Raw genomic sequence first — 64,755 nt, forward strand, 5'->3', positions numbered from 1 at the left:
GTAACCAGGCAGCACATGACGTGGATAGATACGTAACCAGGCAGCACATGACGTGGATAGATTCGTAACCAGGCAGCACATGACGTGGATAGATACGTAACCAGGCAGCACATGACGTGGATAGACACGTAACCAGGCAGCACATGACGTGGATAGATACGTAACCAGGCAGCACATGACGTGGATAGATACGAAACCAGGCAGCACATGACGTGGATAGATACGTAACCAGGCAGCACATGACGTGGATAGATACGTAACCAGGCAACACATGACGTGGATAGATACGTAACCAGGCAGCACATGACGTGGATAGATACGTAACCAGGCAGCACATGACGTGGATAGATTCGTAACCAGGCAGCACATGACGTGGATAGATACGTAACCAGGCAGCACATGACGTGGATAGACACGTAACCAGGCAGCACATGACGTGGATAGATACGTAACCAGGCAGCACATGACGTGGATAGATACGAAACCAGGCAGCACATGACGTGGATAGATACGTAACCAGGCAGCACATGACGTGGATAGATACGTAACCAGGCAACACATGACGTGGATAGATACGTAACCAGGCAGCACATGACGTGGATAGATACGTAACCAGGCAGCACATGACGTGGATAGACACGTAACCAGGCAGCACATGACGTGGATAGATACGTAACCAGGCAGCACATGACGTGGATAGATACGTAACCAGGCAGCACATGACGTGGATAGATACGTAACCAGGCAGCACATGACGTTGATAGATACGTAACCAGGCAGCACATGACGTGGATAGACACGTAACCAGGCAGCACATGACGTGGATAGATACGTAACCAGGCAGCACATGACGTGGATAGATACGTAACCAGGCAGCACATGACGTGGATAGATACGTAACCAGGCAGCACATGACGTGGATAGATACGTAACCAGGCAGCACATGACGTGGATAGATACGTAACCAGGCAGCACATGACGTGGATAGATACGTGACCAGGCAGCACATGACGTGGATAGATACGTAACCAGGCAGCACATGACGTGGATAGATACGTAACCAGGCAGCACATGACGTGGATAGATACGTAACCAGGCAGCACATGACGTGGATAGATACGTAACCAGGCAGCACATGACGTGGATAGATACGTAACCAGGCAGCACATGACGTGGATAGATACGTAACCAGGCTGCACATGACGTGGATAGATACGTAACCAGGCAGCACATGACGTGGATAGATACGTAACCAGGCAGCACATGACGTGGATAGATACGTAACCAGGCAGCACATGACGTGGATAGATACGTAACCAGGCAGCACATGACGTGGATAGATACGTAACCAGGCAGCACATGACGTGGATAGACACGTAACCAGGCAGCACATGACGTTGATAGAAACGTAACCAGGCAGCACATGACGTGGATAGATACGTAACCAGGCAGCACATGACGCTGTTCCTAGCAGAACAAAGTACAATACCGACAACTTACTTTTGTTTTGGAGGTTGTCGGCATGTTTGCAGAAACAAAATACACGTATTTAAGTTAAATAAATGCTATAATGTACTATATCTCTAACTATTTACTTTGTAAAAGTTTCGGTGTTCGTCACCGATATGCAATTTAACCTCGTGTAGTGGATTTTTATAGGTTCGTCAACTCTGTGGTTCCGTCTCGACTTCTGGCTAAGTCTACAGGTCAACGGACGACAACACAAGTCATTAAGTTCAACATTTTATTATAAACAATGGCTAAACATGGAGATGAAATACAGAACATCACAGAATATTAACAAAGAACGCATTTCACCAGCGAGACAACATGGCCAAAACAATACAGGCCTAAGCTGACCAACTACAGCACACTATATTTTGATATTGCCGACTCCAACGACCACCTTCTCCCGACCTTGGGGTTCACTATATTAATATTTACCACATTTGAAATACTGCCTAGCGCTATCTACATGGAATACAACCACCCAACCTGGAGTAATTTTGAGGACTACGGCCGAAAAATCCTACATAATATCGGGATGATTACCTTGAAATGAGAGAGAGAGAATGGAGCTGACCAGCTACATGAAAGCTTCCGTCAAAACTCGCTATACTAAGCAAAAACACCTGGCTATATACCCAAATTTAATAATATGCCACGAACAGCACGTGCTCAAGCTATACAGGTGAGCGAACTAGGTATCTAAAATAACAGTCAATCAAAATTTACATAAGTATGAACCGGAAACGGGATTCCCAATCGGGAAAATCCCCATAACAAATGGAGTCTCGATCACAACACATGGTTTGTCACGCAGGACATAACAAAAACACCGAGCGTAAGTACGGATAAATCCAATTCTTTTACATTCGCCCTCCCTTAAAAAGACAGTTCAAAAATTCATCACATGGATATAAACGTTAACGTATTAACCATGCGTCCATGGTAGAATAATGCCAAAAAGGCCTTAATGAAAAATCACACAAGCCAACAATCATTGCTGGAACACACAATTTGAAAAATCAAAATTAAACTCCACAAGATGATAGAACTTAACAATATTTTAAGCTCACAATTTATCATCTGATATTAATTATCAATATATTCCATTACCATGTACCCGTATTCACTCTGACACAGTACGACGCTAATTGTATATTATGTTATACACAGCAGGTGAACTGTGATCAGCCCCAAAATTTAAATATTAGGCTGCTTACGTTAAAGTAACATTCCATACAACAACATCAATTCCGAACCCAGGATTCCTCATAGAAAAATACACATTCTACTATCGCGCAGGATAGTGCACCACAGGATATAAACACAATCTACCAACTGCAGTATACATCTACATGTGCTTTGGGTACAATGATATTTCATAAAAGTGCACAGTTTAAACATTTAACAATACAAAAATATGTACAGAAATCAAACATACAAGATATTTCTACAAAAATAACATATATATGAACACAAAACATGGTATTGAACAAGAAAGAAATCCTTTTACCCTCCCCCTCCCTTAAAAAAGGTTTTTAAAAAGATCACAAGCAACTTGAAATTCTTCAGAAAAAAATTCCACTTAAAAGCCTGGGAGATTTTTTGCCCGCAGCATTGTCTATGCTCAAAGGTCATATAAGGGATTGGGGTACTAGTTTTAAAATGGCTTTCGTTACCACCCCTACCTAACTCAACATCTCGAACGTAACTGTTAGAATTGTTTTGAGACGGTCCCCCGACAGGTGAATACACGTACACTGTGTGACCTTGCACCCGCGTGCTAACTACCATGACGTAAGCTTGTGTCTGGCTCCACTAAACCAGAGCTGTTTGACTATTTTGTTGTCCTACCTCACCACAATCACGAAAAGAAGGATTTGTGTGACTAACAAAATTATTTTCATCAGCCAAACTGACATTATGAGTAAGCCGTGGACCGGCTACAACAGCACGTGCCGGAGAAGTGAGAGAAGGTTTAATAGCCTGGGCCCGAACATGCTCGCTTTCCATAACAACAGTTGTATGTCCACCCGGCCCCGTAGCCATTTCAACAACTTATAATACAAATACGAAATACAAGAAGGGATTACACAGAGCTAGAATCACAGCACCAATGTAAAAGTTTCAGTGTTCGTCACGATATGCAATATAACCTCGTGTAGTGGATTTTTATAGGTTCGTCTACTCTGTAGTTCCGTCTCGACTTCTGGCTGGGTCTACAGGTCAACGGACGACAACACAATTAATAAAATTCAACATTTTATTATAGACAAGAAACAATTGCTAAACATCGAGATGCAATACATAATAAATCGACCCGTAGAGACCGAGCTCTAGATCCTAACTGATGACAAAATATGAGACATGGAATTAAATGTACAATTGATACAATTGGTGACACCTGACAGGTATATGACTCTATTATGGCTAGTCGGTACTCGGACAGGTAAGATAATTAGCTTATCTATTGTCTGAGTCGTAAGTGTCATAGTACTAGTAAGACCAGTTTGGATAATTAACTTCAAAGGGTAGATGAGTTATAAAAACACAATGAATAAATTACAATAAACCATGTGTTATATATAGAGTAATTAACTGAAACAGAGTGAATAGATACAAATGTACATGTACAAAATGTAGCTTTAAAATATCATGTCACAAGAAGAAAATAAAGTTACGAAAGCTTGTGGAAATCAAATTAAATAATACTGAACTAAAATTTTAACCAGTGTTCAAAAAAAATATAATGTTGCACTTATATGATAAAATTCTTCATGATATATGTGTAGCGGCAGTACATCTTCACGACCCTGTTAAAATCCACTCAGGCCTTCTCTACTTCTTCGATCATATTGGCCGGGAAAGAGTTTGAGAGTCATGGCATTTAAACCACAATGAATAATTCGCGGATTTCTTATGTTCTTTTACATATTCAATCAAAAGGTTTTTGTCTCATGCCAACTTTGATTAACTTCTATTTGAACGTTAAACTTTATCTTTTGAGAGATAAGCCCATTGCATCGTGAAACAAAATAATACAATGCGGGAATGGGTGATTCATTACATCGTAGATGGATCGAATTTGATCGGAGTGGGAGATAATCATCTAAGTCATAATCCTAATTGAATTTAGCCAAATTCTAAGAAATAATTTCAATTATTTTAGATTAATACAAGGTTATTGTTCCCTCAAAATCGCTAAAAAAAACCCACATATTCCAGCAAAATAGGCTGGTTATCATAAGACTGGCTATGAATTCATTAATTTGAAGACAAAACATTTTAAGTTAAATCATTTAAATTGAAAATGATTGTTACAAACTGAACTGAAATGAAAACTTTTCTTGGGGAAATAAAACATAGATACACAAGACAAACCCGATCCTGATTTTACATTTTAGAAAATTGATGGCCGCCAGCAGCTTACAAATGTCATTGTAACCCAAACCAATCCAGCTTTTTCTGCTATATACATTATCAAATGTTCTGAGATGTCATTCTTACTCTAACCAATCCAGCTATACATTATTAAATGTTCAGAAATATCAGTCTTACTCTAACCAATACAGCTATACATTATTAAATAATCAGAAATGTCATTCTAATTCAAGCCAACCAATGCAAGCTATAATCATTATTAAATGTTTGGAAATGTCATTCTAACGCAAACAAATACAGCTATAAACATTATTAAATGACCAGAAATGTCATTCTTATTCAGACCCACCCAGCTATAAGCATTATTTAATGTTCAATTCAGCTCGTATAACTTCAAATTTTCTTTTTATAAAGTTAATTTCTACGTTAGTGAGCATTACAATTTGCCAGAAAAAATAGTTCTCGTTTATTTCAATTTTGACCAATATGTTTTGTTGTAAATGAACTACTAATTGAAGTATTTCCAGTTATGAATTTAGATATGTCTCGTGCACACAAAACGATAAGTAATATCATATAAGTAGGATCATATATCAAATATGCAGAAATGACTCATTTTTATAGTTCTATCTAACAAAGGGCTTAATTTTAGGGAGAGAGTTTTCAAAATCATGAACTAGGATCAACACCACTCCGGAGATACTTACATTTTGTAAGTATAATCATGAACTAGGATCAACACCACTCCGGAGATACTTGAGTATAATCATGAATTAGGATCAACACCACTACGGAGATACTTGAGTATAATCATGAACTAGGATCAACACCACTCCGGAGATACTTGGGTATAATCAGGAACTAGGATCAACACCACTCCGGAGGTACTTGAGTATAATCATGAACTAGGATCAACACCACTACGGAGATACTTGAGTATAATCATGAACTAGGATCAACACTACTCCGGAGATACTTGAGTATAATTATGAACTAGGATCAACACCACTCCGGAGATACTTGGGTATAATCAGGAACTAGGATCAACACCACTCAGGAGATACTTGAGTATAATCCTGATCTAGGATAAACACCACTTCGGATATACTTGAGTATAATCATGAACTAGGATCAACACCACTCCGGAGATACTTGAGTATAATCATGAACAAGGATAAACAACACTCCGGAGATACTTGAGTATAATCATGAACTAGGATCAACAACACTCCGGATATACTTGAGTAAAATCATGAACTAGGATCAACACCACTCCTGAGATGCTTGAGTATAATCGTGAACTTGGATCACCACCACTCCGGAGATACTTGATTATGATTATGAACTAGGATCAACACCACTCCGGAGATACTTGAGTATAATCATGAACTAGGATAAACAACAATCCGGAGATACATGAGTATAATCATGAACTAGGATCAACACCACTCCGGATATACTTGAGTAAAATCATGAACTAGGATCAACACCACTCCTGAGATGCTTGAGTATAATCATGAACTAGGATCAACACCACTCCGGAGATACTTTAGTATGATTATGAACTAGGATCAAAACCACTCCGGAGATACTTGAGTATAATCAGGAACTAGGATCAACAACACTCCGGAGATACTTGAGTATAATCCTGATCTAGGATAAACACCACTCCGGATATACTTGAGTATAATCATGAACTAGGATCAACACCACTCAGGAGATACTTGAGTATAATCATGAACTAGGATAAACAACACTCCGGAGATACTTGAGTATAATCATGAACTAGGATCAACACCACTCCGTATATACTTGAGTAAAATCATGAACTAGGATCAACACCACTCCTGAAATGCTTGAGTATAATCATGAACTAGGATCAACACCACTCCGGAGATACTTGAGTATGATTATGAACTAGGATCAACACCACTCCGGAGATACTTGAGCATAATCATGAACTAGGATCAACACCACTCCGGAGATACTTGAGTATAATCATGAACTAGGATCAACACCACTCCGGAGATACTTGAGTAAAATCATGAACTAGGATCAACACCACTCCGGAGATACTTGAGTATAATCAGGAACTAGGATCAACAACACTCCGGAGATACTTGAGTATAATCAGCCTGTATTTTTGCATGACATCACTACAAATATTCATCTTTGTTTTTATTTTAATTTTCACGGGAGACGCTATTGATTTGGTGTCGAAGATATGAACACCTATCTGTTAGTTTGTAATGATAGTAACAAAAGGGATAAAAATGAATGTCCGTTTACAGACTCTCATCCATAATATCTCATCTTTGCTCGGGAATATTTATATAAAATATGATATTTAACCATTTAAGTGGTTTTTTTTTTGGAATGTACGGTCTATATAGATGCCAGAGTACTGCAAAAAAAACTTCATAATCCGCGCTATCGAATTGTGATATGACCGCCATATCAGTCCGAGCACCGAAGGACTGAGGAATAATAGGTCAAGGGCTGATAAAAGGTGCGATATCAAAATTGTCATATCATAATCTTGAAAAAAAGTAATATTTGATAACTTTACTTGAGCTTGTGCAGACTTCACACTGAAATTCATACGGAAATTTTACTGGTCATTTAATTAGGCCAGTTTGATGTTGAATTAATAAGAAGTGTTCCATTGCTGTACAACGTAACAGTATACAAATATACCCGTCAAATGAACTACAGTATAACTCTTATAACTCAAACGGCAGGAGACATGGTCAATAGTTCGATGAATACGGAGTACTCGACTCATCCGAGGTTGGTCACGATCGAAAGTCAAGATGTCCGATCTCAAACTATGAAAAACAATGCACGACAATGACATCTTAATAACCCAATTTTTCAGCATGTAGGACTTCTTTATTCAAGTTTTTTATTGATAGCAATATCAAGCTGAAAAAAGTATGTATAACATAAACCGAGCGTATGAAAATGCTTACGAGAAAGCCCTAAATCAAAAGTCATTCACAGCAGAGTTAGCGATCGTCATATAGGTTAATGAACATACCTAATTTTCTCAAATCAACTTAAAACATTTACAAAATACAACTCACAATAAAGTTATAAACCAGCATCATTGCGGACATAAGAAACGGTATTTATAGATGTATATTTTGTAACAGCGTTAGGTTACATCACAGGAGTTTGACGTTCTGTCAATAACATATAGTATAAATATATGAAAATATCCCAGTTTTTATACAATTATAGGTATTTTTTTTATAAATTTATACTATATATTATTGACAGAACGTCAGACCCCTGTGGTTACATGTTTTTTCTGAATAAAGTTGAATAAGTATGAATAAGTAGTGATTGTTTCATTGATGTACAAAATTACAGTATACACATATACTCGTCAAATGAACTATTTTGGATATACATTTATAGCCAAAATTTACAATATCCTAGTGAACGCTAACTATGACTAATCTCAAACACATTGAGCTACTTGAACACCGGTGTTTTGACAACTTCGGCAAACTCCTGTGTGTAAGCATGCGTCAGCTTCGCCTCGCTGCACAATAACGGTCACCAAATTCATATATGTGTCCGAGTACAAATACTTTATGTTATTACGCTATATATTAACTTTTAGCAAAATTGAATATCTATTTAAAGGTTTAATCTTATCAAATAAAATTATCTTCGGAATTTACTTTGTTTGTCATGTTTATTTTACACTAAAATATTGAACTTTTTTGTCGTCGCAGATGGATAATTGTATCTTACGTGAAGAGTCATCATTCGCTGTTCACTTTAGTAAGATCCTCCAACTTTTGACCGACTTCTGTTGAATAACTACGTCACTTTCAATTGACGATTTTATTGCATACAATATAGATAAAAAGTCGTGTGAGTGTAAATAAAGGGATTTGATTTCGCTTTTAAATTAATCATGCTTGTATGGAACAATAAGTAAGTCAGTGAGGATGGTTCAGTGATAAAAGTAAGTCAGAGAGGATGGATCAGTGATAAAAGTAAAACAGACAGGTTAGTTCAGTAAAAAACGTCAGTCAGAGTGGATGATTCATGATAAAGGTAAGTCAGACAGGTTGGTTCAGTGATAAAAGTAAGTCAGACAGGTTAGTTCATTAGAAAAGTAATTCAGAGAGGTACGATCAGTGATAAAAGTAAGTCAGAGAGGACGGTTCATGATAAAAGTAAGTCATACAGGTTGGTTCATTGATAGTAAGTCAGAGAGGATGATTCAGTGATCAAAGTAAGTCAGAGAGGATGGATCAGTGATATAAGTAAGTCAGAGAGGTTGGATCAGTGATAAAAGTTAGTCAGAGAGGATGATTCAGTGATCAAAGTAAGTCAGAGAGGATGGATCAGTGATAAAAATAAGTCAGAGAGGTTGGATCAGTGATATAAGTAAGTCAGAGAGGATGGTTCATTGATAAAAGTGAGTCAGAGAGAATGGATCAGTGATAAAAGTGAGTCAGAGAGGTTGGATCAGTGATAAAAGTAAGTCAGAGAGGATGGATCAGTGATATAAGTAAGTCAGAGAGGTTGGATCAGTGATAAAAGTTAGTCAGAGAGGTTGGATCAGTGATAAAAGTAAGTCAGAGAGGATGGATCAGTGATAAAAGTAAGTCAGAGAGGAGGATTCAATGATTAAAGTAAGTCAGAGAGAATGAATTAATGATAAAAGTAAGTCAGACATGTCAGATCAGTGATAGTAATTCAGAGAGGATGATTCAGTGATAGTAAGTCAGAGAGAATGGATCAGTAATAAAAGTGAGTCAGAGAGGTTGGATCAGTGATAAATGTAAGGCAGAGAGGACGGATCTGTGATAAAAGTAAGTCAGAGAGGATGGATCAGTGATAAAAGTAAGTCATACAGGCCGGATCAGTGATAGTAAGTCAGAGGGAATGGATGAGTGATAGTAAGTCAGAGAGGATGGATCAGTGATAAAAGTAAGTCAGAGAGGATGATTCAATGATTAAAGTAAGTCAGAGAGAATGAATTAATGATAAAAGTAAGTCAGACATGTCAGATCAGTGATAGTAATTCAGAGAGGATGATTCAGTGATATAAGTAAGCCAGAGAGGATGGATCAGTGATATAAGTAAGCCAGAGAGGATGGATCAGTGATATAAGTAAGCCTGAGAGGTTGGATCAGTGATATAAGTAAGTCAGAGAGATTGGATCAGTGATAAAAGTAAGTCAGAGAGGTTGGATCATTGATAAAAGTAAGTCAGAGAGGTTGGATCAGTGATATAAGTAAGTCAGAGAGGTTGGATCAGTGTTAAATGTAAGTCAGAGAGGATAGATCTGTGATAGTAAGTCAGAGAGGATGGATCAGTGATAAAAGTAAGTCAGAGAGGTTGGATCAGTGATAAAAGTGAGTCAGAGAGGATTGATCAGTGATCAAAGTAAGTCAGAGAGGATGGATCAGTGATATAAGTAAGTCAGAGAGGTTGGGTCAGTGATCAAAGTAAGTCAGAGAGGATGGATCAGTGAGAAAAGTGAGTCAGAGAGGATTGATCAGTGATATAAGTAAGTCAGTGAGGATGGATCAGTGATATAAGTAAGTCAGAGAGGATGGATCAGTGATAAAAATAAGTCTGAGGTTGGCTCAGTGTTGTAACCAAGTCAGAGAGAATGGTAAAATTATGTATGTACGCCAAAGAGGTTTGCTCAGTGATATAAGCAAGTCAGAGATGTTGTATCAGAGCAAGAGAGGCTGGCTCAGATAAGCGTGTGTCACCAAGCAAGAGAGGCTGGCTCTGTAATTGTAATTAAAATCTTACTTCTAGCGAATTTGTTGGTAACCAGGTTACTTGACGTCTGACCAGCCCCCGGAATAGAGTAGGAAACACACATTGTCTCTTCCTCTCTGTACCTGAACGTTAAACACCCGACGTCAGTACATTTCTTTGCACACGTTATTTTACTGAGGACTCCGATGTTTGAATTGATGGTAAGTAAATTAGTGTTTGCTTGTACATCACCTCCGAGTCGTCTGAACGTGATAATGTCACAGAGGCCGTGTATGGGTAGAATAACACTAAACCACATATGTCCCATCTGAGGTGTTGGTTATTTCAGTTCAGTATGTTCCTGTGGTTTGTGTTTAAGTATATAAGTGAACGAGCGCCATTGCCAGCCACTTGTAGTGTGTAGAGCTGTATTTAGTTGATCTATAAGTAACTCTTGTCATAAATGTGTATATAGATCAGATGTAGAAGATATAGCACTCCCCTCCTTAAATAATATATCATCATCTGTTACCATGACTGGTCGACCAACAAATGACTAATGAGTCGTATATTAATTATTAACCTTCATACATTTCCTATGAACTTGACATTATAGTGTATTCTGTAAAAAGACAAGATATGGTGGTGTGTGTGTTTGTGAACTGCCACACATACTGACCGATAACAACTACACTAGATAAATTTGATTTGTATTATTCCCGTGCCTGTAGATCTCCTTCTACATGTAGTGTGTCTTGTTGGTTTGTATTTAAATTAGATGTTTGTCAAAATAAAATTTCAACACAAGCAGATAGAAATCCAAACATTAATCCGTTCACATATCTCCACGTAAATCATTGTACTCGATGCACTCAGCTGACCATTGTTATGACCCAGAATAACAGAAATGAGAAACCAGCAGCTAAAATTCAAAACACAATTTAATTATATATACAATATTATACAGAGATGGTTTACAATATCTAAAGTAATTGGTGGTGGTACAAGAGTAATACTATAATTTAAAGTGTTACTTATCTGTATGCGAATGTCCTGGTGTAATTCTTGATCCTTCCAGGTTTCAAATTAACAATAATCACAAATCCACGAGGAAAATGAATGTCCACAGATGATTTGTAAAGTTCCAGGCAATATGAATAAATCCACACAAAGTGTTGTAATAATCCACAGATAAACTCACAATAGCTCTCCCAATAGAATCTTATATGGCGCTGTACTATTCTTGATATGTTTAATTACAGGTCTCATTACAGTTCTGCTTAGCCTTGGACAGCTGGAGTATATATAGCTAAACCCTAATTCAAGAATATTGGAGAACCTTCTACTTCTAGAAATATCTAACTCAAAACATTAAACAAATAAACACACAGAACTTTCTATCCCGAACGTGCGACAACTATCAAGGACACTCACGTGTCGATATACGTGTAAACCCGAGTGTATATTGAAGTGTTTTATTAGCTCGTATTGGACATGTTTTGGGATCTAGCTGACAATTAACACATTCATGTAATACTTTAAGGAAACTTTTTCAGGTGAGTGCAGTGTTTATTTTCAATTTGACATAGATTGTTATTTACAATATCGAGGCATGTGTATCTGAGACAAGATATGTCTAGAATGACGCACGTGTGTCAGGTTCCGTGCTTTATATATGGGGTTGACCATTGAAGGTTACTTAACAGAGCAAAAGTAAAATGGCTGCCTCTCCCTTGGATACGAGACTGTCATAACTGGGGGATTTCTAAGAAACAATTTTCGAAAAAAAATATATTTCTTTATATTTTTTTTAATTTCAAATGCATGCTTTTTAACTTGCATTGTCAGCTTTAAGAAATTATATAGCACATGGTAGTTAGAAAAACCATCAGACCAGGTCAAATAGTTCGAGGAATACGGAGTACTCGTCTCATCCGAGGTTTGTCACGATCGATAGTCAAAATGTCCGGTCTCAAACTATGACAAACAATGCACGATAATGACATCTTAATAACCCAGTTTTTCAGCATTTAGGATTTCTTTATTCAGGTGTTTTATTGATAGCAATATCAAGCTGAAAAAAAGTATGTATAACATAAACCGAGCGTATGAAAATGCTTACGAGAAAGCCCTAAATTAAAAGTCATTCACAGCAGAGTTAACGATCGTCATATAGGTCAATGTACATATCTAATTATCTCAAATCAAATTAAAACATTTACAAAATACAACTCACAATAAAGTTATAAACCAGCATCATTACGGACCTAAGAAACGGTATTTATAGATGTATATTTTGTAACAGCGTTAGTTTACATCACAGGAGTTTGACGTTCTGTCAATAATATATAGTATAAATATATGAAAATATCCCAGTTTTTATACAGTATATAGAGGTATGTTTTATAAATTTATACTATGCATTATTGACAGAACGTCAAACTCCTGTGGTTACATGTGTTCCTGAATAAAGTTCGATGTTGAATAAGTGGTGAGTGTTTCATTGATGTACAACATTACAGTATACACATATACCCGTCAAATGAACTATTTTATATAGATATATATTTTTAATCAAAGTTAACAAGATCCTAGTGAAGGCAACTATGACTTAAAATAGATTAAAATGATAATAACAAATAAATGTCGAAGTGGGTTCATTTCAGAATGCTCAAAAGGGAGACTTCTCATAATTAGAATATTGCACTAATACATTGAGGTATGAGATAAAATACTGTTTCATATGTGAAATTTCCCTTTGTTTCCATACTATATTTGACTTAAATTTCTTATTGGCCATATTTCCATACCTTCTTGAAGAAAAAAAAAATCCTAGAGTGGTGCGTAGATCCGATGTAATCATGATGTCACAATAGAGACATTTCATTTCAAAATATTTTTATTAATTCATTTGATTTAATAGGGATTGGGCAGCAGGCTATGCCTATATAAGCCCTCTCCCTGTGGATACATACATGTACATCTCAAAATCATATATATAATATATGTTATTTTACAGACAATATTGAAATTAAATATATATTTAGGATACACTTGTAAGTAATACTATGATAACACTCCAATAATGAGCAGGTATAAAAAAACATGTTAAGTATATATATATACATGTATATATGCATACCTATGTTTTTATTTATAGTTAAAACGTGGATACTGTATAGCTAGATAATGATAAGTTGAAATTCATATCAGTTCAATATAAACAGTTCCTTGATTTAAATCAGTTGATATTGATTTTAATTTAATTTGAATTTGGATCCCTCAATATCACTCTCACACAAGCCTTTCCTAGTGACCGGGCAGTATTATAAAGTCCATAGTGTTACCACTGAGTACTGGTCCTAGTCAGAGATGTCCAGAGAAAGAGCCATGCTGAAGGCGTATATTAAAACATATGCATATAAATTAATTATAACATTGGAGAAAATGGGTTTATACATAATGTAATATAAAAATATGAGTGTTATAAGGGTTTACCTATGATCTACTCCTGTCAAAGAACTTGGTACAGACAAAGGATAAAACTTGTAATATTATATCTAGGTAATTCATTATAATAAAATGTAATATCAATAGTTCAATACAAATTTGAGAATAAAATGGTTGAGTTATGGTTTGCATATGTTTGACAATAGTAACCAATGCATACCTGCATGAAAAAATAGTTGAATATATAGATATATATATATGCTAGATAATGAAAGAAAATAATAACCTTGTGATTCACCAAATCCTCCAATACTATTCATTTCATGAAACAGTTAGATTATGTTTGTGTAAGAAGTCATAAACATGTTAATATTCATAATAATATTGGATATATGTTGCTAAATTTTAATATATACTAGTATATGAATAGATCACAGTTTACACATAAAAAATATGTATATATATATAGATATATATATTATAGTGATTTGAACTGTAATGACTATTCACTACTTGTATAGTGTGAATAGCACTGAAAGAGTCTTCATATCATAAACATGTACACACATGTATATATACCAGTGTATATAAATTGTGTGATTATTTATTTTTTCTATATATGTACACACATATATATATACCAGTATATATAAATTGTGTGAATATTTATTTTTTCTATACATGTACACACATGTATATATACCAGTGTATATAACTTGTGTGATTATTTATTTTTTTCTATACATGTACACACATGTATATAACTTGTGTGATTATTTTTTTTCTATACATGTACACACATGTATATATACCAGTGTATATAAATTGTGTGAATATTTATTTTTCTATACATGTACACACATGTATATATACCAGTGTATATAACTTGTGTGATTACTTATTTTTTTCTATACATGTACACACATGTATATATACCAGTGTATATAACTTGTGTGATTATTTATTTTTTCTATACATGTACACACATGTATATATGCCAGTGTATATAAATTGTGTGAATATTTATGTTTTCTATACATGTACTTGATGTTTTACAAATAAGAGACGTCTTACTGTTATTATGTTAATATAATAGTTATGGTGGGCTCAAAGTCTGCCAGTGCTGTCATGAGAACTACGAAAGATAACGTTAGAAAAATCACGAGACTTGGCAAAAGAGAACAAAAGGTCAGCGGAATTGGAAATACGAGACCAGTTAAAGTAATTTTTAAGGATTATCAAGCAATGAATTTGTTCATGAGCAAAAGTATTAAGAATATCAGTGTCACTCATGACATGACACAGGAAGAAAGAAAGTTATTAAAGGGAAAAGTCACGGAGGCAAAATCGCGCAGTGAAAAGTCGGGGGAATGGAAATACGAAGTTCGCGGCCCACCGTGGGATATGCGGACAATAAAGATGAAGAAAGTGCGGAAAGGTTAGACTCGCTGTACACAAATATACGCAATCATCTGAACATTCTTTTTACAAATGCAGATACGTTGACCCAACATAAATTACATGAGTTAAAGAAATTAATAATTCGAGAAACCCCAGATATAATAGCTATTTCTGAAGTTAAACCAAAGAATTGTAAAAGAGAAATTGAACTTTCTGAATATAATATAGAGGGATATGGATTGCTATCACTATGGAATGGTCATATATATTAAAAATAGTCTCAAATATTCCCAGATCACCAGCATTGAATTTGAGGAACATATTTTGTGTGAAGTGGATATCAACGCCAAGGAAAAAGTACTAATTGGTTCTTTGTACAGAAGTCCAAATGCGACTGAAGAAAATTTCGATCCTCCTTTGGGGAAAAGTGATCACTCAGTCATCGGAGTACGTTATAATTTCAGCGTGGAAATGGAAAATAATATGAAAACGCGATATTTATATGAAAAGGCAAATTTTCAAGAACTGTCTCGAAAACTTAACATAGACTGGCAAAATAGTTTTTTGGATTGTAAAGATGATGCGGAACAGCTGTGGTCAAAATTTAAAGAGATACTTGAAAACTCAATCAGGGACACAGTTCCCGTACAACAAATAAAACCATCGCGCAAATTAAGTAAACACAAAAGTTGTCTAGATAAAAAGACATGGTCTAAAATTAAAAGTAAGGACAGATTATGGAACAGATATATGTCCACTCGGGATCAAGAAGTCTACGCAGAATATTGTTAAGTAAGGAATCAAGTAAGGTCACTAACAAGGAAGGCGGTAAAATTACGTGAGAAACAAATAGCACATCAAGTAAAGGACAATCCTAAAAAGTTCTGGAGATATGCGAAATCTAAGACAACAATTAAATCCAATATTTCAAACCTATACAAAAATAATTACAAAGAGGATATCACTACAACAGATGATGAAAAAGCAAATGTACTAGCTAATTTTTTTTCCAGGCAGTGTTTACCCAAGATAATGATAAATCACTACCTGATATTGAAAAGATTGATGTGGAACCGATCACATCACTCAATTAAAAATTTCGCCAGAAGTCGTACAGAAGAAGCTAATGAAGTTGAAAATTTCAAAATCACCTGGACCGGATATGATCCATCCTAGAGTTCTTAAAGAGACACGCGATATTATATGCCATCCTCTATCATTTATATTCAAAACATCAATCGACACTGGGAAATTACCTGTGGACTGGAAATGTGCTAACATAACGGCAATATTTAAGAAAGGAGATCGGAAGGAGGCTTCAAACTACAGACCAGTAAGCCTCACCAGTGTTGTTTGTATATTATTAGAATCAATAATAAGGGATGAAATAATGAGTCACATGAAAAGAAATAAGCTATTCAGTAACGCTCAGTTTGGTTTTATTGACAGTAGATCCACGGTTCTTCAACTTATCAATGTCATGGATAGATGGACAGATATTTTGGATAGAGGAGCATGCGTTGATATTATATACTGTGACTTTATGAAGGCTTTCGATAAAGTACCTCATGGCCGACTTGTACATAAACTCGCAAAATATGGCATCGGTGGTCAGTTTTCAACCTGGATCCAAGCCTCTCTGTTTGGAAGAAAACAAAGAGTTGTAGTGAATGGCAAAACGTCGGAGTGGAATCCAGTTTTAAGCGGGATACCACAAGGATCTGTGTTGGGACCACTTCTCTTTGTTCTCTATATAAATGATATGCCCGATGTAACAAGTACCGGGACAGACACCTATCTGTATGCGGATGATACGAAAGCTTTTAGATCAATAAAAAATGAAGAGGATTGTAAAATATTACAACATGATATATATTCATTAAGCCAATGGTCAGATATTTGTTAACTCTGCTTCCACCCAGACAAATGTAAAATGATGCGTTTGGGATATTCAAATAAAACTAAATATGGATACAGACTAAAGGAAAATACCCAATTTTTAAAATTTGTTGACTCGGAGAAGGATATTGGTGTCACCATACATATGTGGATGATAATGTAACGACTTGTTTCGCTACGACCGTAGTCATTAGCGTAGAGTAAGAATGATACAATTAATTTGTTTTGCTCTGGGTTCGACTGCCGCGTTAGCTTGCAGATTCCTATGTCTCGCTACAATATTCAAAGGTACTAGTGAGTATGGACAATGGACGACATCAAATTCATTTAACAGTTTATTAATATTTAACATGTGTAAAGATGACAACAAGAAAATACCCGCGTGGCTCAGTGGGAAGTACTGTGAAATGGACAATTTTGCTGCTAATATTCTAACGTTTTCGCTATCAGAATTAACTCCTACCCATCAATGAAAGACCGAGCACGTGGCGCTACACACCGGGCCGATTATCGATAGTTTAACCTCCAATTTCACAAACACCGTTCTCCAGCGAAGATTCTCAAAATATCTCCTTAACGGTTAACCCCGAAACTCAACACAGGAGGCTCCCACTCTTTTCCAGCCTACCAACGGCTCTCAACACAAGAGTGAAGACTTTTAAATACTATCGAAACCCGTCTAAAAGCGAGACATGCCAAGTCCGACATTGCACAATTTCACAAATATTTCAAACTCAAAAATATAGCAAAAATATCGACTGACAGCGAAAAATACACACACAGTAATGTTAATGCATTTCCATACTATACGATAACAGCAAATTAGGGAAAGGATGGGCGACAAATATATATAAATTACATGGGATTCAAAAACACAACGCTCACCTCTCAAGGCCCGGTAGAAAACTGAAAGCCTCGGCGCAGTCCCGAGATCTCGTGCACAGCAAATTCCCGCCAAAGTCCCGGTTAATATAATTTCCGGAAAATATAGCAACGAAGCGCACCGCAGCTTCGTTACATACCCCCCAACCACCTAGACAGGCTGCGACCCGTAGCCGTAAAACTGATCCAAGGGAGATAATTTGGAAAAAAAAATAACCCAAAAAGTTCCTAACAAAAGTTGAAACATTTAAAGCCAAAAGCAAGATGCACAAATTTCGAATTTGGAAGTATCCAGTTCACGAACTCGAACTAGAATAAAAAAAAAATAGAACGGAAAAAACCAAACTAAATTTCAAAGAACCTATCTATCCAGTTCACGAACTTGAACTAGAATAAAAAAAATAGGATGGAGAAAAAAAAACAACTAAATTTTAAAGAACCTATCAAGGGGAGGTAATTTAAGGAAAGAAAAACCTTAAGTTCACAAAATCAAACGTCTCTTAATAAAGGGAGGTAATCCAAGGGAAAAAAAATTTCCAAAATTTTGCACAAAGACAAACATGCCTTAATAAGGAAACGTCAGCTAAGGAAAAAAAACTACCTATATTGTCCCCCCAACCACCTAGACAGGATGCGACCCGCAGCCACTAACAACTTACTGCACGAAAAAAAAATAATGTGAGAACTGCATCAACATACCGCGGCCATTCTAAACAGGAGATAGAACATGTCATTATCCTTCAATTGTTCCTCACTGGCCAAAATCTCCATCATAACATGTACAACAACAAAAAAAAAAAAAAAAAAAACAATTGTACAACAAGGTACCAAAAAAACAAAGGAGGTGGACTCTCTATATAACAATTATCCTGAAGTGGAATTGGGATTTAAAAAGATAACAATCATCCCAATGCCAGTACACAATATTAATTATATCACATCACAAGTATAGAACATGTACAAGTATCACCGATTAATTATCCCTAAGATGTTCAACATTGATATTCTTGCTAAATAACCACAATGCTAGTGCATCAAAGGTTAAAACAATGAAAGCATTATATTTCATCAAGCAATCCTGTACAAATCTACGAATTTTCATTTTCAACCAATTACACAAGCATTTCCTAATCTTTTATTTATCTTTATGGTTTTTTTCCCCAGATATTTAATTATTACATCTTTATTTCGTAACACCACTGGCACGTACCCGAAAACATTCACTATACTGTATTAAATGTAGTTTTGTCAGAGACAAGCTATGAAACCCCCAGACAGCTCAGAGAGTCACATGAGTTACGTGCCCTTGGTAGAGGTAGTAGCTGGTGGCTAGCAAAATTCAATACTCAGCTCACCTGTAATATCACTTATTTTCTCTACGAGTACATCAATCACTTCTGTTTAGTAGTGATTATATATATATAGCTTAGGGCATGGTTGTTTTTCATTCCTTTTCTTTTGTATTTCTTTCACTTTGTATACTTGTTTTACAGCCCTAGCAATCAACTGCAGATGCCCCGTATATATACATTGTACTACCACCTGACGTATGTACAATGCCAAGTGACCTCGGAGCAGACTGGAGAATTTCAGCGCAGAAATGGGTGCTAAAAGAATTGTAACAGGCACCCTTGCTTACTTTTGCAATAAATGTATATTAGATGTTGTCGAGTTTTACAATGGTGAGACCATAATAATTATTATGAAATGGACATCAATCAGCAATTGATTTTACCCCTAACATATATATTTGCACGCGTTACACCTTCCACTGTGCGAAGTTAGACACCACCAAACATAACTTAGAGAGTTGAATAATTTTCCAAGGCAGAAAAAGTTTAAGCTCCATGTTCCGGAACTCCGTACACGAAAACTTTAAGATTATAGATAAACGTAATAATCCCTTGCTGTCATTAACCTTGTGGGTTTCACAAGATTCCAGCATTTATATCAAAAAAACCAGAACAATGTCCCAAGAGTCTTTTAACCAAGTTAAATTTCCTTTATACTTTTAGACAATTCCAAAATCAGAAAAGTACCCTTAGATAATTTTTTTTCTGCCTTGGACACCACCTCCTTTTTACACGACTTTAGAACAAAAGGAAAAAATATGACATTATGGAGAAAAAATACACAGATACAAAAACATACAATTAACAAAACAAAGTTTTCCACCGGGCCCTAAACGATCCTACAAGACTGGGGAAGCCACTCTTATGATTTCACTTAACCCAACTCGAATGAAAATTTGGGGTCGACCAGAGACTTTTCCCGTTACTTATATAACTCCCTCCCAAACTAAGTAAGTCTGACCACGTGAGTACAAGACCCCAGTGTTGGTCATATCAACTCTAACCACCAGAACCATAGTCCCACAGTGGCCAGAATACCTAACAGTCAAAAATACCCACCCCAACAATTTTGAATAGGAGAGGTCCTTGTTAGGGTTACCTCGAGGTGTTGGTCATGTTAACTCTTACCCCCCGCTGAGACACCCCCAACCACCTGGACCTTCTCCCTAACTAACTACAATTATACCTACAGTCTTATCTACATGCCCATGGTCGCCCCCACCAATTACACTTAACATTACATACCACCAGTTCACCTACATAACCTTCCCCATTATATAGACAATATTATAAACAGCCCCCCCCCCCCCCCAAATTATACCTAACACTACATGACTATAGCCATATTTAGCCTACCAATAACAAAACGAAAAAAATATAAAACAGATATGAACATTTCAGGAATACTTTTCAATACATTGAAATTTGAATGTTCACTACACACATTATCCAATAGTTCTGATGCCCCCTGGGGGAAGGGATATTCAGGGGTCGACACGGTGTCCTCCAGACCCCTGTGCTGCGCGGTTCGGGGTTATTACCCTGCCCGATCGGGCCCAAACTATAATGTTCTCCTTGTGTACCACTGAAATTCCCTGGAATCAAGTATTGGGGGTTATTGTTACCATGGCCAAAACACCCCAATGTCCCGACACTTATCACATCAAAGTTCCTCCGGGCACTTTATATCACACTTTGTACTTCCAGAATAACAATAAGGACGTCTTGGTCCAGGCAGGGCCGTACGCATTTCCCCAAACCGCTTTGACGTTGTGGATCCGGCAACGACACAGGGGCCTGGGTCCTCTTCCTTAGTTCCTCCCCCCAGGTCAGGGGCACCAGTACGCAGCAGATATGAAAAACAAGTTGAACAACAAATGTTAGTCCTATCAAATTGTAATATCAATACTATTAAATAATAACCCCTCAAATATCCAAATTACAAGTTTGTATTTTCAGTACTGGCCTTATCAGTTTCGGAATTTAACTCTCTAACCCCATATCAGTTACTACAATAACCTACTTAGTCCCCTTTACCCATGAGCGGCCTCCCCAGTAACACTGTCGCCCATCCTTCCCCCATGCCATGTTACACAACACCTCCCATGAGCATTCGCAATGAAAGTTTTACACAGGATTGTAAAGCCTATATTTCATTTCCAAAATCCGCACTGTCCACATTCTCACCAGTACTAATGTGAAACGCCTACACAAGTTTCGTTAATCAAGCCAACAAGGCTAGGTCCAGAATATAAAAGAGAAACTCCGTGCAAGCTATAAATAGCTCACACCTGAGAAGTTATACACACAAGCGTAACCACTCAACCGGAACGTAAACAGTTCACCTGTATAAATTTCACAAACACAGGGACTCGTCACACCGCGTAGAAAATAAACGAGTAAGTAAGTCCACAATCAAAAATCCAAATTAATTAATTAGTTAATTAGGGGGCCCCACGTTGAGCGCCAAATTGTAACGACTTGTTTCGCTACGACCGCTGTCATTAGCGTAGAGTAAGAATGATACAATTAATTTGTTTTGCTCTGGGTTCGACTGCCGCGTTAGCTTGCAGATTCCTATGTCTCGCTACAATATTCAAAGGTACTAGTGAGTATGGACAATGGACGACATCAAATTCATTTAACAGTTTATTAATATTTAACATGTGTAAAGATGACAACAAGAAAATACCCGCGTGGCTCAGTGGGAAGTACTGTGAAATGGACAATTTTGCTGCTAATATTCTCACGTTTTCGCTACCAGAATTAACTCCTACCCATCAATGAAAGACCGAGCACGTGGCGCTACACACCGGGCCGATTATCGATAGTTTAACCTCCAATTTCACAAACACCGTTCTCTAGCGAAGATTCTCAAAATATCTCCTTAACGGTTAACCCCGAAACTCAACACAGGAGGCTCCCACTCTTTTCCAGCCTACCAACGGCTCTCAACACAAGAGTGAAGACTTTTAATTACTATCGAAACCCGTCTAAAAGCGAGACATGCCAAGTCCGACATTGCACAATTTCACAAGTATTTCAAACTCAAAAATATAGCAAAAATATCGACTGACAGCGAAAAATACACACACAGTAATGTTAATGCATTTCCATACTATACGATAACAGCAAATTAGGGAAAGGATGGGCGACAAATATATATAAATTACATGGGACTCAAAAACACAACGCTCACCTCTCAAGGCCCGGTAGAAAACTGAAAGCCTCGGCGCAGTCCCGAGATCTCGTGCACAGCAAATTCCCGCCAAAGTCCCGGTTAATATAATTTCCGGAAAATATAGCAACGAATTCGAAGCGCACCACAGCTTCGTTACAATGAACTTACCTTTGACAAACATATATGTGAAAAGGTCAACGAAGCAAATTCAATCATGGGAGTATTGCGGAGGACAATGGAATATATGGACCAGAACAGTTTTAAACTCATATTGAATATGCTGTTCAAACCTTGTGTCCGTATTTGGAAAAGCATGTAACAACTATAGAAAACGTTCAACGTCGAGCAACAAAGCAAGTACCAGGTCTCTCAACTTTGTCATATACAGAACGTTTGCGTAAACTCGAACTTCCAACGTTAGCACACAGGCGGTCACGTGGGGATATGATTGAAATGTACAAGATACTTTCTGGAAAATACGATAAAGACGTCGCAGATTTGTTTTCAATCAACCAGGGATCAAGTACCCGCAGACGTAATTTGAAAGTGTACAAAGAACATTCAAGACTGTTCATGAGAAAACACTCGTTTACCCAGAGAGTCGTGAATAATTGGAACAGTCTCCCATCAAATGTTATTCACTCTAAGACAGTTAAGCAATTCGAATATGAACTCGATTCACATTGAAAAAATCAGCCACAAAAATATCTATACACTGAAAAAATAAATCCGTAAATTTCTAAGAGCTGACTATTATAGGATTATAAAAAATCCTGTACATGTTAACATGTATGTTGTCAGAATAAATCTATGTATCTATGTATCAGATGATTCAATAAGGGTTTGGACACAGGCACACAGGTTTGAACAATAGAGACATCGACGTTGCGTATTGATTTGGAAAAATAAATCCACTGAAAAATCAATACAATCGTACTTTAAAACGTATCGTATTTTATGTAGTTTGGAAAATTAATTATAACTATTGATGTCACTATTTTTAACTCCATCGGAGTATGAAATAAAATTAGTTTTTAGTAATTTCTTTCATACCCCAGTGAAGTAAAAAAACCATTGACATCAAAGCTTTGATATGAAGGACGTGGATATTCTACCTCGGGTTTACAATAGCTTCGTGTTTACAACATTTTGTGATCCCGAGGGGAGATTACTCCTATCCTTCATATATACAAACCTGTATATAAGTTAACTATGTTATGTGTATATATGATCTTATCATATCTACCTTCCTATGAGGACAGAATTTTTATAAGCTATTATTCCGTCCTTTTGACATGAGATATCATCAATAAGATTTGATGAAATCAAAAGTATTGCATTCACGCCTTGATGCATCAGTTACTATCAACACTGATTTGCCTCAGCTCTGCCCTAATCGGAATGATACCTTGCCATTGTTCTTGTTTAATACAGCTCATATTTATAAATAATGAATTAAGACTTGTCGCCAACTCTACAATTTATCATTTGGATGCAGGTGTAAACGCTGAGTATTCGCAGGGATTTCTAACTAGTTGTTTGTGATTTAGATAATTTAAAGAATATTGAAAATATACTACAATTATAGTAACAGCGACAGAAATGTTATATCTGTATCACATTTTGATATTTATATCTAAGGTCGCTTTCTCTGAAAGTCACGTTTTCAACAGAGTGCAGAACGCTGTATTATCAGGGCAGAATCTGCATATTATCAACTCAAATACCGGAATCACGAGTACAATCATGTGCGCATGCAAATGCATATTACTGGGCGATAGGTGTGTTACTTACTCCTTCACAGAACATGATACAGAGTGTATCACCTACTCACAACTGATCATCAGTGAGGCTCAGGCTCCTGTCAGCACTACAATGTATATGGCGAAACCGGGTAAGTGTAGATGGTCACCGTGCACAACCTCGGGTTAAATAATGAGTGAAGGATATCAATATGATTTATTGATATAAAACGAGTTATCATTAAAAAAAGACATGTTTGCCTCCATCATCCTTACTAAAATGCCTAAACAATGCTTCTCACACGCCATCAAATTTTCATGAAAAGAGTAACATTAGAATATAAACTTTATTTCTTTTACATCGATTACGAAACAAGTTATACAACTTATGCAAATCACTCTCGATGCCCCGGATGTAAGCGCGTGAGGGGTCTTAGTGTGGGAGGAAACCGGAGTACCCGGAGAAAACCCACGTGATCGGGCAGTGCGGGGGATCGAACCCCGGCCGACTAGGTGAAAGGCGAACGGCTTAACCACTACACCACCCGATCACCCAAACATTTTATTAGTTGATTTGAGGGATTAAAGTAAATTTGACAAGGCGCTGTACACCAACCCTTACTTTTAAATAAATGCCCGTAGTTGGGCTCCCGCAGGTATGCCCATCAACAACATAATTCATCACTCAATACAACATTTATTATTTCATATAACATTCATTATTTCATATTACATTCATCATTTCATATAACATCCATCATTACATATAACATTCATCATTCCATATTAACATACATCATTTCATATAACATTCATCATTACATATAACATTCAGCGTTCAATTAAACATTCGTCATTACATATACCATTCATCATTTCATAAGACATTCATCATTTCATATAACATTCATCATTCAATATAACATTCAGCTTTCAATTAAACATTCGTCATTACATATACCATTCATCATTTCATATAACATTCATCATTTCATATAACATTTATCATTCAATATAACATTCATTATTCAATATAACATTCATCATTCAATATAACATTCATTATTCCATATTAACATACATCATTTGATATAACATTCATTATTCAATATGACATTAATCATTCAATATAGCATTCATTAATCAATATAGCATTCATCATTCAATATAGCATTCATCAATTTATATAACAATCACTATTTCATGTAAAGTCTTCATTACATAACACATTCATCAGTACATGTAACATTCATCATTCAATATAACATTCATTATTTCATATAACATTCATCATTACATTCATTATTCTATTCGTCTCCATCATTTCTGAATTGTTATTATTTAGTATCTTTTAACACCTTTATAATTTCTTCATCAGGCCTGACTGACTTCATATTGAACATAGGATTCATTAAGATCCTCATTCATTCAACATTCATAACGTTATCATCGATTGCATTCATCATTAAATTTATTATTTCTGATTGCAAAGTTCATTCATCATTTCGCCTATTGTTAAACATTCAACATTTCCATCATCATGTTTTGCATTGATATAACCAATGTTACTGTCAATAAGTGTTAAGGATAGCAGTTCATAATTCTAGCAGTTCAGGTCGAGTTCAACTGATCAATATAATTATCCAGAGTCAGTAGCGACTGCAGGCTTGCAACAATTTACCAGCTTCCATTAGAGTGAATGATGACCATATTCTAGTCACACAATACACATTCACAAGTACATTTTATAAAACTTGTGTCAAATAGAACCCATTTAATGATGGAAACCATAAAGAACATCGCAATATTACAAATATCAGCACAGAGGTATTATATTTGACCTTTTTATGCCTTTAATTTCAAGTATATTGTACAACAGGTTGGTGACTCAAAGATTTTGGTCATATCGTTTTCATAATTTTTTTTCTGTATCTATAACTAGTAAACTGCCTATGATATACAGTGAAATGTTGCATATAATGCTGTAATAGATATTGAATATGATGATTTATAGACATTGAATATGATGTTTTATATACATTGAATATGATGCTGTAATACACATTTGCTATAATCCTGTAATATACATCGGATATAATGCTGTAATACACATTGGATATAATGCTGTAATAGAAATTGAATATGATGCTGTAATACACATTGAGTATGATGCTGTAATAGACATTGAATATAATGTTGTAATAGACATTGGATATGATGCTGTAATAGAAATTGAATATGATGCTGTAATACACATTGGATATGATGCTGTAATAAACATTGAATATAATGCTTTATAGACATTGAATATGGTGTTTTATATACATTGAATATGATGCTGTAATACACATTTGCTATAATCCTGTAATATATATCGGATATAGTGCTGTAATAGACATTGAATATGATGATTTATAGACATTGGATATGATGATTTATAGACATTGAATATAATGTTTTATAGACATTGAATATGATGCTTTTAAAACATTGAATATGATGCTTTATTGACATTGAATATGATGCTTTATAGACATTGAATATGATGCTTTTAAAACATTGAATATGATGCTGTATTAGATATTGAATATGATGCTTTTAGATATTGAATATGATGCTGCGATAGAGATTGAATATAATACATTAATATACATTGCATATAATGCTGTAATAATCATTGAATATAATGCTGTAATAGACATTGAATATGATGTTGTGATAGAAATTGAATATAATGTTGCGATAGAAATTGAATTTGATACCGCGATAGAAATAAATATGATGCTGTAATATAACGGAATATGATGCTGCGATAAACATTGAATATTATGCTGTAGTAGGCATTGAATATGGTACTGTAATAGACATTGAATATAATGCTGTAATAGACATTGAATTTAATGTTGTAATATACATTGAATATAATGCTGTAATAGACATTGAATATAATGCTGTAATAGACATTGAATATAATTTTGTAATAGACATTTGATATTATGCTGTAATAGACATTGAATATGATGCTGCAATAGAAATTGAATATGATGCTGCGATAGAAATTGAATATGATGCTGCGATAGAAATTGAATATGATGCTGTAATAGAATGAAATATGATGCTGCGATATACATTGAATGTGATGTTGTAATAAACATTGAATATACTGCTGTATTAGACATTGAATATGCTGCTGTATTAGACATTGAATATGATGCTGTAATAGACACCTCAATATTATTGAAGCCGCATTTTCGTTATTAAAAGATTTCTTTCAAAGCCTTCTGGTTGACTCATCTAAGTTTATCTTTAGCTATATGATGAAAACATATATGTTGAAATACCAAAGCAATTCCATTTTGTTTACCAAACCGATTTTATTTTGTGTACCAAACCGTTGCCATTTTGTTTACCAAACCGATTCTATTTTGTGTAACAAACCGTTGCCATTTTGTTTACCAAACCGATTCTATTTTGTTTACCAAACCGTTGCCACTTTGTTTACCAAACCGATTCTATTTTGTGAACCAAACCGTTGCCATTTTGTTTACCAAACCGATCCTATTTTGTGTACCAAACCGTTGCTATTTTGTGTACCAAACCGATTCTATTTTGTGTACAAAACCGTTGATACTTTGTTTACCAAACCGATTCTATTTTTTTACCAAACCGTTGCTATTTTGTTTACCAAACCGATTATATTTTGTTTACCAAACCGTTGCCACTTTGTTTACCAAACCGATTCTATTTTGTTCACCAAACTGTTGCCAGTTTGTTTACTAAACCGATTTTATTTTGTGTATCAAACCGTATACTTTGTACATTAAATATTACCCACACCTATGGCAATGGCTGATACCCTGATGAATACAATACAAATCATTTTGTTAGCGAAGCGATACCGGATAAAAATTTAATTATTGTGGATGGTTTTCTTCATGCATTAATTATTTTCCATTTCAAAGATAAAAGCATATGTACTCTAATCCACTTAGCTGACTAGTGCGGTTACACCTAAAGTATGTCACTTATGGAATGGAATGAAGTAGAAACTACAACGTAGTCAATCCTAATATAAAAATGCACTCTCCTGCACAGAAATATCACACAATTTCTATAAACATTTGTAGCTCCTTCCAGTTGTCAAATAGTCGTTGATATACCACAAAGTCTACGCCTTTGTTGCCCTCCGTCGCCGAATCACACAATGACACTGAGCTATTGACATGTAGCTTAACTGTATCTCAGCTACTGAAAGCCTCCACCCGCGATCTGCCTTGTCTCCATACTGCAGTATGTTCTTCAGACGCTTCCGGTCGTTACACAGTGTCAGTTACATACGGAAAATGTATACTCATCACATAGCCCCATCATAAACACATAAACATATCCCCGGGACGCTTGCATGTCTTTTTCATGAACATCCAATACGTATATATAGGCATCTGCAGTCATAGCTAGTGGAACGGGCTGTCGGCCATTGCAAAGGAGACTCACGTTTGATATTTTTTATCCCATATTGTAACGACAAATGGCAAAAAACATTAATCTTTCAAAAAACATTTTTATGGAGCTGTTTCACGTGGATGTCGCAATACGTTAGAATTAATGACGTCGTCGACAATGTTTGTAGTGATAAATTCCCGTCACAAGTAAAATTTCTTTTGCCTATCCCGGTAATAGACAGTGTAACCTTTCTTTTTATTTATACAAATAATTCCATGAAGTAGCTAATTATACCAGGCCAGGCAATGATACTCCATCATATATTGCTTGCAACGTAAGACCGTAATAAGACGTTACAAGCCGTATCACGTCTGGCTTTCAACCGCTACAAGCCGTGATGTGCCTTGGCAAAACGCATCAAAACGGTTATCATCCACCTTGGCTTGTTGTCAAAACCTTGACAAACCTGAATAAAACGGCACAAAACGTGCAGCCAATCATCTACACCAACCGTGATAAAACGTGGAAAAAACGCAGCAGAACGTCACAAAACTTGAAATCACTGTGATATTCCGTGTAACGGGATTGCTGCCCGTTCCACCACGGACCGTCCGGAAGTTTTGTTACGACCTCGTACGCATTGCTACGTTTTGTTACGTCAACCCCGTTTTATTACGTCCTGTGGCGTTCACCATTTGTACCGTGACTGCCGTGGAAATTTTTTGACAGTTTAAAAATCTGGCACGGCATCCACGGTAATCACGACCGCTCACGTTTGTCTATCTCGTCTTTCTGCGTTGTCTCACGTTGTCTTGCGGTCACCAAGTTTTGTCCACAGTGGTCTGAAACGGGGCTGCCGTGGCCGCCGGGAACATAGTGTAAACCTAGCATGAAGGATATGGATATTCTACCTCGGATTTACAATAGCTTCGTGTTTACAACATTTCGTGATCACGAGGGTAGATAACTCCTATCCTCCATACATACAAACCTGTATTTATGTTAACTATGTAATGTGTATATATGACCGTATAATACCTACCTTCCTATGAGGACAGAATTTTTATAGGCTATTATTCAGTCCTTTTGACATAGGATATCATCAATAAAAATTGATGAAATTAAAAGTATTGCATTCACGCCTTAATGCATCAGTTACACTATCAACACTGATTTGCCTCAGCTCTGCCCCAATCGGAATGATATCTTGCCATTGTTCTTGTATAACATTTTGAGTGCCACATGAATCCTCTTAGAGTGTGCCAAGCCGTGTTTTGATCAAAATTTGATTTGAAAAAAAATATATGACGTAGAACAATTGAACAATAGACCCAGCGATGACGTCACGTCTTTATCATGGCAAGCCTGGAAGTGTTATCGTCACAAAATGAATATTGTTGTGCACAACTGATAAAAGTACATGTTTGTGTACAGTTCCTAGCCAAATGAATTTTTACCAAATTTGACATACCAATGGGAAATTTTCTACTCTTTCAGCTCATGATATTTGCATAGTTTCTCGTCACTGATTCTTTTGAGAAAAACATGTTTTATAAGCAAGAAAACATTTTCGTCGCCATGTTTAGCATAACAAGGAAAGGAAAGTGTCAGCTTTGACCTGTCCACAAAAATAACGATATCTAAAATAATTAAACATTGGAGAACTATGCAAATATAATGGAGCTGAACATATATATGAATTTGGTAAAAATCCACTAATAAAGAGATCAGAAAATTTCAAAGATAAAATGAAAATAAAACTAATATATCAATGCGGAAAGACTTTTGACCCGATACTGTTGATGTAGTATTTAAGGTCATGTGCTAAATGTCAATTTTCAGATATTTTAACAGAAGTTTTAAACAGAATTATATAAATCGTTGAAATAAAAAAAAAATGTATCGTCGCCAATGACATTTTATTCCAAACAGAAAACCAAACAACATTTATTTCTTAAGCATAAATCCCTTAAAATTAAATTATACAACATAAACTTTATTTACTGAAGTATCACTTTTGTCCGTCGTTCTTCAGTCGTCCGTAAACATTCTTTTTACTGCTACATGCAATCCTCGGAAGGTATTTGAGGTGATCTCTTTTTATTTATATGTCTCGCTTCCTACGTACACGTATATTGTAACTTAGTGACAATAACTTATGACTAATCAAAAAACAACATGGCTGACAGGCTCCAATGCACAAATTGACTTCATATGCTCAATTTCGGCTGAAACTTCTTATCACATGGTCAATTTTGCAATATATTTTACAATTGTTCTTTGTATTTACGTGATTTTATTTATTGATGGATTCTAAACAAGTTGCCAAACTTCCAGAAAATTGTCTACTCACTCATCAATTATTTTAGCCATAGCGTATTTTTTTTAGAACATCGTGTCTTAAAAGCAAGCATTTTCGAGCTATTTGTAAAAACAAAGAAAGTTTCATTGAGTTTTAACGGTGAACGAATAATGATATTTTGAAAATGATACATCGGAAGACTCTGCAAATAGTATGATCTGAAAGAGCTGACAATATCTTATAATACCATTTGGTAAAAAAAACGCCAATATATAAAGCCATTGTTAAAGCCATGGGGCAAACAATCGCGTCGCCATTATTCCGTCGATCCGATCTTATTGAGAGCGAAAATGACGTTGCAGAATAGTTATATGACGTCATCGCTATTGTTAAACTGTCGAATTTCAGAAAACCTATAAAAAGTCCCTTTGGCACTCAACGGTAGTATCACAGAGCCTATATGGCACTCTAGGGGTTAATACAACTCATATTTATAAATAATGAATTAAGACTTGTCGCTAACTCTACAGTTTATCATTTGGAAGCAGGTGTTAACGCTGAGTATTCGCAGGGATTTCTGACTAGTTGTTTGTGAATTAGATAATTTAAAGAACATTGAAAATATACTACAATTATAGTAACAGCGACAGAAATGTTATATCTGTATCACATTTTGATATTTATATATAAGGTCGCTTTCTCTGAAAGTCACGTTTTCCACAGAGTGCAGAACGCTGTATTATCAGAGCAGAATCTGCATATTATCAACTCAAATACCGGAATCACGAGTACAATCATGTGCGCATGCAAATGCATATTACTGGGCGATAGGTGTGTTACTTACTCCTTCACAGAACATGATACAGAGTGTATCACCTACTCACAACTGATCATCAGTGAGGCTCAGGCTCCTGTCAACTCTACAATGTATATGGCGAAACCGGGTAAGTGTAGATGATTACCGTGCACAACCTCGGGTTAAATAATATGTGAAGGATATCAATATGATTTATTGATATAAAACGAGTTATCATTAAAAAAAGACATGTTTGCCTCCATCATCCTTACTAAACTGCCTAAACAATGCTTCTCACATGCCATCGATCCCATTTTTGATGAAAAGAGTAACATTAAAATATAAACTTTATTTCTTTTACATCGATTACGAAACAAGTTATACAAAACTTATGCAAATCATTCTCGATGCCCCGGATGTAAGCGCGTGAGGGATCTTATTGTGGGAGGAAACCGGAGTGCCCAGAGAAAACCGACGTGATCGGGCAGGTGACCCCTAACCTTTTCAGGTCAATGTCAGGGATCGAACCCCGGCCGGCTAGGTGAAAGGCGAGCGGCTTAACCACTACACCATCCGATCACCCAAACATTTTATTAGTTAATTTGAGGAATTAAAGTAAATTTGACAAGTAACTGTACACAAACCCTTACTTTTAAATAAATGCCCGTAGTTGGGCTCCCGTTGTTTTGAATTCCAGAATGGTTTCCGATACGCCAAGACATCACACTTGGATATTTTTTCAATAGGTGAAAATTTTCTACATAGATTATTGAATGTTTAAAATCATTAAACAAATCAAATAAAAGCAGTGAAGTGAAAATTATATGGTATCTCTGAGGTTTTTGCGGTCCCTGTCGTAAATGGGAATGGATTTTTAAACACCGGAAGTGTCGTTTGTCGCTATAAATCATAAGAGGGGACCCTGCCGGACCGAAATTCTGGAATTCTAAAAAAAATCGCATACGGATTTCCTTTAAACACACAATTTGAAGAAAATCTAAGCACTGGATGAAATGGGGGTAGGGTTGCGAGTTACAAACTTCAAGCTTACAAAATTGTGAAATTTTGATCGAGGACCCCGTGTTTTTATATGATATGTGAAAAAACATATTACCTTGGGCATATCATATACAAATATTGTGAAATTGACATGGGTTTTCATTTCCTTTCTGGCCTATTCATTGATTTTTTTACGGGCGAAAATATGGCAAAACATGACAATTACGTATAGAAACGGTCCTGGGAAATAACAAAAATTAGTTAGCATTTGTAAATATAAAATAGTTTTGTATATTGTTCTATCGTAAGAAATTTAGGACAAAAAATCAACAGGATCGAGACTACATTCACCCTAATATTATAGAAAACAGAATTTTATGAATTTTTCTATTTTCGGTCAGCAAATTTGCATGAATGGTATGTAGCATTCATTATTACATATCACATTCATCATTTCATATAACATTAATCATAACATTTAACATACATCATTGCATAAAACATGGATCATTACATATAACATATATCATTGCATAAACATAAATTATTTCATATAACATTCATCATTCCATATTCAAATATATCATTTCATATAACATTCAGCGTTCAATAAAACATTCGTCTTTACATTTACCATTCATCATTTCATATAACAGTAATCATTCAATATAACATTCATCATTCAATATAACATTAACCATTCAATATAACATTCATCATTTAATATAACATTAATCATTCAATATAACATTCATCATTCAATATAACATTCATCATTTCATATAACAATCATCATTCAATATAACATTAATCATTCAATATAACATTCATCATTCAATATAACATTTATCATTCAATATAACATTTATCATTCAATATAACATTCATCATTTAATATAAAATTTATCATTCAATAGAACCTTCATCATTCATTATAACATTCATCATTCAATATAACATTCATCATTCAATATAACATTAATCATTCAATATAACATTCATCATTCAATATAACATTCATCATTTCAGATAAATGTCATCATTAAATATAACATTAATCATTCAATATAACATTCATCATTCAATATAACATTCATGATTCAATATAACATTCATCATTCAATATAACATTCATCAATTTATATAACAATCACCATTTCATATAAATTCATCATTACATATCACATTCATCATTACATGTAACATTCATCATTCAATATAACATTCATTATTTCATATAGCATTCATCATTACATTCATTATTATTTGTCTTCATCATTTCTGATATGTTATTATTATATGTTATAATTTCTTCATCAGGTCTGACTGACTTCATATTGAACATAGAATTCATTAAGATCCTCATTCATTCAACATTCATCACTTTGTCATTGATTACATTCATCATTAAATTCATTAGTTCTGATTGCAAAGTTCAGTCATCATTTCGCCTATCGTTAAATATTCAACATTTCCATCATCATGTTTTGCATTGATATAAACAATGTTACTGTCAATAAGTGTTAATGATAGTAGTTCATAATTCAAGCAGTTCAGGCCGAGTTCAACTGATCGATATAAGTATCCAGAGTCAGTAGCAACTGCAGGCTTGAAACAATTTACCAGTGTCCATTAGAGTGAATGATGATCATATTTTAGTCACACAATACACATTCACAAGTACATTTAAAAAAACGTGTCAAATAGAACCCATTTCCATGATGGAAACCATAAAGAACATCGCAATAAAACAAACATCAGCACAAAAGAAGTATATTTGACTTTTTTATGCCTTTAATCGCAAGTATATTGTATAACAGGTTAGTGACTCAAAATTTTTGGTCATGTCATTTTCATAAAAAAAATTCTGTAGCTATAACTGCCTTAAATATACAGTCCGATGTTGAATATGATGTTTTATAGACATTGAATATGCTGCTACGATAGAAATTGAATATGATGCTGTAATATGCATTGAATATGATGCTGTAATAGAAATTGAATATAATGCTATAATAGACATTGGATATAATGCAGCAATAGTCATTGAATATAATGCTGTAATAGACATTGAATATGATGCTGTAATAGAAATTGAATATAATGCTATAATAGACATTAGATATAATGCAGCAATAGTCATTGAATATAATGCTGTAATAAACATTGAATATGATGCTGTAATAGAAATTGAATATGATGCTATAATAGACATTGGATATTATGCTGTAATAGACATTGAATATGATGCTGTATTAGAATAGAATATGATGCTGCGATATACATTGAATATTATGCTGCAATAGAAATTGAATATGATGCTGTATTAGAATAGAATATGATGCTGCAATATACATTGAATATTATGCTGTAATAAACATTGAATATGATGTTGTAATAAACATTGAACATGATGGTCATATACACTGAATATAATGCTGTAATAGACATTGAATATGATGACGTAATAGACACCGCTATATTATTAAGCCGCATATTCGTTACCAAAAGATTTCTTTAAAATCATTCTTATCGACTCATCTAAGTTTATCTTTAGCTGTATGATGAAAACATATGTGTTAAAATACCAAAGCAATACCTTTTTAGTTTACCAAACCAATTCTATTTTGTGTATCAAACCGTTGCTATTTTGTTTACCAAACCAATTATTTTGTGAGCCAAACAGTTGCTATTTGGTGTTCCAAATTAATTCTATTTCGAGTTTCAAACCGAACCTTTTTGTGTACCAAACCGTTGTCATTTTGTTTACCAGACCAATTCTACTTTGTTTTCGAAACCATTGCCAGTTTGATTACCAACCCGATTTTATTTTGTGTACCAAACCGTTGTTATTTTGTTTACCGAACCGATTCTCTTTTGTGTACCAAAACGTTGCCATTTGGTTTACCAAACCCATTCTATTTTGCGTACCAAAGCGATTTCTTTTTTGAACCGAACCGATTCTAATTTGTGTAGCAAACCTGGTATATTCTGTTTACCAAACAAATTCTACTTTGTGTACCAAACCGTTACAATTTTATTTACCAAACCGATTCTAATTTGTGTACCAATCCATTGCTTTTTTGTATATCAAAATTCACGAAACCGTTGCTACTTTTTATGTCAAACCGTTGCTATTTTGTGTACCAAACCGTTGCTTTTTCGTGTACCAAATCGTTGCTATTTTGTGTACCAAAGCGATTTTTTTTGTGGACCAAACATGCTAAATTTTGCTTACCAAACCAATTCTACTTTGCGTACCAAACCGTTGCTATTTTGTTTACCAAACTTTTGAAATTTTGTTACAAAACCGATTCTATTTTGTTTACCAAACCTTTGCTATTTTGTGTACCAAACCAATTATGTTTTTGACCAAATCGATTCTATTTTTGTACCAAACCGTTGCTTTTTTGTGTACCTAAAAGATTCCAGTTTGTGTACCAAAGCGATTTTTTTTGTGGACCAAACATGCTAAATTTTGCTTACCAAACCAATTCTACTTTGCGTACCAAACCGTTGCTATTTTGTTTACCAAACTTTTGAAATTTTGTTACAAAACCGATTCTATTTTGTTTACCAAACCTTTGCTATTTTGTGTACCAAACCAATTATGTTTTTGACCAAATCGATTCTATTTTTGTACCAAACCGTTGCTTTTTTGTGTACCTAAAAGATTCCAGTTTGTGTACCAAACCGATTTTTTTGTGTACCGAACCGTTGCTATTTTGTTTACCAAACCGATTCTATTTTGTGTACCAAACCGATTCTATTTTGTGTACTAAACCGTTGCCTGGTTTTTTTTACCAAACCAATTCTACTTTGTTTACAAAATCATTGCCAGTTTGATTACAAAACAGATTTTATTTTGTTTACTAAACCGATTTTATTTGTGTACCAAACTGTTGCTAGTTTGTTTACCAAACCGATTCTATTTTGTGTACCAAACCGTATACTTTTTACATTAATTATTACCCAAACCTTTAGCAATGGCTGATACCATGATGAAAACAGTACACATCACTTTGTTAGCGAATCGATACCGGATAAAAATTTGATTACTGTCGATGGTTTTCTTCATGCATTAATAATTTTCCATTTCAAAGATAAAATCATGTGTACTTTAAAGCACTTATCTGACTAGTGCGGTTACACCTAAAGTATGTCACTTATGGAATGAAATGAAGTAGAAACTACAACCTAGTCAATCCTAATATACAAATACATTATCCTGCACAGAAATATCACATAATTTCTATAAAAGTCTTGTAGCTATTCCCAGGTGTCTAATAGTGGTTGATATACCACAAAGTCTACGTCTATGTAGCCTATGTTGCCCTCCGTCGACGAATCACACGATAACACTGAGCTATTGACATGTAGCTGAACTGTATCTCAGCTACTGAAAGCCTCCACCCACGATCTGTCTTGACATCTGTAGTCATAGCTAGTGGAACGGGCTGTCGGCCATTACAAAGGTGACTCATGTTTGATATTTTTCTCCCATATTGTAACGACCAATGGCAAAAACATCAATCATTTAGAACCATTTTATAGAGCTGTTTTACGTGGATGTCGCATTACGTTAAAATTAATGAAGACGTCAACAATGTTTGTGTTGATGAATTCACGTCACAAGTAAAATTTCCTTTACCTATCCCGGTAATAGACAGTGTAACCTTTTCCTGGTAATCGCGTGACAACTCCTTGGGGATAAATTCCTATCAACGTTATGTCCACATCGTCGGTGGGTGAGTGTATTGTGAAATGTCCAAGTTCACTTTACTTTAACTGGTTTAGTTACTAGTTTTCCGTTTACTTCCTATTCACTTAAAAAGAGGCATATTTCACAAAGCTGCGATATCCCTGTACAGCTGACAAAGCCATATTTGATTCTTTGGAAATTTGAGCAGTTTGAAATAAATTATTCTGTTATTCAAAATATCATTTAAGTAACCATTTTAAATTGTACGCTTGTCCTATTTTACTGAAAAGAAACCTTTTAGCTAATATGTTTTTTAATGCATTTGTTAATTAAGTTTAATTGATATGCACCCCCTGAACATTTTTCTTTTGTTTGCTTTTTGCCCCTTATGTTGACTTGTGTCAGTGTGACGTTCAAATGTTTCCTGATTTTGATTTGTGTTAATGTGACGTTCAAATGTTTAGTGTGACGTTCAAAAGTATCCTGAGATTAATTTGTGTAAGTGTGACGTTCAAATGTCTCCGGATGTTGATTTGTGTCAGTGTGTTATGTATGACACTGAATACAGGTAGTTATGAGATAACTCGTCCGAGATCGATATTTTAATTTGTGAAATCTAACTTTGAAAAATTAATTAAGAAATTTTCAAAATTTGTGTTTAAACTTGGAGTTTATATTTGAAACCAACAGCTAGATAAACATGACTACTATGCAGGTAGAACAGTTTGTTAAAGCGCCATCCCTGGATGTTCTTCTGCAAGTTAGTAAGAAGGTTCTGAACAAATTGACCATCCAATTTGTTATTTCTCGAAAAATTTTGACAAACGCCAGAGAAATTATTCCACCAGTTAGAAAGAATGTTAAGCGTTGATTTTGGCCTTGAACCAATTTGATGTATATATCTGCACTACAGTTGTGCCTGTGTTGGTCTTCACCGACCACAACCCTTTGACATTCATTGGGAAAATGAAAAACAAAAACCAAAGAATTCTCAGGTGGAGTTTGACTTTGCAAGAGTACAATCTTGACATCAAACATATCAAAGGGAAAGACAATATCCTGGCTGATGCTTTATCAAGGATTTGAATATGACTTGATATGTCAAGAAAGTTTCCTTTTCAAGAAAAAAATTCTTTTCCTTAAGGAGGGGTGTGTTATGTATGACACTAAATACATGTAGTTATGAGATAAGGGAGATAACTCCTATAGCTTTATCATCAATACATCCTATAAAGGTCATATCATTAATCTAGGTTATAGAACTTTCTAGAATGTTATCATGTATAAACAAATATGTTTGTAAACATGTTGATTATAAGTTGAGATCTAGAATGATATATTTCCAGAAAGTTCTGTGTGTTTATTGGTTTACTGTTTTAGTTAGATATTTCTAGAAGTAGAATGTTCTCCAATATTCTTGAATTAGGGTTTAGCTATATATATTCCAACTGTCCAAGGCTAATCAGAACTGTAATGATACCTGTAATGAGACATATCAAGAATTGTACAGTGCCATATAAGATTCTATTGGGAGAGCTATTGTGACTTTATCTGTGGATTATTACAACACTTTGTGTGGATTTATTCATATTGCTTGGAACTTTACAAATCATCTGTGGATATTCATTTTCCTTGAGGATTTGTGATTATTGTTAATTTGAAACCTGGAAGGATCAAGGATTATACCAGGACATTCACATACAGATAAGTAACACTTTAAATCATCGTATTACTCTTGTACCACCACCAATTACTTTAGATATTGTAAACCATCTCTGTATAATATTGTATATATAATTAAATTGTGTTTTGAATTTAGCTGCTGGTTTCTCATTTCTGTTATTCGTTCATGGAACACAGTGTGACGTTCAAATGTCTCCTGATTTTGATTTGTGTAAGTGTGACGTTCAAATGTCCCCGGATGTTGATTTGTTTTAGTGTAACGTTCAAAAGTATCCTGAGATTAATTTGTGTAAGTGTTACGTTCAAATGTCTCCGGATGTTGATTTGTGTAAGTATTACGTTCAAATGTCTCCGGATGTTGATTTGTGTCAGTGTGACGTTCAAATGTCTCCGGATGTTGATTTGTGTCAGTGTGACGTTCAAATGTCTCCGGATGTTGATTTGTGTCAGTGTGACGATCAAATGTCGCCTACTCTTCATGGGCCGGAATTTCGTTTTCAGAAAATAACAATCTACTGTTAATTTAACATCATGATGTGGAAATAAAGAATTGACGTGGGTCTGTAACAAAACAGGTGTCATGTGAAGATGATATACTAAACCCGTTTTATCCCTCGACAATACTTTTAGACGATGGTGTCCTCGCAACCAGATTAGATAAACATGTTAATGTGGCCTCCATTAGTTTCCCGGTATAGATCCCTAATCCAAGGCGCTCTGTCATTGGTTTTTACAAGTATATTAATGCTAATTGCTCATTTGTTGATATGTTAAGTTCCTTCTTTGGAATGAATATCATTGTCCCTTATTTTGCCGTTATTTATCCTAGTTTGGGAAGGTTAAAAGCCACCCTACTCCCCATCCTTAGATATAAGTCTTGGTTTTAAGTCGCCTTGGATTGACTTTACATTTTAGTTTCCTGTATCGAATATTGCCGTAATAGAAAGGGGTTATTCTAAGAATACCCAAAATAGGGATACTATTTTGCCAAGTTTTATGTTTATCTTTATTGCTCTCTATTTCAAAAGTGAACAGGTATTGTAACAATTAGAATGGTTATTTCAAAATGTCTAGTTATGTATTGATTGTGATTGAATATGGATTCCAAGCTATTGTGATGTGACCATACCATTATTGGATGAATAATGTTAATTTTATATTCAACATGGTTTAGCTTAATCAAACCGTCATTTTATATTAATATGTTATCATATTTATGAGATGTATTATATCACAATTCACTTTGTGTCCATTTCTATGTGGAGCTTGCATGTAAGTAAATAAGAATGAAAACTTCAGTTATGTTAAAAGTTATGACTTACGTCTATTGTGTGTAGAAATCGGCGCCTTGATTGTTGAGTATTCGTTCTCATCTATTGTTGTCTTGTATATGCAGGGTTTAGATGGGTTTTATCTGTTTACATCGATACAAGACCGGGTTCTGAATCTCCAAACACTCTTTATATGGATGTAAAAGGGACAAAGTTCAATGTTTCTGATGTCGTCCTTGGCGGCAACTTCGTAAATGGAGAGACACGAGAGAGGATATATGGAGGCTACCTTGGCAAAATCAGCAACATCCGGTTATACCAGAAGGGATCAGATGGGATATACGTACTGACGGTAAGTTGATGAAAAGCAGGGAAGTTAATCCATGACGATATAGTAGTATATGTTAAAGGCTCAATGTCCGTATCTTTCTTATTTTCTCATGGCTCAGAAGAATGTTGAAATAAACATTTGTTGTAAAGCATGCAGAAAGAGGACTAAATCGAAGTCAAGATGAGCGATAATGATTATGATTCGGAATATTTTAATAAAAATCAAATAACTATTAAACATCATTAGGTGGGTCCCACTTAGTCAAACAAGCCGAATTTAGCTGATATTGTAACGTCGTTGCCGAGAACGTCATGTGTCTACCGTTACTACGTAACGTCTGTCCGAACTGTTTCGGAAACGGGTCATTAACTTTCCGACTTCCGTTCGGCAATGATCGTAACTTCTATGGCTACCAGTTTAAAATGAAGGCATATTTACATGTATGCCAACAGAATTGTAAAGACTGATCTACAAACACAACATATTACGCCAACACGTTTACAATGGGATTCGTTTGTCTGTGTTATATTTGTCACAGTCGATAAATATGGCTTCGCTTCCAAGTTTCAGTAAGCCCGATCATCAGGGTTCTGAGTGCAATATTGTTGGAGTATTCAAACTAATAAGAAGGACTATCTTTTAACGGTTTTGAATTCCTTCATCACAGTTTTAAGTTACTTAACTATCTAGTTTGCTCACTTCACATCAGCGATTCTTCACTCAGGTTGGTCACCTAGATTCTTTTTATCAAGACTGTAGCATTTATTGTAGAAATATCAATTGTTATCCTAGTCGACATATTAAGATCCTTTATTTCTTCAGTTTATATGTATAATGGTAAATGGCAAATATAAGCGAAATCTCTTGATTGGCGAATTAAGAGATTGTAGTTTGAAACTGTAAGGTATATTTTACAGTATATCTACAGTATTTCGACCCGATCAAAGCGGGCACATCTTCCTGAAATGGGAAGATAAAACACTCTTCATGGAATGAAATGCTATCTTAACGTAAGTATTTGTCATTTTGATGCCTTGTGTATATGATTGAGTCAATACAACATATTCAAAAGACAAAACAATACTGTGGCAGGAATGGTATAGTATAGTTTCTCTAAAACGTTATATTCTTTTAGGTGACCATGGAAGCTGATAGTGGAGATTTGTATACATTCATCTGTAACTGTTGGATACAGACGGACGAGCCGGCAGATGATAGTGAACCATCATGGCTTCTCTGGCCTGAAATCATTAATTAACTGTACATACAATGTACTTTGTGTGAGTCAAGTGAAGAGATTAATTTTGAATACTTTTGGATTTTTATTACTAGATAATCATATCTTTTACGAAATATATTTGGTAATTTTCATTTAAGTATTTGATGTTAAATGTATTTCGAAGATTTTGATTGCTCCTTTTAAATAAACATTACTATTTATTACATTGCATAATTTAGCTCATTTTACAGTAATAAAAAAAACTGAGGTCAATCACACAATATGTATTTCCGACCGATAGATTTGTAAATATGTTTACTGTAATGATAACCTGAATGGTTTTTTTTTGGAATGTTCTCTTTTTATTGACTGATTTCGGGTACTTCAAGAAGTAAGTAAAATTACAGTATAAGTAATATTTATATATCTACATAAGGTAACAGCTATACAAGTGACAATCACCTTGTTTTAGCTTTCTTAGGCACTTATTTAGAGCCAGGAAGATTTTTTATGTGTTAAGTGAAGAGCTATTGTGACATGTGTGATATAGTAATTGCTGAAACTTTAGAAACTTTCTGTGCAAATTCGTACTCTTCTGTGGATTGGTGAATATTCTTTATTGAAAACCTGGAAGTATAGATTAGTTTTTTTTTGTATAACCACGAGTTACTTTAGACATTGTTAACTATAACTCTTTACCTTTATAGATGTTTTTATCTTTTTTTAATTTAGCAGCTGCATTTGCCTTTCTTTTATATTTACGTAACAATATCAACATTCTTGCTACCATATATGCTTAAAACAAGAGAAATGCATCCATTCAATGTATCAGAGCGTTGTTTGCAATTTGTTCACATCGTTTTCTTTGGTTTGTAGCGCCGATTTCGGTACATGTATTTCTTTAAGAATGCTACACCGTCGACAGAGCATCATTTTGATAATAACTGCTGTATATTTGTGTTTATTTCAAGACAAAAAAGCAAATAAATAACTTATTTTACTATTTAGTGAATGCGCATTTAATACTTTGTTCCAAATAAGGCATTTTGGCATGGGTTCTTTTCGGAACGCAATTAATTATTATTGATATGTGTATCTTGTAGTGAAAAGAAGTTCATACTTTTCAATGTTTATAATGGTGTAAAGATCGAGAAAAAATGCTATTCATAGGCGTTGTAGCATCTTTAAACTTAAGCTTCTTCCTTTGCGGGAAAATCCTGAAGCTCAATCCGTTAAAAATGGGAACGACTAATAGCCCAACAAAACATAACATTTGTATTTGTCATTATTTGCAGAATATATGACACTACCGCGTTTCGAGTTAATTCAAAGATATTATCATTAGTTTGATGAAATAAATATGAAAATTGCCATACTCTCAATCGACATATTTTTTTACCTTCAATTCGCTATATGATACCAGATATACATGTATCATGTCGTGAAAATTTCACTAGCTATCAGTTGAAACATTGGAATCGAAAAATACGAATTACGACTGAAAGATAATGAATCTGGTGGTTTTCAATGTATATGTATATCATGTGTTTGCTTGTGGAACAGAATATAATCTACGAAAGAAAGGAGTTTCAAACAAGTCGATAACCTCTTGTATTTCGAACAAAATATTTTTAGACACGAATTAAAGTATAACCAAATTTAACATTTCCAAATCGAGCTATCTATACAACACCTGTTTCTATTATGAATTGAATCCTCATGTCCGTAGCTATGCATTATACTTCTACTGTAGGTATCGACCTATCTGAGGAATCACGGATATCTTCGCCGTTTGTACTGGGAAATATATTTTTGAAATTGAAACCAGTATAATTTCGGGATTAAATATATTGAATAATATTTCCAATTGCCGCTATTTCTGTATCGATAATCTCAGTTGGGGCAGATCTGTTTATTTCCAAATAAATTGAGTGCAGAACGTGACCTGATTTGGTGCGAATGATACAATTTGTACATGTACATAATGTAAACATTGGCGGACTTCTTTTGACATTCAACAAAATCACGTGCCAATGTTATGCACGAAATAATCGGAGACATACAATAAAACAGATTTAAATTTTTTAAATGTGTTATTACTATTTGACCTGTATAAAATAATTGAAATATAGGAACTATTTTTGTGATGTCATGGAAAAAGGACAGAGTTAAGCTGTCAGCCAACTGCGCGCTTTTTCTGAATTGCTGTTGTGCATGGAAAAACATGAAGGTAGTTTGATTTTTACGGCGAATGGCACGGATTGATTTTATTGTTCAAAGAAAATATTATTAGACTTGATCGAACATACTTTATAATGAATGAACTCTTAAAATATGCTTATATAATGTATGTAGAATATGAAAAAATAGAATGTAATAGAACATGCCATCTATACTATAAGACAAAACCTGATTAGTAATGGTCATATTCATCTGGGCTAAAGAAACGATTGCAGGATCGGTGCGAATACACTGTATATCGTATGTAGCAATCGGAAGTCAAACTTCCAAGAGATTGAATAACATGGTCTTCAACACCAGCTAATACAGCTGAGGTGGTAGCACCAATCGGAATGGAACGATAATTGAAATCACGGTTATCTATCCCTACACGCATAGTATGTGTGTCATTCAAGCATGTGATGAAAGTGCAACGCATAAGGGGTTTAGACGAAAATGAATTGTCCACAAACGAAGGAGAACCGGGACTGGCCCGTTGCAAAAGTCGCATTTGTAAATAGTTCTTCATAGTGTCAAATATAAAATTTAATGCAGTATGGTAATAAGTGACAAAGCGAATGAGTAAATCTTCTGACACAGGGGGTAGTGATTCACTGGAAAATCGATGCCTTGTAAGAGAATGAAAACAATTCAAACTTGATCGGTACGTGGGCAGATTATTTTCACTTAAAGAGACAATTCACTCAGGCTAATTCTTTTACATAACCAAGTAGCAAAATATAGCATTAATGTATTGTTCTACATTTCTTATGGAACATAAATTGACAAATTCCACGTCATTGTTAAGTATTTTAATGAATATCGTTGAAATATAAAATCGTTGATCAATACGATGAAGCAGGTACAATATGGACGCTGTACCCAACCCGAGCCAAGGTCACGCACGTTAAACAAATGAATTAAATAATCACTGAGAAGGCGATAAAATGATTTTTAGGCAAGACAATTCACCTAATAAGGTAAACACACTACTGACAAAGCGATTTGAGCAGTTCTAGACAAAAGTTGCATTACTCTACGAGCAAGGGACAGGGTTCGGCATACAAGAAGTTCGACCACAGTGTGTAATGGCGGACAGCGAGCGAGTTTGAACATCTACACACATGTCACATGGCTTTTCAGGCATATCACAGTAAAACCGACTGATCTAATTCCATTAGAACTGGTTTTTTCCGATATATGTACAAATTTTAATGTTCTCTTAGACTGAGTTGTCCCTTTAACGCACAACTTCCACAACTTTTCCACCTTTGAGCGTAGTTCATCGTTAAAGCAGACATTGGGAGACAGGGAATTCGAAAAGAATCGGTCTTGGGTGCAACTGGCTGAAACGCTGCACCTTGAACAGAGAAATTACATCTGGAATATTATTTTGTTTCCCGGGAATGTGAATTGCATGAATGACATAATTGTTCACGGCAAAATGGTAAGTTAGTTTACGCATAAGTCCAATGATGCTCCTAACATTTGAATGACCTTGGTGTTTAGATTAAGTGTTTACAATACACGGGACATGGCATGTGTTATTATATAAATACTACCTGCATTAGAGGGTGACAGTGCTTAGTGTCACCCCGAGGATTTCACTGTCACCCGAGGCTTCGCATCGGGTGACAGTGATATTCCGAGGTTTGACACTAGGCACTGTCACCCTCTAATGGAGGTAGTATTTATTTTATTATACCAAAAGTTTAAAAACAAAACTACTTTTCAAGTATTTGCAATATATTGAAACATTTTTACTGAATTTAGCAAAAGTCGAACAGTCACCGTCGGCACTAGAATAGCATATCATCTTCTACTCAGTAGCGCTAACTATCACTGCATTATAAAAAAGAATACTCTCAATAAGTATTTAGTGAAAATTCTTGTTGTCTTGTCTCCTGCGTTTGTTTAAATCTTTACGTTTTTGTAAATCTCAATGATTTTGGTTTCGTCCCGTCGTCTGTTTACAACATTAGCAACGTCACGAAGACGCTTGAAATCGCATGTCTTCCGTTCACCTAATCACCGACGGGTTCATAAAAACCAACATATAGCGCTTTGACGGTAAGCGAAAAGACGTGAACGGGAAGCTCCGTCCTTAATATGATATTTTTATTGATAAAGAGACAAATGTGGCAAAACTATTTCTTAATAGCTCCAGATAAATTTTGAAGCGTCGCTTCAAAACACAAAGATGGCGTCGAAATAGGAAACGAATGCGCATATTTTTCGGACGGTTAATATTTTGCACTGTCAAAAATACACCATCACCCGTTGCTAGGGGGTTGCTACGATCGTGTCTATTGTTTCCTATTGTTATAATGTTACCTGCCGTGTGATAGTGTGAAATACCAAATATCTCTCGACCAATCAGAATGCAGGATTCTCACTTGAGGTATAATAATCACAGTTGTTTAATCTTCCGTCTGCGGAAAATAAAGCCATTTTATCAGAAACTGCTGAAGTGTTGCAAAATGTTATCTGTGAATTTGATAAATATATTTTTTGTAAAATGTTAAGGCTTTATACAAAAGGTGAGCAGAATGAAAACTATTCTATTTGGAAAAGTTAAAAACCGTGTACAAGATTTGAGTTTACAACTTTTTCGTGAAGAAACAAAATCTTTTTCCTCGTGGAAAAAGCCCAGAAAGCAACACCTGCATTGTATAATATACAAAAGATCATTTATCTATTGATTTAAAGATGAAATTGTTTGATGTATTGATATTTTTTATTCTTCTTTATTAATCATGAAAATAAAATAAAATTTTATAAAATATTTTGAACAGGCGCAATTTGACGCCATCTTTTAGCCGGTAGATACTCACTTAATGTAGAAATTAACACTTGATGATACCACTGCAGCACCACTACGACAATAAGGACTCAGGAATCGTATACCTCATCTAACACTATCTGTCCTCATAAAAAATAAGAACTAACGGTCTATTAATGATTCCAATTTATCAGATGAAGGCATTAGAGTTATGCCCCCTGGCCTACTATAGCTTTGGAACTGTCCAGTTGGGAGATGGATAAAATCCGTTTTAATTTAGTGAAAGTCCAGTAAAATCGGACAGTATTTTGCTCCCTAGGCTTTGTGTGTGAAAACAACCCGCTTGTTGAAGATTTGTGGTGCCAGCAGTAAATTTAGTTCGTACGGATATTATTTGTGTGTCTGTTACACATTTTGTATACAGTGGATGTCATTTGATTTTATTATGTTGTATGCTGTCGCCATGTCCGTTCGTCATCATGCGGCCATCCTGACCTCGGACACGTGGTCGTGTGAAGATTCCGGTATCGTTGCTAATAAATTTGGAAGACTGTTTTACTTATTTATCCCATATCGGAATTTATTTCGGTACTTTAGTAATTTTAAAAATGAATAATCTTGCACTAGTTCATAGTAAATCGTGATAGCATTGGTAGCAGAGATATAAATCAGCCGGTGAATATGGGTATCTACATTCTTATCTTAATATATTTTCAGATGTATATGTTTTCATTGCTTTAAATGTAAGTGGCGGTAATTTATTTCGTTTAAATTGTGTCTGGTAATGTTCGTTGATGGGAGTTGCTCCCCTTTGTTCGTGTATACGCTAGTACTAGTCTAGATATATTGTCCTCCTCAGTGACCCGAGCGTTATATACATGTAATAGTTCCAATACCGAGTTACCGAGGATGTGGTGGCATAATTGAATGTCAGATTTTGTCATTCGTTCTAAACTGTACATGTCCTGATGTGAATTTTAGTCATGAATGGACAATGGTAGGGGAAAGCGTAACTCGATTCTCTCTACCAGCCTCTATGCAAGGAACATGATTGTTCCAGGACGTTGAATGCAGCAGTAAGTATGAGAGAGAGAGAGAGAGAGAGAGAGGGAGGGAGAGAGAGAGAGAGAGAGAGAGAGAGAGAGAGAGAGAGAGAGAGAGAGAGAGAGAGAGAGAGAGAGAGAGAGAGGTCCCAGTGCATTGAGTGTTTAGGCAACAACAATAGCCAGTGGAGATTTTGTAGTGTATTTGCCTACATAGGAAATGGCACTATTAATGTTGAAATCCTATTTGCCTGGCATTAGTTTTAAGTGTAAGCTAAATGGTTCTGCTGATGTTACCCAGTTAAGAAAAGTGGTTTGTCCAGACTGAATGATAGAGTTGATAGGCGTCTTCTTATCTCACCAGAGTTGTTAGTTAAGATATGATACAGATGTCACCGGTGGTCTGTAGTTCATGAGGCAGCATTATTTTCAGCTCTTTTTCCAGCGGAATACTATGGCTTTCTACTTGTTGGCGAGTCTGAGTTTGGTCATGCTTTATTAGCTCATAATGTCACAGTTTGTTATAGGCAGGATATGGTGCAAAAAAACAACGTTCTAAAACTGATCAGATTGGAAAGGAGTCGTTATCTCTTTGTCTACAAATGGGTCGCTATCCAGTGAAACAATATATCTTATTAAGTAAGCAGCTCCCTGGTATGTTTTTTGCAATGTAAATCGTTCTAGATTTCAAATTCCTTCCTTTTTCAGATAGAATTTGAATGCTATTGGGTTAAGGTCGGGACGTTAAAAGTCTCACTCGTTCTGAGTTGGTGAGGCAACATTTGCCTGAGGAGAAAATTAAGGAATTAAGTCGCTGGAAATCTAGGGCCTTTCAAAGTGATATTACAGTTCCTACTGACAAGTTTCCCCAATTACATGTATTTGCTTTTTTATGTATGACTTACCTTAAACAGTTGCAGATGCCAGACAAACCATATGTATTTTCTATTCTTCAGTCATCAGACGAGTATTTTGTCAGGCCAGGGCGTCCAGGGATACCTTCAACCAAGATATGGGAAGAATGATTATAGTATTGCATGGCACGCAAAAGGGGTGCTGCGTTGGACGCGAAAAGGCGAAAATGGCACAAATCGGCCACCTTATTGTAGAGATTTATTATCTCATTTCAAACTTCCCTAGCCGATTGTTGAGCCACCAGCCCTTTAGGTATTTGTAACTAGCGCAGAAAGAGTACCTCCTCCTTTTGGTAACGCTTGTTGCTTTAGTTTTAAGCAAATAAAGCGTGTAATTGTTTGGTTGTGCGTTTAGTTCAATTGGAACTAATACGCCCAAATTTTGGTTGGGTCGGTGTCGTCTTAAATGTAAATTACATAATTTTTATACATACATTTGTTTGGTTACGCTTCCAGCAGAGCCAATGGCTCATTTTAACATCTGCTCTTCCTCAAATCTGTAATTTTGCCACTAATTTGTATGGTGCACTTTGGTTATTTAATTGCCGTTTCTAAAATTGTAACATATAATTGCTGTCCTCGATTAAATAAAAAATATATTGAAGAAAAACATACTATAAGCATATTTTGAAGCTTCGCAGTTCGACGTCATGTTTATGGTGTACGTTAAAACTAGTGGATGCCAATAATATAGAAATTAAAACTGATTATATATTGGCACAAGCTTACAACAGGTGAACATACACCTTTCCATTTTAATATACAGATTATAGAAATAACATAATTACTGATTTAAAATGGGCCACGTGTATTAAAAACTTATTGCAAACACTAGAATAAGTAACATGCCACAGTATCGATAATATCTTACACAGGTAGATTTGACACTAGTATGTAGCACCAATACTTACAGGTAGATTTGACACTAGTATGTAGCACCAATACTTACAGGTAGTTTTGACACTAGTATGTAGCACCAATACTTACAGGTAGATTTGACACTTGTATGTAGCACTAATACTTACAAATAGATTTGACACTAGTATGTAGCACCAATACTTACAGGTAGATTTGACACTAGTATGTAGCACTAATACTTACAGGTAGTTTTGACACTAGTATGTAGCACCAATACTTACAGGTAGATTTGACACTTGTATGTAGCACCAATACCTACAAATAGATTTGACACTAGTATGTAGCACCAATACTTACAGGTAGATTTGACACTAATATGTAGCACCAATACTTACAGGTAGATTTGACACTTGTATGTAGCACCAATACTTACAGGTAGTTTTGACACTAGTATGTAGCACCAATACTAACGGATAGATTTGACACTAGTATGTAGCACCAATACTTACAAGTAGATTTGACACTAGTATGTAGCACCAATACTAACGGATAGATTTGACACTAGTATGTAGCACCAATACTTACAGGTAGATTTAACACTAGTATGTAGCACCAATACTTACACGTTAATTTGACACTAGTATGTACCATCAATACTTACACGTTAATTTGACACTAGTATGTAGCATCAATACTTACACGTTAATTTGACACTAGTATGTAGCACCAATACTTACACGTTAATTTGACACTAGTATGTAGCACCAATACTTACACGTTAATTTGACACTAGTATGTACCACCAATACTTACACGTTAATTTGACACTAGTATGTAGCACCAATACTTACAGGTAAGTTTGACACTAATATGTTCACATGTTTCACCAATACTTACAGCGGCGGTTTACAGATAGGGATAATTCACTGGTGATAAAACAAATACAATTTTTAAATTTATTTAACTAGACTCATTACAAGAGATAGAAATAGTATCTGTATATTTAGATACTGCAATAATCGTTACCCATAGAGACTGGTAGATAGAGTGGAATAGGTACATGTAGGTTGTGTCCGATTTGTGAATCCTATGTTAGAAATTGAAATCGTTTACTTTTAATCTTGTAAAAATGATTAAGTTGGTCAGATTCGTAACTTCCCCCTAGCTATCATATTGCAAACCCATATGCTTATAGAATAGAAGATTTCAATATAAAGTAACTTAGCAACCTTTATAGGTAAAAACACAATGTAACGGTACTGCTGTGGTATAATCTATCTGTAAAAGTATGTATTGTCAAAAAACAAAGACGATATCAAAGAATGTAAATACAATATTGTATAATTCGTGTAGAACTTCAGTCATATTAAACAAGGTTAAGTACATAAAGAATGTGCTAAACATTTCCTTGGATCCTGTCTGATCTGCCCCTGATTTGTTTCTATTTAGCTATTGCATGCACCAGTGGTTTACATTGTGTAGGCCAGACTCGTTCCAAAGGGATCTGAGAATTAGTTACAGATTAAATAATCATGGACCCACCAGAGTGCCCTTAGGCCATTTTTAGACGTTTTAGAGGTCTAGATAAAAAAACGATAAACCCGCCTACCTGCCTAGAGGCTATAAAACACATTTCTAGTACATCGTCATAAAAACGGTTACTACAGTTGAAAAGAGCGATATCTTTAGTACATCGTCATAAAAACAGTAACTACCGTTGGATCATCCTACAAATCTATACAAAGTGCCGTCAATAAGACGATATAAGCCCCATTATATAAAACATCTTGAAAAACATCTCATCAAAATTCATACTGTCTGCGTGGCCGATATAATATACATGAGCGAGGCTTCGGCTGCAATCTCATTAGCGACTGTAAAAAGTCTCTCTTCTTGGGACGTTGAACATTTTTATATGGATTTCGCCGTTGCCATTAAAACTTATACAACTGTGGACTTCTTAAAGCCTGCCAATTAGTGCGATTGCACTGGGTACATCATCGGTGACCAGGAGCTTAGTCGGTAGAGGACTCGGCTAGTGTTCTGAGGGTCCCTGGTTCGAATCCCGGTCTGGCCGCTCCATTTTCTCCTCTCCTGTTACAGAACTGGCACCCAAATACATTACCCCCGATGGTGGTGTTCTGAAGAGTCTCGTATGTGTTCGAGGGCGAAGACTTCGAGAAAGGAGGAAGGAGTGTAGCGGGATTGGACTGGGTCGATTATCGGTGACCAGGTAGCTAAGACGGTAGAGAACTCGGCTAGTGTTCGGAGGGTTCCGGGTTCGAATCCCGGTCTGACCGCTACATTTTTTCCTCTCCTATAATACAGTTATAAAATAATTACATGCGTCTCTGGTTTGTACCTGAAGTCCGACTCGTTCCTATACAGTTATTGCCTTCATCAGTAGTTTGGACCTGAAGTCCGGCTCGTTCCTATACAGTTATTGCATGCATCAGAGATTTGTACCTGTTGTGCGGCTTGTTCTTATTCAGTTATTGCATGCATCAGTGATTTTTACCTGAAGTCCGGCTCGTTCCTATACGGTTATTGCATGCATCATTGATTTGTTCCTTAAGTTCGGCTCGTTTCTATACAGTTATAGTTATTGCAAGCATCATTGGAAAACGCATTTTATCAACACCCCTCGAATGAATAATTGCTACAAACATTTGGAAAAGTATTTCTGCTTCTATAACTTAATCCAGATAAAATAATTGCCATATGTTTCCCTGTGGGATAATCAATTATTTCCTATACATGATCGAATACAGAGAGTACTTGTAGTCATGAATTATTGATTTCTCATCATTAGTGCTTATCACGATCCATGCATCATGTTTAATTTATTGTGTTTGGCGCAGGTTGATGACAAGGTTTCGCAGCGACATTTCAGTTTTACGTTGTATAAAGTATAACAATAGTTGTACATATGCATTGGTGCAACATGTACATAACGATATATGGAACAAACTACAAGCGTTATAATGATACAAGTGATTATATATCTTAGTCGCATTTCGGGGATATCTGTGATGATCGTGTTTCTTGACCATGATCATTGAATACAGTTTATAGTTTCAAAGACTCTTTACGTGGTCTGTTGACCGAGATCATTGAATAGAGTTTATATTATTTCAGCGTCTGCACAAAGTTTGTTGACCACGATCATTGAATAAAGTTTATAGCTTATCAGCCTCTTTACGTGGTCTGTTGACCGAGATTATTATATACAATTTGTAGTTCCTCAGCTTTTTCTCGTGGTATGTTGACCATGATCATTGAATACCTTTTATAGTTCCTCAGCCTCTTTTTGTGGTATGTCCAATAACACAATACTTACCGTGTATCATGAATATTCTGCAAACTGTCTGTATTTTATCTTTCGGCGGTAAGTTTTACTTTCAGAATTTGTGTTTCGGATATATACTTATTAATCACTGAATATGCTAGAACACCCAATGTGTTTTGCACACATGTGCATGTAAAATATAACACCCAATGTTTATATTTACATTTGAACTTTCATTATCTTTTTATAAACAATATAGATTAAACAGAAATCATGAAAATTAAACGCGTTCTTTTGTTTAGAAAAAAAAATGATGGACAACTGACGACACAATACCAATTTATAAGGTAGTTTTATCTATAAACCAGATTCACACATGAATACAACACTCAAATTCATTTCAATATCTAAATTAGTATATCCTTAAAACTTTGAAATAAGACGCGAATTATTTTCTTTAATTGTGAGAGATGGCTCTGTAGGCGAATGCGTGACCACCCTGCCGTCTTTCTACGAGCACGGTAAATTTTCGCTACCCATAACCACCTCTCGTACTCGCCATACATCTCATCTTCTCGCCAACATATCATTTTCTCCTTGTATTCTTAATTGTTCTTTCAACCAAATCAATAATTCCCTATATTTGAACCCTATCTATACCTTCCGCCATCTTGTACAACGTCGCAGAACAACTTCCAGTTTCTATTTTTGTATATAACCACACACAGCAACGTAATAGAGATTACATCACTTACACAAGCCATAACTATCCTATCATACTGGATAACTTACCAAACAAACAAAGACACTCAACATTTAATGATGTCTCCACTAGGCCTAGTCAAAATTACGAACACACGCAACCTGGCAGCATATCCATTTCTACTACACAGACTCCAACACAAAACAATCAAACCCAGCTGTACATACATATTTATTCCTTCTACTCTCAATATCTACAGATACAGAACTCAACCCTAGTCAGAGAACCCCACGATACTCCTGCGGTACCTGCAATAAAGCAGTCGCATGGAAACCAAGTTATATATATGTTTCGATTCGTGCAATACCTGGTACAATGTGCACTGCCAAGGAATGAATCATTCATTCCTCAAATATATGGTCCACAGTGGAGTCTCTTGGGATGGTATACAGTGCAGACCACCAAACTTTCAATCTATACTATTTGACAATAGTATTAGCATAAATACATCAAATAGATTCTCACAACAAGACACAGATACATACCTTAATATTCTAGACATTCCAGAAGCTCAGAACCTCCTACATCATCCCCCTCTCCAATGGAACACAAAACGAAAGATGCAACTAGGAAAAACAAAGTCAAGCAGCCAATCCGCATAGCCTCTATTAAACTCCACTCAATCTCCAACAAAAAACCAGACCTCGAACAAATAATAAACTCTTTAAAACCATACCAATAGATGAGCAACAGTCCACTAAGAAAATAAGAAAATACAACCCTCAATTTTGTCTCATACATCAAAATACATATATTGTAACAAGAAAAGAGAATACATATATCACATCACTCAGAAAGGATTGACATATAATGACAGACATCGCTTGTAAGGCAAACATATTTAATGAACAGATTAAATCAGCATTCGCAGCATAACACGATCACACCATACCACAAAAGGGACTATCACTACACACAACCATGCCCGAAATTAACATTAAACAACAAGGGGAGAAAAGGAATAGAAAAACTCCTTAAAAACATCAACCCACACAAAGCTTCAGGACCAGACAATTTACACGACAGACTATTAAGAGAATTAGGGGCATAACAACATTCATACTTACGAAAATGTTCACTCACTAAATACACAGCACATTCTGTTTTCTTTCCCTATCTGCTCCTTTCTTTTATTTAGTGTCTCCTTCTCCTATTCTTTTGCTCTGCTTAACCTGTCTTGTGCTCATTTTGTCAAACCTACATGCACCGTCGCTTTTACCTACCCTATGGATGTTCCTCTCGCATATGATTGTAATTATCTTTTTCATCCCCCATGATGGGTACTGATGTTGATTTCTGGAGGGCTTCCATAGGTTCTTTTTATTCCAAAATGTGCAAGATTCATGCTAGCTATTATGTTAAAACGAAAATGGCATCTTTCCTTTTGATACTTTGAACGAATAACAAATACGCTACCCTTGTTTGTACACTGTCGATCCTTCAAGCGACCATAAACACAATTATCGCTGTTCCTATTCTGCTCCGTTTACTTATGTCCGGAGACATCCATCCAAACCTGGTTCAGATAAACACATCTACTTTTCACTCTCTAAACTTAATGCAATTAAACGTCAGAAGTCTACGCAATAAGATAAATTGTGTTGATATCGTCTGCATTACAGAAAGTCATTTACATTGTTCAATACCAAACGAAGATATCCATATATACGGTTTTAGTGACGAGCCTTTTCGCAAAGATAGAAATATGTTTGGAGGTGGAGTTATTATATATTTTTCAAACCCTATTATAGCTAAGCGAAAATATTATCTCGAATTTGCAAACGACGAAATTATCTGGGCAAAAGTAAATTCAAACAACACAATATATATTGTTGCAAATATGTAAAAATCCCACAATATTACAAATTCAAATGATATCTGTCAACGCCTGAAACTCTCACTAGATAATGCATTTGACATTACTAACAATGTAATATTATTGGGTGACTTCAATGTAGATTTTTTAGACTTAAACCGAGAGGAATTATATAACATACTTACATCTTTTAATCTTACCAGTATTATACTGGAACCAACCAGAACGGTTGCAAACTCATCTAGTTGATTGATCCTATTATAGTAATTGATACTATCACTACAATCCTTTCTGATGTAATTGAAGTTGACAACTCAATACGTGATCATAAAGCAGTTTTTGGAATAATTGGAATCAAAGAGATTTTGAAAAATTAGTTAAACGTAAAGTATGGATTTATGATCAAGCAGATATCGATCCGCTAAAAACAACCATTAATAATGTTCCATGGCAAGAACAGTTTGACTCGTGTAGTGATGTAAATGACATGTGTAACTTCTTAACTGTTAGTATTAGGATGGCTATGGATATATGTATACCTTCTAAATTAGTGCAAATACGCAAACACGACAGACCATGGTTTAACAACAACATTAGAAAACAAATACGTATACGAAACAGATTAAAACATAAAATGATAAAACACAATACTAATCTCAACATATCGAAATACACGAAAGCACGAAACAAAGTTAATAATATGATCAAATGTGCCAAGGAAATATTTTTCGAAAACGTAGATAACCTTATTGACAGATCCAATTCTGACCCCAAAACATACTGGAAATTACTTAAACTCTTACTTAAAGGGGAAAAAACACCGATATATCTCCCCTATATTGTGAACATTCATCGAATTTTACTTCTGACGACACACAAAAATGCAACCTTTTAAACGATTACTTTAGATCCATATCGACAATAGATGACCAAGGCAAACATCTACCTACATTTAATATACAAACTGCCTCCACATTCACCGATATAGTTATAACAACCGATGAAGTGAAATATATTTTAAGTATTTTAAGTATAAATAAAGCAACAGGTCCTGAAGGAATAAGCCATAAAATGTTGAAATCGATTATAAACGAGATTGCCCTACCTTTGTCTATTCTATTTAATGCGTCCCTTCAAACCTGTTCTTATCCCGATAGTTAGTAAATAGCAAACGTTATACCTATATTCAAGGGTGGTAATAAACACATTGTATCTAATTACTGACCAATTTCATTACTAAGTTGTATTGGAAAAATCTTTTAGTATACAAACATATTTACATTTTTTTCAACCAAAATAATATTATTTACAATCATTTCTACCAAAACACTCTTGCACACATCAGCTAATAGAATTATATCATATCATGTTGCTGTCTTTAGAAAATCATGAACACATACATTATTTAGCTTTTGTTTTTTGCGATTTTTCCAAAGCCTTTGATAGAGTTTGAAACAAAGGCCTCCTATACAAACTTCAGCAATATGGAAGAAATGGAAACTTACTTACGGATAGCTAATTATCTGTCGTGTAGAAAATAGTCTGTTTTTTATAAATACATCAAATTCTTTTTGAAAAATATTAATGCTGGTGTATCACAGGGCTCTGTCCTAGGTCCTCTATTTTTTTTAATTACATTTATATTTAATGATATCTCAACCGAAATAGTTTCGCTATGTCGTCTCTTTGCTGACGACACCTCGTTATCATATTCTTCTAAACACTAAGAAGATATTACACGTGTTGTAAATATTAAGTATTCGGGAGAGGACGTTACTAAGCTGGTAAAACTTTGTCCAATCCCTGTTGTCAAAAATTTACGACAATAGAAATATGTTTAAAATCAAAACCAGCACATTACCGACAGATTGGGAACACGCAAACGTAAACCCTATTTGACGGGTGAAGCATTTCGTATTGATGCATAAATCATTTCGTATTAATGGATAAAGCATTTCGTATTGACGGTTGAAGCATTTCGTATTGACGGATGAAACATTTCGTACTGATGCATAAATCATTTCGTATTGATGGATAAAGATTTTCGTTTTGACGGATGAAGCATTTCGTATTGACGGATGAGGCGGTTCGTAATGACGGATGAAGCATTTCGTATTGAAGGATAAAGCATTTCGTGTTGACGAATAAAGCATTTCGTATTGACGAATAAAGCATTTCGTATTGACGAATAAAGCATTTCGTGTTGACGAATAAAGCATTTCGTGTTGACGAATAAAGCATTTCGTATTGACGGATGAGGCATTTCGTATTGACGGATAAAGGATTTCGAATTGACAGATGAAGCATTTCCTATTGATAGTTGAAGAGTTTCGCATTGACGGATGAAGCATTTCGTATCGACGGATGAAGCATTTCGTATTGAAGGATGAAGAATTTCCTATTGACGGATGAAGGATTTCATATTGACGGTTGAAGAACTTCGTATTGACGTATGAAGCATTTCGTATTGACGTATGGAGAATTTCGTATTGACGTATGAAGAATTTCGTATTGACGAATAAAGCATTTCGTGTTGACGAATAAAGCATTTCGTATTGACGGATGAGGCATTTCGTATTGACGGATAAAGGATTTCGAATTGACAGATGAAGCATTTCCTATTGATAGTTGAAGAGTTTCGCATTGACGGATGAAGCATTTCGTATCGACGGATGAAGCATTTCGTATTGAAGGATGAAGAATTTCCTATTGACGGATGAAGGATTTCATATTGACGGTTGAAGAACTTCGTATTGACGTATGAAGCATTTCGTATTGACGGATGAAGAATTTCGTGTTGACGAATAAAGCATTTCGTATTGACGGATGAGGCATTTCGTATTGACGGATTAAGCATTCGTATTGACGGATAGAGCATTTCGTATTGACGGAAGAAGCATTTTGTATTAATGGATTAAGCTATTGGTATTGACGGAAGTTTATATCCGGCAGTAGTTATCGGTTAGTATGTGCGGCAGTTCAAATAAAATATTATATCATATCTTTTCAATCCCGATCAGACAGTTTTGTTGTTAACTGGAAACGAGTTTCCAATGACCAACTCGACACTTTTCGTCTATAAGTGCAACAAGAAGTCAAAGCGCTAGACGACGCTATATCGACTGATCTTAGTAACAATGATATGCTTCTGAAAAGGTTTTGTAAACAAATTGATAAGGCTGCGAAGGAGTGTTTACCGCAAAAGACGCATAGACCTTATTTGAAACCATATTGGAAAGACGGTAATGTAAAATCAGCACACAAGCTTATGCGAGAACAACGTATCATATGGATCGCACATGGTCAACCGCGCGGATTCTGCTATGCATCATACGCTAAATATAAAGAAGCAAAACGAAACTTTAGGAAAGAGATGAATAAGGCAAGAGAAGCTTACTTAAACAAGCAATATGAAGACCTTATGACGGCTGCAGAACTAGACGTCGGAACATTTTTCAAGGTAGTGCGCTCAAAGAATATCCGAAAAGAATCATGTAACGAGCTGCGTGTTAATGGCGAGATAGTACGAGATCCTGATACACTTAGAGATATCTGGTACCAACACTATAAGCATTTAAGTAGTCCTATAAGCAGGGCTCTCTTTGATGAAGAGTTTAAAACACATATTGAATCAACAGTGGCAAATCTTCATGTGCAGTCATTTGATAATGTTGATACAATCTTGGATACACCAATTACTAGTGAAAACATATTGTTTGAACTGAAATCAATGAATAGAGGAAAAGCGGCTGGACATGACAAGATATCTGTTGAACATCTTCAATGTTTGTCAGGCATTATTGTGGAATTATTGGCAAAAATATTTAACAACATTATACGAACCGAAATCTGCCCGGATCATTTCAAGTTAGGAATATATAGTTATAACGCTATATAAAGGAAACAATAAAAATAGACTTGACGTCAACAGTTATAGGGATATAACCTTAATGTCGGTAATTCAAAAGCTTTTCGAGAAAATAATTTACAGACGTTTACTTATATTTTCGGAGATTAACAATTTTCCCTCTAAATTCCAACAAGGATTTCGCCGGGGATGTGGTAGTATTACGGCAGGATTCATTCTAAATTAAAGTATATCTAGCTATATGGAAACGTCATCTCCGGTATGTGTAGCATTTTTAGACAATCAAGAAGCCTTTAACAGTGTTTGGATAGAAGGCCTCTTCTACAAACTATACCAGCTCGGAGTCAACTCGAAAACATGGAGACTTTTGTATAACTCCTTTCAAAATATGAAAGCTATGGTACTCTATGGCGGGAAAATGTCGGAAACCTACTTCGTCAAACAAGGCGTAGGTCAAGGCCGCATCCTATCTGCCTGGATGTTTCTCGTCATGATTGACAGCTTAGCGCATGAATTGGACGTCTCTCGAAATGGAATAGTTGTGGAAAATATACATATTCCATGTATACTTCTCGCGGACGATACTTGTGTCATATCTGGAAGCAATACCACACTGCAACGACTCCTCGATATCGTATACAACTACTCACGGAAATGGAGCCTCAACTACAATTCTACTAAAAGTGCAGCAGTAATATTTCGTACAGAGAGAAGAAGAGTCGATTTAGGAAAATGTAAAGTATCACTTGGTGAAGAACAACTTCCTATGGAAAGATCAAAAATATACGCGGGCATTACTTTCAACGAAAACCTCAAAAGCGACCTCGCTATGCAGGAGTCGACTGCCAAGAATAGGAGGAAATTGAACAGCTTCATTTCGATAGGAATTCACAAAAATGGAATGAACCCTATCTCAAGTGTTTCAATATGGAAAAAAGTGATTTTACCATCTCTCTTATTCGGATGTGAACTGTGGAGTAATTTTTCCAACACCACGTTAAACGATATGGAAATATTTCAGCGTCAAGCCGCGCGCAGAATACAAGGATTCGACACCCGCTCTCCGAAAGCTGTAACTATATCATCATTAGGCCTTAGCGAGATAAATGCAGAAATTCAGAAGTACAAGCTCTTCTTCTGGAATAAGCTTTATACAGGGGATGGCGTCTTTCTATGGAAGCAATTATTTGATGTCAGACTGAAAACATATACGACAAACAACATCAATTCATTGGGATTTATACCGGACGTGCACAATATAATGAGAAATTACAATATCGAGATTTTCTTTGGATTGAACAACCCTGACGACGATATTCCTTCAAAGGGACGATGGAAACAGTTCATAAAACGGATAGTACAAAATCGCGAGAAGGAGAAATGGAGAGAATCTTTGGCTGCTAAAGAAAGTCTACACATTTTGCTAGCATACATACTAAGCTGGATACACACCCACTGTAGAAGATCTCTAAATTAAGTGTGAAGGATACATGGCAGATGAGTGACCTTATACACTTATCCTTTGTCTGGGAAGTTGTTCCTGTTATTTGCAAATTATGTGGTAAAATGGTAACTGATATAGTAGTAATTTTTCTGATAGAATGCCATATTCTGTTTGCTGAGAGGGATCTAATCCTGGAAAACATTGTTAATTTTCTTCATGTTAATGACTATGTTACATTTACGAACATGAGTGAAACTGATCAAACAAAATTTATCCTTGGCAGGCGATCACAAGATATCGATTTGTCAGACGAAAACTGAACAGAAATGATGAAGTACATCTCAAAATTGATACCAAAAATGTATGCAAAAATTGATGAATATTTATAAAAGACAGTGACGAATCTAAGAATTAGAATATGAACAATAAGTAAACCAGACATAACGTAGCAACGTTGCTCGAACTTGTAAATATTAACGTTCAAGTATTTCACATGAACTGATTATACACTGCATTTTTTTTCCTATGTTCCTTGCTGTTGTAATCTCATAAAAATAAGGAAATAAAGAATATCTATCTATCTATCTATTGGTATTGACGGAAGTTTATATCCGGCAGTAGCTATCGGTTAGTATGTGCGGCAGTTCAAATAAAATATTATATCATATCTTTTCACATAATATATTGTGATGCAAACATCATAGATTAAGATTAAAAATATACAGATTATAAATTCCACTGAGAGTCAATTAATTATTGGGACAGCCCTCAGTTACATGTTCATTGTTCAGTCATGACAACGTACACGGATATATTATATAAGGAGGGGAGTGGTATATTCACAAAGTCTGATATAATATGATAGGAGATGCTGTTTTACACGTTAACGCTGATTTATCAAGTCGTCAGTACAGTTATATACTTATACAAGCCACGTGAACATATATACTGACCTGAAACATACAACACCACAGATGGGATTTCTGTGGTTTTGTGTTATTCTCCTACCCATACACGGCCTCTGTGACATGATCACGTTCGGACGAGTCGGAGGTGATTTACAAACAAATGCTGATTTACTTACCAGCAACTCAAAATCCGGGGTACCAAATGCATTTTTGTGCGCAAATGAATGTATTGGCCTCGACTGATTAGCGTTTAGGTACAGAGAAGAAGAGACAATGTGTATTACCTACACTATACTGGGGGCGTATCAGACGTCTAGTGACCTAGTAACCAAGTACTTCGTTAAAAAGTTCTTAATTACTCATTTATCCATATATATATATATATATATATATATTCAAAGAGTTTATACAATTTTATGCGTTGTTATATCTATTTCTTTAAACGAAATGACTAACGAGTCAAAACGAGATAATTATCGCGTTTAAACGAGACAATTCACGTGTTTAAAGGATATAATTGACGCTTAAAAACGATATAACTATGGCGTTAAAAGGAGATAACAAACGCATTAAAACCAGATAAATAACGCGTTAAAACGAGATTATCTTCGCGTTAAGCGAAATAACTATCGTGTTAAAACGAAATAATCATTGCGTTAAAACGAAATAATTATCGCGTTGATACGAGATGATTGACGTGATAAAACGAGATAAGTAGCGCTTTAAAAAGAGATGTTCATTTCGTTAAAACGAGATAATTATCGCGTTAAAACGAGATAACTATAACGTTAAAACGAGAAAACAAACACGTTTAAACGAGATAATTATTGCGTTAAAACGAGGAAATTATCGCGTTAAAAGGAGATAATAAACGCGTTAAAACGAGATAATTATCACGTTTAAACGAGACAATTGACGCATTTAAACGATATAATTGACACTTGAAAAAGATATACTCTTGCGTTAAAACGAGATAATTATCGCGTTAAAACGAGATGACTAACGCGTTTAAGCAAGGCAATTGACGCGTTTAAATGGTACAATTGACGCTTTAAAACGATATAACTAATGCGTTAAAACGAGAAAACAAACGCGTTAAAAAGAGATAATTATCGCGTTAAAACGAGATAATTATCGCGTTCAAACGAGATAATTATCGCGTTAAAACGAGATGATTATCGCGTTTAAACGAAACAATTGACGTGTTTAAACGAGATAACAAACGCGTTAAAACTGGATAATCCACGCGTTAAAACGAAATAATTTACGTGCTAAATCGAGATGATTATCGCGTTTATCGAAATAACTAACGCGTTAAAACGATATAAGTAGCGCTTTAAAAGGAGATAATTATTTCGTTACAACGCTATAATTATCGCGTTAAAGCTGACAATCCAAGTTAAAAAGCATGCATTTGAAATTTAAAAAAAAAATAATGATTTTTTTTTGGGGGGGGAAATTGTTTCTGAGGCATTCCCCAGTTAAGGCAGTGTCGTATCCAAGGAAGTGGCAGCCATTTTTATTTTTGCTCTGCTTAGTTACCTTCACTGGCCAACCCCCTATATAAAGCACGGAACTAGACACACGTGCGTCATTTCAAGCATAACTTGTCTCGTATACATGCCCCGATATTTCAAATAACAATGTCAAACTGAAAATAAACACTGCACTCACCTGACAAGGTTTCATTGAAATAATACATGAATGTATTGTCAGCTAAATCCCAAATAATATCCAAAACGAGCTAATGAAACACTTCAATATGCACTAGGTTTTACACGTACACCGACACGTGTGTGTCCTTGGTACAGTAGTTGTCGCTTGTTCGGGACAGGTAGTCACGTGCACATGGCCAGTCGAGTACATCGGTTACGATAATATACATGGAGATATGTGGACGGTTAATCATTTGGATTTCTATTCATTGGTATTGAAATTTTATTTTGACAAACATGTAAATGAGAGCTTAGAGGTTGTGATGTATTTTGTTGCCAAACAAGCCCCATATACCTGTATAGGTAAGTGTTTTGTTTACGTAATGGTAGGTGATACACACTGGACAACTGCCAGGTGTGTATGTACGTGTATAGACTGAGCGCACGTGTGCACGAGATAAAAATAAAAATGGCTGACCTCGAATGGGGGTTGTTTCATAAACGATTCTTGAAATACAAGTTACTTAATTTTTTTAATCTCAATTTAAAACTTTTTAACTTGCATTGTCAGCTTTAAAGGCCCATTACCTTTCCGGAGCAAAATATAAAGGTTTCTTAAAAACATTATTAACATCAGAAAATGCATACCGATGACCTAAAATAAGGTTACGACACCAAACATATGCAAGATTTCATGCGTAATATATGAAAACAGTGGCGAGTTAATTCGCTGTTTTGCCGTCTGGCGCAGTGATAGTCAACTACCGCGCGGTATTTAGGACGACGGCGGGAAACATAATACGACCCGCGTTATGAAAATAAACATTTTATTTATTTTAATCAAATCGTTCAGAAGGTGATTATAAAGTAGTATTAACGGTAAGTTAATAATTTTTAAGACTCTACAAAATTA

General features: G+C 35.3%; 1 protein-coding gene across 1 annotated transcript; it reads left to right on the forward strand.

The window, feature by feature from the left end:
* The first annotated feature begins 31,892 nt into the window (after positions 1–31,892).
* Positions 31,893–44,371, forward strand: LOC138332378 (uncharacterized). Its single transcript, XM_069280458.1, has 3 exons — positions 31,893–32,225; positions 40,858–41,084; positions 42,199–44,371. Exons 1-3 carry the CDS (start codon positions 31,934–31,936, stop codon positions 42,319–42,321), a joined length of 642 nt encoding a protein of 213 aa, XP_069136559.1. The 5' UTR covers positions 31,893–31,933; the 3' UTR covers positions 42,322–44,371.
* Positions 44,372–64,755: the final 20,384 nt, after the last annotated feature.

The sequence above is a fragment of the Argopecten irradians genome, chromosome 9 (genome assembly GCF_041381155.1).
Source record: "Argopecten irradians isolate NY chromosome 9, Ai_NY, whole genome shotgun sequence".
In the NCBI taxonomy this organism is placed as follows: Eukaryota; Metazoa; Mollusca; class Bivalvia; order Pectinida; family Pectinidae; genus Argopecten; species Argopecten irradians.

What these genes read in the sequence shown, in the direction of transcription:
- LOC138332378 (XM_069280458.1), top strand. Translation starts at nt 31,934, where the DNA reads ATGTTATATCTGTATCACATTTTGATATTTATATATAAGGTCGCTTTC. An exon ending in AATGTATATGGCGAAACCGG is followed by an intron (nt 32,226 to 40,857) that starts GTAAGTGTAGAT and finishes TTGTATATGCAG; the next exon opens with GGTTTAGATGGGTTTTATCT. An exon ending in ATGGGATATACGTACTGACG is followed by an intron (nt 41,085 to 42,198) that starts GTAAGTTGATGA and finishes ATATTCTTTTAG; the next exon opens with GTGACCATGGAAGCTGATAG.